General features: G+C 51.9%; 2 protein-coding genes across 3 annotated transcripts; one reads left to right on the forward strand and one right to left on the reverse strand.

Moving 5' to 3' along the window:
- Positions 1–2,193: 2,193 nt before the first annotated feature.
- Mrgprf (MAS related GPR family member F) lies at positions 2,194–11,621 on the reverse strand. Its single transcript, XM_028771218.1, has 3 exons — positions 11,468–11,621; positions 8,156–8,277; positions 2,194–4,011 (listed from the first exon to the last, which is right to left on the reverse strand). Exons 2-3 carry the CDS (start codon positions 8,201–8,203, stop codon positions 3,028–3,030), a joined length of 1,032 nt encoding a protein of 343 aa, XP_028627051.1. The 5' UTR covers positions 8,204–8,277; positions 11,468–11,621; the 3' UTR covers positions 2,194–3,027.
- Positions 11,622–27,942: 16,321 nt separating this feature from the next.
- Positions 27,943–58,632, forward strand: Tpcn2 (two pore segment channel 2). 2 transcript variants are annotated; one of them, XM_028771161.1, is made up of 25 exons: positions 27,943–28,024; positions 32,142–32,206; positions 33,079–33,155; positions 33,527–33,704; positions 35,149–35,265; positions 38,313–38,419; positions 39,675–39,750; positions 42,886–42,985; positions 43,807–43,872; positions 44,807–44,871; positions 45,524–45,624; positions 46,084–46,165; positions 46,299–46,385; positions 50,664–50,783; positions 50,940–50,999; positions 51,746–51,874; positions 52,626–52,675; positions 54,062–54,161; positions 54,821–54,892; positions 55,453–55,526; positions 55,872–55,953; positions 56,087–56,169; positions 56,712–56,793; positions 57,134–57,228; positions 58,008–58,632. In XM_028771161.1, the coding sequence occupies exons 1-25, from the start codon at positions 27,964–27,966 to the stop codon at positions 58,084–58,086; spliced, it is 2,208 nt and encodes a 735-aa protein (XP_028626994.1). In that variant the 5' UTR covers positions 27,943–27,963; the 3' UTR covers positions 58,087–58,632. The 2 variants fall into 2 exon arrangements, 1 of the variants encoding a protein (XP_028626994.1); XR_003711904.1 differs by lacking the exon at positions 56,087–56,169.
- Positions 58,633–69,685: the final 11,053 nt, after the last annotated feature.

Below are 69,685 nucleotides of genomic sequence, written 5' to 3' on the forward strand. Positions count from 1 at the left end.
CCTGGCATCCCCTCTAATACTTTGCTGATGAGAAGCATCAAGGTCAGAGGTCACTGTGAGGAGACCCATTGTGATTGTCTGGTGAGCTCTGACATCCTACAACTGGTGTGGACAACCTTGGAAAGACACCCAGGGTCCTACAGGAAACATCATCCAGGAGCCTGTTAAACACATTAGGTCCCAACAGTCGGTCAGTGCCCTCACTGACAGTGCTTGGGATTAGCCAGATATATGTGTCTGTGTCTATATGTGTAAACATGTTTGTGCATGTATGTGAAGGACAGAGGTCAACATCTGAAGCCTGTCTGTTTTACCCTACACCTTCTTTTTCTAAGATCTCTCACTGAACCCAAAGCTTGTCAATTTATCTAGACTGATCTACTAGCAAGCCCCACATATCCTCCTGTCTCTGCCACCCCAGGCTTGGGGGTCACAGGCACACACTCCTTATGCCTGGCTTTGGACGCTAGTACTGGAGACCTGAATTTATAGCAAGAACTTTGCCACCTGAGCTGCTGTGTTGAGCATATCCCCGCTTCTCCTTCCCCATTTTGTGCTCAGATGCAGGCCACTGCCTCTGTAAGGTCTGCACATGGGCGGGGCGGGGCGGGGCGGGGGCGGGGACTGAAGTCCTGTGGTTAGCACGTGGCAGGTCTCAGCTTCCCTGAGGCTTGCTGGCTCTTCACCTTTCTAATTTGTCCTTGTTTTTCTTTTGCTCTGTCTTCTTGGTTAGTTTTGCAGCTACTGGGCGGCAGGAAGTATAAAAGGCACAGCGCTGTCCGCCCTGTATTCCTTTCTCCACTCTACCCGACCCCGAGTCACGTGCTGCTGGTCCCTGCTGAGTAACAACCCTCACAGCCACGCAGCACCTTAATAGGAGTTATGATCCTGAGCCTTGGCTCTCTGCTGTCCTATGGTGGAGAATGGCCTCGTTCTTGGGTTTCAGGGAGAAAAATCTGCAGAATTTAGGGGGAAGTTCTGCCTTTGTGAAACCCCAGAAAGAAGGTGGCTTAGGAGAGCTGCAGGAAACCTGTCTCCATCATTGTCCAGCCCCTCTGTAGCCCACTTTAATAATTAAACCCTCCAGGAAAGTGGAGGAAAGTGGTGGGCCTCTGCGGTTTCTAACCACTCATTCCTCTTAGCATCTTCCTCTCCATTAGCACAGAGTAAGGGGTCTGAGAAAGGAACACTTGGTTTAAGAGTAATGAGGGAGTACAGAAAAGCCTCCTCTTTACAAGACTTCAGTGCACTGCACAGAATCACCCCACCTGCCCTTCACAGCAAGCACCGGCTGTACACAGGCCCTAGGTTATGAACCCTGAGTTGGGCCAAGGTGGGGAGACCCCTTGTAGGCCACAGATCAATCCCAGGGGATTCAGGTGTGTGGACTGGGGCAGAGGCTCTTAAGAAGAGACTTCCCAGGAATTCCCAGGATTGGTTGAGTTCTGGGAAGCCAGGAGACTGTAGGCAGCCCTACAGTCAGGCACCCCCAGGACCCACATGGCACTGAGACCGTCCCTGTAGCTGTGGTACATGCACATTCTCCGTGCTCTGCTGCAAGGGTGGAGGCCGCAGGCTCCCACTCTGTGTCTCTAGGATTCTCTGAGCAAAAATGGGGAGGAGTAGGATGTGGTAGACAGCCTCCTCCAGGCACGGGTGAGGGGCAGGTGGCTTTGCACATCTGAAGTTCCTGGAGTCAACTGTTCTGTCCCATCATGAAAGCTCTCCTCATTTATAGGAACAAAGATGGCATGTGTCCTGGAGGGAACAGATCAGCATGGCTTTGGTGGTGGGCCATCAGGGACATGACCTTGGTGGAGTTAGCTACTACTGGTATATGCCAGTGCCACAGCTCCTGCCTTGGAATTACGAGGCCTAGAATAACGTTCAATGAGTGTATGGCTAGCATGCCTGACACTGGGTGAGCATGCTGCTCACTCTTTCTCTGCCCCCCCCACCTTCCCTGGATTTCCATGGAGGAATGCAGACCCGTCAGTGACACCTCCTTATAGACCACAGAAGCTTAGGTATAGATAGTCAGGCAGAGCAGAAGGGCAGCCCAGAGGTGTGGCAGACAGAGTAAGAGGAAAGGAAGGCCATCCACCCTGGACTCCAGATGCCCTTGGCTATCCTCACTGTGGGACACAGAGACACAGAGAAGACACTAGACATTGAGCTTGCCTCACTGCAAGGTTAAAAAAAAATGTGTATTGATATATACTTTATTATCTTTTATAAAACTTCCTTTGGTTATACAGCCCACTGTGCTGGATAACGGGTAACATCGTGGTGGTAGCATCCAGGGAGCCAGGATGGAACCAGAATCCACTTTGAAATGAGTACTGGAGATTGGGGACTTAGTAGGGAGCTGCTTCAGGGGACCACAGTGGCCTGGAAGATGCTGAGTGCATGGTCAGCTGCACAGAGCGGGTTGGGGGGGGTGTCAGAAAAGCAGTCAGCTATCCTGGGTGACAGAAGATCCTTTCTGTCTCACATGGCTTGCCAAGGCCAGATCCTACCCCATTAAAGTCTCCAGGTGACTCATCAAAGGGGCAGGGACTTGTTTGCAGGCTACAATGCCTGTGGACAAGACCCTCTTCCAGATAGCACCGTTCTCTCGGCTTTGTTCTGATGCTGCCTTGGGAGGCTGAATGACTCCCTGCAGGTGGAGCTGAGAATGCTGGCCCAGTGAGGGTGATACTGACTGAGTCATGTTTGAGGAGGTGACCTCTTTCTTGCCTTCACTCTTGAGCTTCTGTTGAGGAGGGACCCTACCATGCTGGTGAGGGCAACTTTGGTACACAGAGTCACAGAAGCAGAATGGTTGGGGAGCAGAGGCCACAGGGTCTGTCTAGAGGTGGCTGCTTGGCCTCTTGGCCACATCTGACAAGAGGCAGATGCCTTGTGTTAAGGCAAGTCTTCTCTCTGGCGGCACTGGGGCAGCTGTCCTGCTCCTGCCCTTGGGCAGAGTGTCTCTGGAAGCTACTGGCCTGTCTCTGCTGCAGCCTTGCCCCAGACATTGGCCTCTCATGATGCGTTCCCAGAGGGGCACTGCATCTCCATGGTGACCGTGTTGGGTGTGCTGCTAGCAGCGTCCGCTGGCTCGGCACCATCCCGGAGAGCCCGCTGGAAGACCACCCTGAGAGGTTCCCATAGGCGCTGTGACTTGTCTCTCCCAGCCAGGAAGTAGACAATGGGTTTGGCACTGCTGTTGATACAGATACACAAGTCAGTGACATACTCGGGGAAGGGGGCTGGGATCTGAAAGACCCAGAAGAGGAACCAGTCAATCCCCAAGTAGATGGATGATACAAGAAAGACAGAGACAATGGCCAGGACCACATGATTGAGCTTGGCAGAGCGCTGGCGGCGCCGGGCTCGGCACTCTACGTGCAGGATGAGTGCCAGGCAAGGGAGTACCATGAGTGGGCAGAAGAGAAAGAACAGCAAGATGCCCAAGGAGATGTCCATGCTGCGGCAGGCTGTACCAGAGGCCTCGTGGCCCAGGAACATACAGAAGTAGTTGTGGATACTGGTAACCAGGAAGGACAGCATCCAGAGCAGGGCGCAGACCCCAGCAGACAGGCGCTTGGGCCTCCGACGCCAGTACCAAGTGGGAAAGATGACGGACACACATCGTTCGATGCTAATAGCCGGCAGGAGGCTCACACCTGTGAAGAATGTGCAGAGCCCCACGATCCGGGACACTTTTCGAACGTAGTCAGGGAAGGAGCCCAGGAAGGTTCCCATGTTCAGGAGAGCAATCACGGCCTTGCTGAAGAGGTACATCCCATCGGCGCTGGCCAGGTGCAGGAAATAGATGGAGAAGGGGGTCCTCTTGATGGAGAAGCCGAAAAACCAAAGGACCAGCCCGTTTCCCACCAGGCCACACAGGCAAAGCAGCAGGAAGATGTAGTTTGTGACGGCTGGCGGAGGGAGCGTGGCGATCTGCTCAATGGTCAGGAAACCTCTGCTGTAGAGCTCCAGAGCCTCGCTCACACCTGGGCACATCTGTGCAAAGGGGACACAGATGTGAGCCTACCTGCCCTGCCCTGGCCCTCAGCAGACCTGTTTCTAGGCCTGTTTCCATTAGGTACCCAGGAGATGGATGGAGTCTGCTGGGTCCCATCTATGGAATGTTGAACCCGGTAGAAGCCAGAGCAGAAAAAGCCCCAACCCCAGCTGATGCTAACACTGGTTCTCAGAGTCTGGAGCCAGCAGGACGGCATAACCACAGGGTGACCAGACAGACAGTAGCTCTGGGACACTCACAGGTCAGCCAGCTCCAGATATCCAAGTGAAGGCAGTGCAGGGCAGAGGAGTCGGGGAGTGCTTGTTGAGCAAGTGTGAGGAGCAGAGTTTGGATCCCAGTCTCTGTGTATAAATGCCAGGTAGGCACAGTGGGCCTCCTGTGATTTGAAAGCAAAAGGAGGAAATTTCCCAGAGCAAGCCAGGGAGATCAACCTAAATCAGCCTGCTCTGGTTTTAACTGAGAGACCCAGTCTCAGTGAATAAAGTGGAGAAGTGATTTGGAAACCATGTTAACCTTAGTTCTTCACATGCACCAACCACAAGTACACATGCACCAACACATTGGACCGGCACACATTTGAACACACACACTCATTCACACAGATTCACGCACACCACACACTCACTCACACATAAACTCTCATACACAACACACACACACCCCAAATATACTCACACATCACACACACATACTCATATACCCACATGCCACACACATTCACACACACACATCCACACACACTCACACCACATGAACCCACAACATACACAGAATTTAAAAATCATTAAAAAAAAATAACCCAGTTATCAGATGAAAGGCTGGGCTTGGTAATGTGACACTGTTATCCTAGAGGAAGATTTTAATTCAAGCCTAAGCTGGGAAACATAATGAGACCCATTCTCGAGATAAAAGAGATCAAACAGCCATGGTAGAACAGCTGCTCTTGCAGAGAACTCAAGTTCAGGCCCAAGAACCCACTTTGAGTGACTGACAACTGCCTGTAACTCCAGCTCCAGGGGATCTAGTGCCCTCTTCTGGCCTCCAAGAGCACTGCACACACACCACACACACTTTTTAAAAGAGGGCTGGAGATAAAGCTTGGGGGCAGTGCTTGTCTGGCATGTGGAAGCCTAGGGTTCAATCCCCAGGTACCAAATGATAACAGAGATTGTGGAAGGATAGCAGATGTGTGCACAAACTGTTCTTATAATGTTTCAAATCTAAATCATGAGAATACTTATTCCTAAAGAAATAAAATTATTAGAAAGAGGTGCGAGTGTGCACAAACAAAAGACCTTGCTCATAGCTGGAGTCGGGTTCTACCCCACAGATGGACTAGTTGCACTGGGAAGGAGGGGCAGCTGCCCTCTGCTAGGCCAGGGCTGCCTTTTGGGGTTCTGGATAATGAGAAGGTCCGGGGGTACCTTAGGGGAGAAGCTTTTGGTGTGGTCATCTTTTAAGCTTCAAGAAAAGGCTCAGTATTTTACAATTGGGCTGGGTAGAGGAGCTCAGCCCCGCTGAGTACCAGTCCTAGCATTGAGGGCTGAACTGACACATAAATCAGGACCCTGGGCCAGGTGTCAGAAACTGGGAGCAGAGACACAGCAGCAAAACTAAGGATATTCCTTCCTAGCCAAGTGAGCAGCCCCTCTACTCTAGCCAGAGGGTTTGGAGGACTGGGTCAGAGTGATGGCTCTTCCTTTCAATTCCAGAGAAGCTGCATCCATGGATGGTAACATGAAATAGTTTGATGTTTCTAGGTTAACATTTAAAAACAATTGTGTGAGCCAATACCATGAGTCACCTGTGTGTTACTCCATTCTCAGGGTTGTTTAGAGCCCTCCTTCTCAGCGGCAGAGGCTGCCCTATGCGTATTGCTTCCTTCCTCCCTGCAGACATCACTAGTCTATCCCAGGATTTTCTTCCTAAGTCTGGTGTTTGTTTTCATGGCTCAGGGAAGTAGGAAGGTTCTAGGGGGCAAGATCTTTGCTGCCGTCTTCCTTCCAAATGGCCTTGACAGAAAGCTGGGCCCCGAGAAAATGCTTTATGTTAACATTCTCTATTGAAGAGAAGTGTAGTGAGGATTCTGGAATTTTGGTTTCTTTAAAAACACCACACACACACACCACAGACACCACACACACATCACAGACACCACACACACACACACACACACACCCCACAGACACCACACACACACACACACCCCACAGACACCACACACACACACCACAGACACCACACACACACACACAGAGAGAGAGAGAGAGAGAGAGAGAGAAATATTATAAGAATGCACTACTTCTGGGCTGGAGAGATGGCTCAGCGGTTAAGAGCACTGAGTTCAATTCTCAGCAACCACATGGTGGCTCATATCCATCTGTAATGGGATCTGATGCCCTCTTCTGGTGTGTCTGAAGACAGCGACAGTATATTCTGATAAAAAATGAATAAATAAATCTTTAAAAAAAAGAGAGAGAGAATTCACTTTCATTTTAACCCCAGGTATGGGGATGTAAGTCTGCTTCACAGAAGCTGACTATGATCTGTCTCATGCTCTAGCAGAGGCATGGCTTTGTCAGCTGCAGATAGTTTTTGTGATTTTGTAATGTTTGGAATTCTGGGAAATTTTCAGAGGTTATATAAATGGTAGGGCCCTGCTAGGTGGGGTTGGTGGTTGGTGGTTGTTCAAGGTGGTTAGTTGAAGTTTGTTAGTAGTCGTGCTCAAAGAAGAAACAAAAGGAAATAAATTAGATTTTGGGATCTCTTTCTCTCCCTTATCCTTCTTTCTCTCCTATCTGATATAGGGGGTGAACTGGGTGGGGGAAAATAAAGGGTAAGAAGAGAAGAACCCACAAAGTAGCAAAGACCAGAATCAGAGAAGTATCCTCTGGCCTGGCTGTGTCAGTAGGAATTTACAAACAGGAACTATGGGTAAATTTAGGGAGTCACTGGGTTGCCAGAACAAGTTCTTTATGTGGTTCTGCTCCTTACCTGACTACCTCAAGAATTCATTGGCTAACATCTCCTGTCCATCCCTAAACCCAGCTGCTTAGCTTTCTCTCTGCTCCTCTTTCCTGGAGTTGCTCTGTTGCTGCTCCAGGCCTCTGACTCAGTGGACTAGACCCAGATGCAGAACTCTGTCCTTTGAGGACCAGCTCAGCAGTAGGTGCTGGCCTGCTGGGATTGGGCATAGCCCTTTGTGTATCACCCGGCTGGAAAAGTCTGTAGTCCCTCATTGGGTGTTAGTGTGCTGGCTGGGGATGGGGTGAGAGCTCTGGGGAGACAAGGGTGGGGGGTGGGAGGGACTTGGGAGGCTCTGGGGAGGAGCTACTATTTATAGCCCCACAGTGCATTGTGAATCACTACTCTGGAGTCTGCTTCCACCCCAGGGCCTTGTCTTTTCTCTAGGACTCTGGGATGCCTTCTAGCATGTCCAGGCCCTTCCTCTAGGTATCATACTGGCATAAGCCTTAATTTTCTCAAGTCTAGGGGAGGCTGGAATAAGGAAATAAGCCAGAGTGATTCCCAACTTAAGAAAGGAAGTCCACACTTTTCCAGGGCAAAGCAAGGGCTGGGCAGTGCAAAAAGTAATGGGTCAGCCCAGGGCACTGTGCAAGCTTTAGGTGGGGTTAGAGCCAGCTTCAGATTTACATCCATGGCTCATGCTTCCAGACTTGGAGCAACACACGCCTTGGGTGGTCCAGAGTGGCACAATTCCATGGCACACACAACAGACATAGTGCCACCATGGAACCATCAGAGTCTCTGACCTAGTCTGACCATGAATAGTGACTAGTGACTAGTGATCATCCCATCTCTGGAAGGAAAGGGGGAGGAAGTGAGAGCTTTCAAAACTGATAAACAACAACCCAAAGACAGCATGGTAAGGGCCTCCCAGGATGCTCAGTGTCAGTGGTTACTTCTTATGATGGCACTGGCCTCAGAGGAACCAGTTAACCTAGCCCAGGCCACCAAGTCCAGATGTGCCTGCTACCCACTGGAACCTAGGGCTGGAGGGCAGACCTGGACAATGAGTGCAGGAGGCGATGCTGGGGCTCTGTTGCCCTCCCCCACAACCACATGCTCCCACAGACTAAGGACCCCTGCCATGGTACTTGCCTTGTTCTGGTTGGTGGAGTGAGCCTCCCATGAGCAGTTTCCAGCCATCTCCAGGAGTGAGGAGTCCAGGCTCCTGTTGGGAGCTCACCAGTGTGTGCCCCTGCCTCCTGCTTCGCAAAAACCTAGAGATAGGGTAGAGTGGAGTCAGTCCTGGTCCCCCCTCAGAACCTTTCTATCTCCCAGCTCACCAGCCCCAGGCTCTTAGGCCTTTGAGGCCTGTGGTTCTCACTTCAGAGGAAGGGCTACCCTGGCTCCCTCTGAGTCAGGGACTTTGTACCCTTCCTGCTCCTCCAGCCTGTGAGCTCACGTTCAGACCCTTCCTGGCTCCTGGAGCCCCACTGCCACTCCCTAGGAAAACCCTCTCTCCTTTCTTTTCTCATTGGACTGCTAGGTGTCTGGGACAGAATGTTTCTTGCAACATGCATGATGGCTTTCCTTGCATCCACACCTGGAGCACCTCCTTTGTGTTTGGATAGAGATCTCAGCCATCAGTCCTAGAAATGGGTGACAGAGGACAGGCTCTTTCCAGCAGAGGGGCTTCCTAGAGGAGGAGGCCTTGGCTGGGCCTTGGATAGTTCCTCATCCTAGCTTTGGGGAGGATGTCCATCCTCCTCCTTTTTGTAAAACACGGGGTCTCATTCAACCCAGGCTGACCTTGAAGATGACCCTGAACTTCTTTTTTTTGTTGTTATTTTTTGTTTTTCGAGACAGTGTTTCTCTGTGTAGTTCTGGCTATCCTGGAACTCACTCTGTAGAATAGGCTGGCCTCGAACTCAGAAATCCGCCTGTTTCTGCCTCCCAAGTGCTGGGATTAAAGGCGTGCGCCACCACCACCCAGCTGACCCTGAACTTCTGATCCTCCTACCTCCTTCTCCTGAATGCTGGGTTAACCACCATGTCTGGTTTATATGGTGCTGGGGACCCAGCCCTGAGTTTTGTACCTGCTAGGCAAACATCTACCAACTAAGCCACACCCCAGCCTTTCAGTTGTTTTAGATGGTGTACCTAGTCCTAGAGGCACACTTCTAACCAGGGTACATATGAAACTTTGAAGATCTGCGTACTATCAGGACCCAGTTGCTGTCTCCTGTAAGGTTCACCAAGAAGTTGCAGTGGTGAACCAGGTTCCAGGCTGGGTGTAGGGCCCAGCCTCATGTCAATCTGGAGGCCTAGGGACATGTTGCGTGACAAGCTAGGGAGAGGTGGACCCTGCTTGAGACTGGTCCCTAGCAGGCAATACCTCATTAATATATCCATCCTGGGTCTCCTGGAATTGAGCCCCATCCGCAGCCTGAGCCTGCTCTCTGCCTGCCCATAGAGCAGGTGGGGGGTCTGAAGCTGTGACTCAGGACACAGCTTGGCTACAGGCTGCCAGACCCTCCTCTCCCAGAACAGGGATGTGGGCAGTGCACTGCTCCACTCCTCAGAAATTCCTTCCTCAAGCAAGGCGGATCCCCAGGCGCCACGCGCATGGCCATTGCCTCCACCCTCCTGGATATCTGACCCTGGCAGCTGCACCCACGCATTGGCTGCTGAGAGTGTCCGGTCAGCGCGAGTGACAGGCCCCCTCCTTAACTCCAGGCCTCATTCGGCTGTAAAGGGGCTAAGGAACCCGGTGGGGACTAAAGCCACACCCCCAGCCCCTCATCCCTATTGGATGGTGCTCTTAAGCCCACAGACACACTCCTAACCAGGGTGTACAGAGCCCATTTCTTCCCTGGCTATCTCTTTCCTCCACCTCTGCCCTCTACCTGTGAGCTCCTTCTGGTGTATCCTGACTAAGAGTGGCTCAGCGTGGGACCTGTCTGGGTGTCCTGAGTGGGAGTACCTTATAAGTAGGCACAAGTGATGTTTGTGCAGAGAGGCTGAAGACTGCTGGGCTGCAAAGTGTGCTCCCTCCCACCCAGGCATCATTCCGTAGCTATGCAAGAAAGCTAGCTCAGGTTTTCTTGGCACTTACACCCCCAGCATCCTCTACTGTTGCCACTCTTTCTGATCGATTAGCAGGCCTCCTCCTCCTCCTCCTCCTAGCTTTCCCCCTCAGTTATGTCCTGACTTAGGGGACCTTTCATCCCACCAGGCTTAACCCCAACTAGACACATGCCCTGTAGGACAGGTGAGTATGCTCCTGGGTCACCTCTATGACTGCTTCGATCTCTACCCATGGCCCCTGTCCTATCCCAGATTATTTGCAAAATGATTCATTCATGCAGAGAGATCCAGAAGCCAAGTGGACCCCAGATGAGCCATATTAAAGACATGTGTGTGTGTGTGACGTGTACTGGGATGCGTGTATGGGGATGCGTCTGAATGTATGTGCTCTGAGCAGGATCTGAACCATGACAGAACCCACTTCATTAAAGCCCATGGAAAAGATACCATGTCTGCACCCTAGGCTCCTCCCCTCTAAACCGAATGGCGGGCCATCTGTCTACTTTCTTGGATTGACAGTTGGACAGACTAGCCTTCTACTATACCATATCCCAGTTTCTCTCCTGATGCCTTAGCTACGGCCTGGCCTGTGCACTGGCCATGAGAGGGGCCCATCTGTTGCTGTCCATGATACACAGAAAGCCTGTGTTTCTGCCTATGACTCAAGTCTCTGCTCACAACTTGACAGAAGACCATCTCTGAGGGGAATGGAGACTTGGCAGAACTCTCTGGCAAACAGCTTCATGTGAAGCCAACACCAGCACTAGGTCTGGCTGGAAAGAGAGAAGTTGAGACTATCAGCTGTCCAACCTTGTGTTGCTAATCTCCCAGTGTCCTCAATAGAGTTGCCCACTGCTGTCCTCATGGCCAGTGGCATCCCTGAAAGCAATGAAAACCAGAACTCTGCACTTGGACCATTGCCCACTGGGTGTTCCCTTCAAACTCTTCCAGAAACCAGGCATGGATGTAAGATTGAAAGAATGATGGGGAGCCCCCACCCTCAGGAGGACAAGATGGGGGCTGGTATTAGAGGATGTCTTGGGTCTAGGGGTAAAGATAGGGTGTCACCTGAGTAGGATATCAGGGGATGCAATACAAGAGGGGGACTCTTAAAGCCTTCCAATATCCCTGGGATACTCGGGCCTGTGGGAGGAGTGAAACAGGTCTTCTGGATAGGGATAGCTTCACTCCAGGGTTTTGTGGATCCCTGCTCAAAGAGGTGGGACTTCTGCAAGCTGCCTGTCATGACAATGACCATTTCCCTGCCTTGAGGATGCCAGACTCATTTTCTTGCCCTGTCCAGCCTTCACCCTGCAGCCCCTGATCCGTAGCCCCTGTACCTGGTCTCCCTCCCCTAGTCCCTGGGTCCCAGGATGCTACCTGTGGCTGTCCTGATCCTCCGAGTCCCCTTCGTAGAGATCTCCTCCTGGCACTCCGAGTTTGCTGACCCACAGGCAGCAGGCTAGCCAAGTACTGCCTGGAGCCTCGGAAAATTCGGGCTCAGGGTGGAGGACGAGCCCTCACCCGCCTTGCCTGTTGGAGATGACTTTGGAAACAGAACCCGCCCCAAACCCAATTCCAGGCCCAGCAGAAGGGGGAGGGGAGAGCTGGAGGAGGAGAAAGAAGAGAAGGAGGAAGAAGGGGGGGAAGGGGGAGAAGGAGGAGGAGGAGGAGGAGGAGGAGGAGGAGGAGGAGGAGGAGGAGGAGGAGTGGCTGAACAGTGATGAGGCTTGGGGAAGGAATACCCAATTCAGGAGCCTTCCCCCCATCCCCACTGGGAACACATCTCTCTGCCTGATGACGTCACGCTGGCCTGAGCACTGGGGCCGGAGTCCAGATGTTAGTATCTCTCATATCCTGCAGCTCCAGAGGGCTGCCCCAGTAGAGGGAGCTCCGGGTTGTTCAGTCGCTTGGTGCCTTCAGCCTGTTTCCAATGGGCATTTCAGGGCTTGTGGTGATCGTGGAAAGGTGGTAGGGGAATATCCACTCCGTTGTTTGAACTGACAGAGGGACTGGCAGAGACGAGCCAAGAAGAAGCAGGTGAGGGACCCCTATGGAGAGTGATGGAGAATTGGCAGAGAGAAGGCCACACAACCCAGATGGCACCAACCTGTCCCCCTTGCCACCCCAGAACCTTCCTGGGGGCCTCTTGGGGCCTGTGGAACCAGGAATTCCCTTCTCTCTAGCCCTAATAACAATCAGATGTCGCAAATGGAAAATCACAGCCCTTGCTAGCTTGGGCTGAGCAGGGAAGTTGGCGAGCAACCATGCCTGGTGCGTGTGCTTCTCAGTGAAGATGAGTCACCCTCCCCCAGAGAAGGGGTCCTGGAAAAAGTTAGTAGCCAGGGCATGGAGCCCAAGCCTGGGTGGGTATGGAGGGAGCAGAGGGTTGGCCATGAGGGTGGGGTGCTGAGGCCTCCTTCTGCCCTGGGCCAACTTTCTCATGACCCAAGAAGCCTTAGGGAATGGCACGCTTTCCTATGGGAGTGAGTAGTGCCCAGATTGGGGGAGGTGTGCCTTGTGGGCATCTTACAGGGAGCCCAGAAATAGACCTCTCCCTGCACCTGCACTACAGCCTCCTCCTCCTGCCCATGGAGAAACCTCTCTGTCCCTTTGCACCAAACGAACCTGAAAGCAGGGAGCCTTGGATGGTTGCCTGTTTGAGGCCAGCTGGCTTCCTGGGACTTTGGGGGGAGGGGAGGTGCGGGCAGGGATTTTTCTGAGATTCTAGAGGCTGAGAGAGGCTAGGCAGGCATCAGGGAGGATGGTGACCCAGCCTCCTCCTCCAGGGCAGGCAGCTGTGTCCCAGCTGGGACACTTGTTTACACTGGGAGGCCGGGGGAGGCCTAATCCCAGCACTGGCCAAGTATAATTGCACTTGGACACTTAAAAGGAATTGTGTGAAGTGGGCAGAGGCTGTGGAGTCCGCAGCCTTATTTGGTATGGAAATATGTTTCTTTGACAAACAAGAGAAGAGGTGCTTATTAGAGAGACCTTGTCTTATCCTGAGTTTGCAGAGTCCCTAAAGTCGCTGACCTGTCCACTGGGGCTGCTGTGGGCCCACAGAAGGCCATGACCCATGTTCATGAGGCCCTGGAGCTTCTTTCTTTGAGCTCTGCAGACTGGACAGTCTGGCAGAAGCCCCTGCAGACTGGCGACGTTCGTCATCATCCTCCGAATCACAGACACACCTGATGGCCAAGTCCTCATGACAAGGGACCACGAGCTCTCCGAGGTCCTTTTCATGAGGACATTCATCCTCTTCAGGAAGGTTCCATGTTTATAACCTAGTCGCTATCCCCTTGGGGTGACCATTTTAGCATGAGTTCTGAGGGGGACACAGACAAGCAGTCTCCAGCAATTCTGCAGAAACCAGAAACGGGTCTGAGGCTGTGTGGGGAGAAGGTCCAGAGGCTAGGTTCCCATAGGGACAGTAGAGAGGACCTTGCCCCAGGTGGGAGGTCTGGAAAGCTACCCCCTGTCATAGGAGTCTCCTGGCCCTTCCCAGTAAAAAGGGAAACTTTTTCATCAGTTAATTATTTAGATAGAGTTTTATGTAGTCCATACCATCCTCAGCTGTGTGTGTAGTCAAGACTAGCCTTGAATTCTTGATATTTTTATTTATACCACTAGGTACTTGGATTATAGGTGCGCACTACCACACCCAGTGGGAAATTTATTTTTAATTGTCCTGCTTGGTCAAAATTCATGCAGATGGATTTGGCTGTCTGTGTTTTTCCCTCTCAAGGGTTCAGGACTGGTCCCTCCTTCACTGAGGGGTCCTGGGAGCCAAAGTTCAGTTCAGGCACAGGTGTTTCTCAGTGCGCTTCTGTGGTTATGACTGGCCCTGCTCTGTGGCTGCTAGGATGGCTATTTATGGAGTACCTCCTGGATACCAGGAACTAAGGACTGGGTGCATGAACAAGATAGCTGAGGCCCCTGACCTTGGAGCGAGTTGAATGGGCAAGGCGGCCAGCCATAGTCAGGCAGATACCCAGGAACATGACCCTGTTATAAAGAAGCGTGTTCTTCTCTCGAAGGTCACTCTGGCTTTCCTGGTTTTGAGAGGGCATGCCACATCCTTCTGCAGCAAGACTGGCTGCAGGAAGTAGAGAAAAGTGCTGCTTGGGAAATCCAGAAGCTGCTGTTCCCCTCTGTCTTCTACGTGGGAGACTATTCTTTCACTTGTTCATTTGTCTGTCTGTCCATCCACTTGTACATTCATTTATACATCCATCCATCCATCCACCCACCCACTAACATTTCATTTACCCTTCCTTTCACTCATCCATCTACCTATCCTGTGTCACGGACTCACCCATCCATCTACCCACACATTTATCTCTCATCCTTCTGTCTAGCTGTACCTACTACATTTGTTAATTTTCTGTTGTTGTGATAGGACACCATGACCAAGGACACTTACAGAAGAGGAGTTTATTTGGCCTTACAGTTCCTGAAGCTAACGTTAGGGTCATGGTGGTGGAAAGGGGAGGCGTGGCAACAAGTGGAAGGCATGATGGCAGGAGCGGGAAGCTTAGTGCTGCTCACGTCTTTAAACACAAGCATGAAGCAGAAAATGCAACTGGACATGAAAGGAAGCCTTAAACTCTCAAAGCCTGCCCAGTGACATACTTCCTTCAGCAAGGATGAATCTCCTAACCCTTTCTAAACTGGGGACCAAGTGTTCAAATAACTGAGCCTACGGAGTGATTTTTATCCAATCCACCAAACCTATCACCTGTCCACACACACACATCTCCTGTCTGTCCACACACCCACCCACTCATTCATTTATCCTTCTGTCTATCTACCTGCCTATCACCCATCTGTCTATTGACCCATGCATCTATCCATCTGAGGACAGAACTGTGGAGAACCCAGAAACGGAGGAATGTAAGCAGAAGCTTGGATAGAAAGCGAATGAACATCATTCTAACCTGGCCCTCTGCCTAATGACTAAAACTAATACCTGGATTGTGTGTCTTTTATACAGGCCAGCTAGAAATTTTAATTCATTTTTATACTTTGCATGAGAATTGGAGTCAGGTCTACTGGTGGAAACACTCCATTTTACCTGTGGGTCTTCACTATGTCTCCAAACAGCCCTACAGACTGGGGATCATGTGTTCAAATACCCAAGAGTATAAGGGGACATTTCTCATTTAAGCCACCACACCAGCTAAGCACCAACATACACAACCCCTTCCTGATCCACCCAGATGTGAGCCACAGCATCAGGCTCTGCTGCCGTGCTTTGGCAGCAAGCATTCCATTCACGGAGCCCTCTCTCTAGCACCTTGTTTCTCCTTCTAGGACAATGGTTTGAATGATAGACAAGCCCCTCTCAGCTGTAAGATAAACCAGTTGTCCCCTAAGCTTTGCCTCAGTGGTGAGAAAATGCAGGGATTGGTGTAAATATATTCATGTCAGATCAAGGAAGGAACCACACAAGGAAGGAAGCACAACAGCCTTGGTCACATGGTCCCAAGAATATACATGGCTGTCTCCTTCCCAGGTTCCCTGGCTCCCTACAACCTCCTCATGCCAGAGAAGAGCCTGACCTTCCTGTCTGCAGAGCCATGCCACTGCTGGCCTGACACCTGCCTCATTATTATTATTTTTATTGTGACCCTAGACTTGGATGGAACTCAGGGCCTTGCACACACCAGACAAGTACCTCACCACTGAGCTATATCCCCAGTCAAAAGGCATTAGGGTCTTGTGGCAGCTTTGTGTTTCATGGTCACAGTGAGTGACATATGGAGCCCTACAGAAAAGCAAAAGCTGGTCTTAGAATTATCATCCCAGAGAGATGGCTCAGTGTGTAAAATGCTTGCTGCCAAGGCTGACCACCTGGGTTCAATCCCTGGAACTACATGGTGGAAGGAGAGAATGTCTCCCGAAAGCTGTCCTCTGACTTCACCAAACACAATGACATGCATATATATACCTGTAAAGAGCAGGCCCTTAAACAGGACCAACTCCATTTTGTAATAGGAAACTTGTAAAGACATGTCTGGTGCTTGTAGAGACTAGTCTGATACTTGTAAAGGCAAGTTTGGAAATGAAGCTGTGCTGAGATAACCAGACACGAGTGGTTATCTGCCACACAGGTCAGGAGTAACACCAAATCCAACATAAAAGAGGAGCCTGATCAGAGCACTTCATCACATACTTGTAGCCATGACTGGCCAATGTGATCCTCCGGACAAAGCTTCCTCAGCACCTGGTCATTGAAGAGTTAACTGAGAGACCTATGCCTCCAACTTCATGGTCAAGCCCCAACTTCAAACCGAGAGACCAATGCCTCCAGCTTCTTCGTGGTCAAGCACCCTACAAGGTCAAATTATCTGGAAGCCTCAGCCTGACCCCACCTTACCGGATTCTGGACCTGTAACCCAAAACCAACTTAAGGACTCAGGTAGTATAATCCATGAATGAATGATGTATTTATTGCTATGCTTATTTCTTTGGTAATTATCAATTTATTATTTGTGTTCATTGTGCATATTGTTATAGGTAATGCATAGGAAATGTGGCAATACCTTGTTGGATAATATATTGTCTGCTATGCATCATTAAAGACGTAACTGAATCCCAAAACCTCTGTCTCTTGGCATACTCTCTCTTCCGTCTCAAGGAGCTGACGATCTCACAGTCAAATCCAGTATACGATCCCTGAGTGGAGCAGGACCTGTCGCTCTTCTCCCCTCGGAGGATTCTAACCCCTTATCCATAGCCTGCTCATAACAGATGAGAGTAGCCTGCTCTCGACAATACCCTACCCCTAAGCACAGAATTAATAAATGTAAAAACATCCAGAGTCAGCTAACAAAGACCAACTCAGGATCCCCAGGTGCCCAGGCCCTCCAAGGCCTATGGGATCTGTGTGATCAGAGAACTCATACATACATACAAATGTACGTACATACATACATACATACATACATACATACATACATACATACATGGCATACAGAGGCTGTGGCCTGGGGCCAAAGAGGGTCTATTGTTCTAATGTCTGCTCAGCACTGACAGCCTTACAGGTTACAACATTCAGGTCTGAGGAGGCTTGGTGCAGCTTCTGCAGCTTCCTCTCAGCCTGTTCCTGACCATGGTATCCCTGCATCCCTGCACATGTCACTAAGGACCAGGTATCACGCTCATCCTCTGACATGCCCACGTCTTAGCAAGGCTTCTAAAGGATTGTTTTAGTTATTTCCTTTCAAAATTTAGAGTGTGTGTGTGTGTGTTTCTGGAGACTAGACCTGGGATCTCTGTATTGATTGCTTTCTCCTTGCTGTGAGGGAGGACCTGAGAGAATGCTTTCTCCTTGCCATGAGGGAGGACCTGAGAGAATGCTTTCTCCTTGCCATGAGGGAGGACCTGAGAGAATGCTTTCTCCTTGCCATGAGGGAGGACCTGAGAGAATGCTTTCTCCTTGCTGTGAGGGAGGACCTGAGAGAAGGACTTGAGATTATTTAGGCTCATGAGCAGAGTGTCCAGACTTCCATGTTGCTATCTGATGTTGTCTACAAGGTTCACGGTGGAGAACCACACAACTGAGTTATCTACACGTTTCAGTGTTGTAGATAAGTTTACCATTTTGTCCTGGGCGGCATCCACAGCTCTCTGTGGGTTGCGCACATCTGACAGACGGTACTGTTCATCATAGAAGGGCAGGCATGGTGGTTGGAGCAGTGGCTTCATTTGTAGTGCCGGGGAGCCTACAGCAACAACTTCCATCATGACTGTGGACAGGAAGCAGAGAGCTAGCTAGGGCTTGAAGGTGGTGACCAAAGGCTTGCCTCTCAGAGCCAGCGTCTCAGATGTTCTAAATACCTCCCCAGACAGCACCACCAGCTGGAGGCAAAAGGTTGAAACGTGATCATTTTACATTCAAGCTCAATACCCACCCTGGCCAACTTTGGAGAGGGACTCTCCTGGGCATTTAGTTGGGCAGAAGTGAGTTGGTATAGTAATTCACTTCTTTCCCTCTCTTGAGGTCTGTGGGTGCCCTTTCCTATGACTTCCCCTCTCACAGACAACTTTGGTTGTTACAGGTGTAAGAGGTGAGTTCTGTGCTGGGCCGTTTCCTGTCAATTTGACATAAACAAGAGTCACTGGGGAAGCGGGACCCTTAATTGAGGAATTGCCTCCATTGGATTGGCCTGTGGCAAGTCTGTTGGGCATTTTCTTGATTAATGATTGACATGGAGACTCAGCACACAATGAGTGGGATCATCCCTGGGTAAGTGGGCCTGGGGTGTATAACAAAGCAAGCTGAGCAAACAGGCGGGTCTCTCCAAGGTCTCTGCTTCAGTTTTTTGTGCCCTCCCCCCAGGTTTGAGCAGGCTGAAAAGACCTTCCTTACCACAACAGACCTAGTAATAGGACCTAGGTGGAGTCATCCACCTTGGCTTGAGGTACAACTTCCTGCTGGAGCTTAGAATAGACTGCCCGCTGAGCTTGCCTTGCGACTTAATCAGACATAATCCTGCTGAAACAAAGGGTGGGTTCGGTGGGGCTTTCCCTTTAAATAGAAGAGCTGAATATTAAACTCTGAGCCTTGATCAGAGAACTTTGTCTTGGCTCCATGTTTCTCTCGCCCCTGTGTCTCCTTTTCATTTCCAGCCCTCCTTTCAGGTGAACCCAGTTTGTCCATGGCTGCAGGCAGCTACAGTTCCTGCCTTGAGTGCCTGCCTTGAGTGCCTGCCTTGAGGGCCTGCCTTGAGGGCCTGCCTTGAATGCCTGCCTTGAGTGCCTGCCTTGAGGGCCTGCCTTGAGGGCCTGCCTTGACTTCTCTGTATAACAGACTGATTGAGATATGGAAGCCGAATGAAATGAAACCTTCTCCTCCCCATGTTGCTTTTGGTCAGCGTTCAGCCAGGTGGTGGTGGGTGGTGGCACTTGCCTTGAATTCCAACACTTGGGACGTAGAGGCAGGTGGATTTCTGTGAGTTTGAGATCAGCCTGGTCTACAGAACTAGTTCCAGAACAGCCAGTGATGCACAGAGAGACCTCTCTCTCTCTCTCTCTATATATATATATATATGTATATGTATATGTATATGTATATGTATATGTATATGTATATGTATATGTATATGTATACACACACACACAAGTTCATCCACTTGGTTGGTCAGCCGGGTCTGACCTTTACTTCATTCCTGTGTTTGACCCAGTGAGGCGTGCTGTAGGGGCACGGCAGTGTTGATGGGGCCTCAGTCCCTTTGCAACACCATCCACATGTGCTTTGGATTTCTTTAGGCCTCAGATAAGATGGAACCTTCTGAGGGAGGGATGTGAGCTCCCGAATTTCTGACTGCTCCTGGGAAGTGTTGGTATACATTGGTCACATCAGGTGCTCAGAGAACAAGGAAACTGAGGGGAATTGGAGTTTTCCCTGGACTCCTGGAAGTAGAGGCCACTGATTGGTGCCTGTGCAAGCATAGTGCTGTCCATAGCTGGGGGACAAGCTGATGTAACCATTGATGTGTTTATAAAAGATAAAGAGATAAAGAGAGTATGTTCTGTGGGTGTGTGGCGAGGTATGGGTGAAGGGGTGTCTCAGTGGGGCCCATGCTGAGACATTCCTTCCCCCTGAGGGACCAGCGACACTCCGGAATAGTATAGAATAGAGTTTATTCAGGGCATGAGGAGGGGAGTTAAGAAGGTAGTAGAGGTAGAGAGAGGCAGAGAGAGAGAGGGAGAGAGAGAGAGAGAGAGAGAGAGAGAGAGAGAGAGAAGAGAAGAGAAGTAGAGGAGTAGAAGCTGGCCATGAACACGGGGAGAGAGGGGGAGGGGGGGAAGGGGCGAGGGTTCAGAGGGATCAAGAGAGCAAGAGCAAGAGATCAAGAGAGAGAAGAAGGGGTAAGCAGCCCCTTTTATAGTGGGCAGGCCTACCTAGCTGTAGCCAGGTAACTGTGGGGGTGGAATTTAGACAGAATGCTAACAACCATCCTAGCAGGAATAAAGATATCCAATAATCTCTTTTTGTTTTGTTTTGTTTTGTTTTGTTTAAACAGGGTCTCGATATGTAGCCATGGCTGTCCTGGAACTCACTATGTAGACCAGGCTGCACTCTGCCTTCTGAGTGCTAGGACTTAAGGTGTGTGCTGAATGAAGATGTGTTATAGAGACATCTGTGCCCCATCTTTTGACCATCAGACTATGAGATTTCTCAGGGAGTCGTGCTGGGAAATGGAATGGCTGAAGCCTGGTGCAGCCACAAGGAAGACAGAAAGAGTTTGCAGTCTGACAACCTGTCAGCCTCACACCAGAGACTGGAGCCAGGACGACGATGATGGTCAGGACCACACCTCGGCCAGGACAGTCCAGCTATGCATACCTCCTGCCCTCTGCTTAAGCCCGAGCCTCACACCAGGACCACCAGAGATGGACTTCAAGAGGCCACTGAACTCTGCTTCTCTTCCCAATGTGGCAACATCCAGTGATTCTCCTTTCTCTGCTTTTCACTATGACTTGCCTGTTTATTTTACCTACTGAGGGAGGGACTGGTCCTGGCTTGTCCAGGACTATCGGGACCAGGCTTTGGCTCTAACAAACCCACTAACATTGATGATGCCTTCCCACCTACCCAGGGATAGCCTGCATAGCATGGCAGTGGTAACAACGCCCATAGGTGGACCACCTCTAAAGTTATTTCCAAGACAGTATTCTTCAAACCTGTCCCTCAGCTGGATGACATGCACTCAGACAGGTACCAGTGACCTCTCCCTCTAGGACAGTGGTTCTCAACCCTCCTTATCTTGCGACCTTTTGATACAGTTCATCAGGTTATGGTGACCCCCAACATTAAATTATTTTGTTGATACTTCATCACTGTGATTTCGCTATTGTTAACAAATTATAATATAATTATCTGATATTCAGGGTATCTAATATGCAACCCTGTACAGCTCAAAACTTGTAGGTTAAGAACTACTGTTCTAGGAGTTGATGTTAAGTTCAGACCTTTCTTGGAATCTCTGTCCCTACAGCTCCTGGCATGTTCAGCCTGTACCAGTATCCCTCAGGCACAGTCAGGAATGCACAGCTCCAAGGGTTACCTAGCTGCTCATCCCGGCTACCTTCTGCCCCTAACTACCAGCATTCCTGCTACGTGAGGCCCTCTGAGCTGGGCATGTGCTTGTGTGGAGGAAGAGGGTCTGACTTGATGATGCTGATCCTCTTCTGTCAGCTTCCATGCTACTCTTCCCATATCCCTTGTCAGTGTCCCCTCCGTGCCCCCTCTGTGTGCCCTCAGTGCTGTCCTGTGATCCTTCGTACTCCTGCCTGACCCTGGACAGCCTGTCCCTTCCTTTCTCCCTTGGCTGCTACCATATCAGCTAGTTCCCAATGAAATAAGCCATTTGGGTGTCTCCCCAGATTCCCATTGCTGTGTCATGGGTAAAAGAACCCAAAATAGCAAGCACAGCCCAGGCCTGGCCTGGGAAGGGTTTGGCTTTCCCAGGGGTCAGTCCTCAGGGGTCAGTCCCCAGGGGCAAGGGTCAGTCCAAGGGTTTGTTCACCAACACCACCACTCTGGGTTCTGTGCCCAACCTAAGTGTTCTTCCCACAGGTGTAGGCTAAACGGAATGCCTGCTGACCCAACACTCTCTATGTAAAACACAGGAACATTTGAGCCTCAGTTTTCCCCAATGTGGCAGAGGGATCATCTCTGGCTGATTCTGGGGGTAATTTAAAGGCTGAAGTGAGACGGGGCCTTAGAGAAGGGTATGTGATTTATTTTTTGCATTATCATTATTTATTTGAGGCAGGATCTCATGTAGTCCAGCCTAGTTTTAACTCTCTGTGTAGCTGAAAATGACCTGGAACTCCTGATCCTCCTGCCTCCCATCCTAGCACAGGCATTAGAGGCGTCTGCTCCTACACCTGGTTGTGTGGTCTTGAGAACCTCATAGCCACATAACCACATCTTGAGATGCCAGGGCATTGTGCATGTTAGGTAAGACTCTGCCAGCTGTATCCCCAGATCCTGTTTTATTTCTTTGATACAGTCTCTTTTTTGTAGAACAAGCCTGGAACTCCTCATGGTAATCCTCCTGTCTCAGCCTCCAGAATGCTGGAATTACAGGCACATTCTACAATGTGGTTTGAGATTATGATTTTAGAACTCTTTATTACTGTTTGCCTTGAAACGGATGAGAAGGGAAAGACACAGGGAGAATGGGCTTAGAGACTGAGGCCCCACTGGATGTATCTCCTTTCTGTAGAACGGCAGTCCTCCATCAATGTGACCCCCAGTTTAGGAATGTGGAATTGAGGCCTACAAGGCATCAAGCTCATAAAGGCCCATACCTCGTCCACTTGACAACAAGGCTGGTGAGGCGTGCTTTCTCCCAGATGATTGTAGAAGTCACTTGATACTGTTCTGCTTGAAGCATTATTCAACAGTGTGTATAGTTCCTGGTATGTAGTAGGTGCTCAATAAATACACGTGTAAGTGAGTGAATGAACATAGGTAGGTTTCTCCGCTGATGAAATAAGCCAATTCAAGCCTAAGTAAAAGTATAAAAGCAGGTTTATTTGGGAACAGTTCCCAGGTAAGTTCACCAGTCTTAGGGGATAAGCAGATCTATCTATCTATCTATCTATCTATCTATCTATCTATCTATCTATCTATAGAGAGAGCAAGCACAGAGAAAGGGTCAGGGAGGATAGGTAACCAAAAATGAAACGTCTGGTTTGAGCCTTTGGAGGAAAAGCTGCCAAGCCTCTGGGCTGGAAAGTTCAGAGTTGAGGGCAGGGTATGCTAGTCATATCCTGTAACAGGTAGAGACTGGGGAATGTTGGGAGAACCTGGATGCCAGGTACACTTTGATATGTTAATTAGACACTTCAGCCGCTTGTTTCGAAACAATATAATCAACAAAATCCATAAAACTACCTGCTCAAATCCATGTAGGCACATGCTCGTTATCCAGGCCAACCATGAAACCCAGCTCCACAGTGTACAAGAGGCCCTGGTGTTTCTGGGTAGGGATTATCTGGAACAGTGGTTTGGACCTCTGCCTGTCAGGTCAGGTCATGAGGATACTTAGGTCTCCTTGGAAGGTCCCTGCAGAGTCCAACCTCCTTGGGTCCTAAAGCTGGATAGGGACTATCTCCAGGAACACTTGCCAAGCTGTGTGGGAGTGGATGAGAGTTCAGGATTTGGTTCTATACTGGAGGGTTCTTTAAAACCAGGGGCACTGTGGTGTGAACTTTCCAAGTATATCCCAGGCAGTTTTGGGAAGCTCAGGAGGTGTTTCTGTCTTCCAGCCATGGTTGGCACAGACTCTAGTGCTCTTGGGAGAGAAGGCTGGCACTTGTCCGGCAAGATTCCTGCAGTGACTCTGAGCGGGACTGAGTTCAAGCCAGTGTCTCCACCAAGAGGTCGTTTCTCTTCACTGCAGGACCCAAGGCCCCAGACCACAAACAGCAAGGCTGGGACATGCTGCTGTGTGCAGTGAGTGAGACAGGTTTAGTGTGGTGCCACTGGCTCTTGTTGCTTTATGGGAGGGAGGAGAGAGTCCTAGTATGAATCTCCTGTTTGTGTTCCTGGGGCCCCGGGTAGGAGCGTAGGGAAGGGAGTTTCCAGCAAGGCCCCCTTTCTCATCTGCACCCCGAACTCCTGGCTCCGGCTGTTTGAATACCTTATCTGGCCTAGCACACTGGCACCCTGCTGTGTCTTGGACAGCCCTTTCAGCTGAGCTGTGGCCGCTCACCTGCTGGGCCTGTGGCTATTGACTCAGTGGGTGGTAGGTTGGGGCTGTTATGGGACTCTGTTCCAGTACATCAGATGATCCAGCCTCGGGAGGGAACCATACAGAGCCCCTTCAGTCTCAGTTTTCTTATTGGCAACTCAGGGGTGGCAGATTCCTTGGCCCCCAGTGTGAGTGGGCGAACTCAATTCTCCTACCTCTACCTCTTGAATGCTGCTGGCATTGTGACACCTTTGTGCCCAGTGAAATCTTTTTTATTTATTCATCCTCAATCAGAGTAATACAGACTAAGAGAATCCCCAAGGACCCCATGTTAGAAATATGTTCACAGGCTGGGCATAGCGACACACACCCTTGATCCCAGCAGTTGGGAAGCAGAGATAGTTGGATCTCTGAGTTGGAGACCCATTTCAGACAGGCCTTTTGGGGGACCCACTTGAAGTTTAATAATAATGACATTTGTATAGTATAAGGCTGTTGACCTGCTTGCTGGGGCAGTCCCTCCACTAGCCCAGCTAAACTTAACTTTATCGACACTGAGTCCTGGCTATGTGGGTTTCTCTCTGCTCTCCTGCCCTGCTCTGTTCTGGCATCCCCTGTCCTCTAGGTGCTTCTGCCCTAACTCAACCCACCAGCTCTTAATTATGCAAAAGACCACACTCCTTACTCAGTTGGCAGTTGGCGCCTTGGGCTGCTAAAGTCCAACCTCACGGGCTTATTCAATTGGCTAGTCTGAAAAGAACTGGTGTTCAGGAAAAGAAGGAAAGAGAAAAGGTTCACTGCCCCAGGCTATCAGATTCCAGGAACAGAGCCCTTGGTCTTCTTGAAAAACAAAACTTTAACAAGGTGAGACAAGGTGAGAGGATTAAATATTTGCATAAAAGTCTTACAAGGTGAAATAGATAAAAAGATTTTAATTCCTTTTGTCTATTTTTTTTTTTTGAGACAGAGTTTGTCTGCATAACAGCCCTGGCTGTCCTGGAACTCACCATGTAAAACAGGCTGGCCTTGAACTCACAGAGCCTGGTCACTACAGGCTTCAGTTTACAAGACTGACATCTAGTTATCAGGCTTACTTAATGAGACCTTTTAAAAGTCCTGAATAATAGGTACAGACTCCTAGCTTGATCAAGAAACATTGGAAGCTTGAGGAAAGTGATCAGACAGTGTCCTGTGGAAGAGGCTGGTGCTATGGCTCTGTAGTGTAGCATTTGCCCTGCATGAATATGCCTCTGGGTTTGAACCCAGCAATCTAGAAGGGACTCAGTATAGCCAGTCACCGTAGAATGAGAACACAAGAGGACTTCCCCAGAGCAGCCGTGCAGAATTATGACATAATCAGAAAATATATTTGTTTCCTGCTAATCTAGTTCCTGGCTTGTAACTCTCCTACAAGGGGAGGGTGCAGACTTTGTTTTGCATACCAAGCCCTTCCATCATCCCCGACTTTATGCTCCTGAGGGGACTCCTGGAGGACAGGTTGTGATTGCTAGAGGAGCCATCAGCCTGGTCACTACAGACTTCAGTCAATGTGACTGATCTAATTATCAGGCTTACTTAATGAAATCTTTTAAAAATCCTGAACAATAGGCACAGACTTCTAGCTTGATCAAGAAACCTTGGAGTCACCAGGAAGGGGCATATTCATGAGAGGCAAACGCTACACTACCGAGCTACAGACCAGACTCTTGTTGACTTTTTTTTTTTAAATTTGTGCACTGGTCCATTCTATCTATGGAAAATTTCATCTTTAAACTTTATTTTCTGTGTGTGAGTGTTTTGTCGGCAGGTGTGTGCATCATGTGCCTTCTGCCTCCAGAGGTCAGAGGAGGCATTGCATCTCTTGGAAGTGGGGTTACAAATGGTTGCCATAGGTGAGTGATCGGATACCAGGTCCTCTGAAAGAACAAGTGCTCAAGTGCTCGTAGCCATGGAGACAACTCTCCAGCCCCCAGAAAAAATGGTCTCTAAAACTGAATTAGATTTACTTACTTTGTATGCATGCGTGTGCCTCTGTGTGTGCGTGTGGAGTAGAGATCCAAAGATCACTTTCAGGAGCTGGTTCTCTCCTTCCTCCATACATATGGGTTCTGGGGCTCACCTTTAGGCTTTCTGATTGATGGCAAGTGCCTTCACCTGCAAACTACCTCACTAGCCTCACTACATTAGACTTTTATCCCTTGTGACCTTGGTTATATTAAATCAGATTTTTTTAAAATTACACACATCCATATCAAAATGAATAAATAAATAAATTTTAAAGAGACACAGATTTTCCTAGATCCAGGCAAGAGGACTGTAAATTTGGGCTACTCAGCAAGATGTGTTTGAAATAAATAAATAAATAAGTAAATAAATACCATTAAACTATAAACTATTGTCAGTTTGAAAACAGGATAGTTTCAGTATCTCTAGATAAAAGGGGTGTGAGACAATGGGGTGACCCCAGTACAGTATTGTGAATGGCTCCACACTGCTGCTCTGGCATTGAACATGGTAAGCCTTATAACCTTAGGTGGCTTTTTGTTTTTCAAGACAGGGTTTCTCTGTGTGTTGCCGTTGCTGTCCTAGAACTCTAGACAAGGCTCAACTTTTAGAGATCTGTCTGCCTCTGCCTCCTGAGTGCTGGGATTAAAGGCACTGAGACACCTCTGTCCAGCTGATGTATGAGCCTTAACTGCCCTCCCCAGGGAACAAACCTGTGGAGATGGGCAAAGGGGAGTCAGAGAGGAGTAAGTCTTGTATTAAATGTAGAGCTGGTGCAGTTGGAACCTGAGCATTCAACCTGGCTTTCCAGCTTGGGGTGTGTGTGTGGGGGGGGGGTGCCCGTGGGAGGGATATAGTGACCCCAGGAGCTGGGAGCCATCCCAGGTACCCAGACACATATAACAGGTAAGTATGCATGGATCTCAGTCCAAGCTTCTAGGACATTAACTCAGCCTGTTTCTTGGATGGGACCAAGGTGGGTGTTTTCTCAGTCTGAAGAATATCCCACAGTGCAGCTCAAGACAGGGTTCAATGTATTTGCCATGTAAGCCTGAAAACCTGGGTTCAGTCCCTGGAACTGACTCCTGAAAGTTGTCCTCTGACCTTCATATGTGCTATATGCTATGTCTGAACATGCCTGCACTTGTATATATATATATATACACACACACACACACACACATAGACATGGAGATACACATGAACACACACGCAACAACAACAACAACAATAAAAGCAAAAAATTAAAAATGATCCCAGTAGAGTGGCCATACTTTGATTTCAGTCTTCTGAGGCCTCAAGAGATAGCCCTATCTTTGGACTTCTGACCTCCAAGACTGACAGGCAACAGATAACAGCTGTCTCTGCCTCTCTCTCTCTCTCTCTCTCTCTCTCTCTCTCTCTCTCTCTTTCTCTCTGCTGGAATTAAATAGTGTCAGGCTGTTCTCAGATTGGCATCGATCCTCATGTCTCTGCTACCTGTAGTCCTGGGATTTCATGTCTGTGCAGCAACATGCCCAGTTTCAAGTTTTAGTCTGTTTAATTTCAGAGGAGAAATTCAAGATTCATTTTTGTGGGGGATGACCTTTGTGGTCACTTCCTTGTACACAGTACTCACATGCCTTGTGTCAGAGTCACGAAAAATGCTTGCTTAAACACTTCTGGGCTTTGAGTCACACAAAATGCTTGCTTAAACACTTCTGGGCTTTGGGAGTAGCTGGGGGTTGAGAGTTTTCTTGGCGTCTTATAACACCCTGGAAATAAAAAGTAAGCAAGCAAACTCAAGTCAGTCAGTCAGTCAGTCAGTCAGTCAGTCACAGTCACTCACTCACTCACTCACTCACTCACTCACTCACTCACTCACTCACTCACTCACAATAAGAGACTCCTTCAGACATTCCTAGGGCTGGGAGGGAATAGTAGTCATTTACATTAATTAAAAAACTTCCTTGAGAGCCTAGCTTCTCAACCCTCTGCCACTCCCCGCTGCAAAGAAGCGGAGCTCCACCCATTGGAGGTGGGGCTTGTTGCTTCCGCCTTCCAGCAGGATCTCTCCGTTCTCATTGGCTGTTGCTGGGAGTCATCACAGAGCTCCTCCTCCGGAACGCCGGGCTCTAGCTGCTGGGACCCGGTCTGGTCTGTGATAGTGGCGGGATGGCGGCAGAAGCACAGCCCCTTTTGGGACGGGATCGAGGCGGTGGCCAGGCCCACTCTGGTGAGTGAGGTGGCACTTTCATTTGTACTTTTCTTTTTTTCTCCTTACTTTTTGAGACAAGGTCTCAAGTAGCCAGGCTGGCCTTGAATTCCAGATCCTCTTGATTTCACCTCCCAAGTGTTGGGATTACAGCACCACCGCTCTAGCTTCTTTCTCATGGGGAAACTGAGGCTTAGGGAGAGAAGCGTTCTCCAGCCCATGGTCCCCAGGCAGTAAGTGGCTGAACATCCTCTGCGAGAGACTTTGGAGTACTGCTTTGGCTGCTAGGGCTGAATCTGGTGGCCCGAGGCCAGGGTGACTTCCTTCCCTGTTTCCTTAAGTGCTCCTGGGACTTCTTTCCTTTTCTCTTCCTTGGAAAGGGACATTGCTGAGCCCAGAGAGAGAGAGTGGAGTCAGCTTCACAGTCATCTCCAGGGGCTGCTGGTGGCTGAGAGGCAGGAGGATGTTCATCTAATTTTCCAGATGAGGAAACCGGGTGGGGGGGGGAGGGGCGGGGAGCCGGGGGGGGGGGGGAAGAGAGAGTGAGAGAGAGAGAGAGAGAGAGCGCCCTCCTCACCTCTGACCTACCTAAGGTCACAGCCCTGCCTTCTGGTGTGGTCACTGCCCTGTGTGTGCTGGCCTGGTCATTCAAACTTCCCTTTCTAGACTTCCTTTCCTTTGGGAGCCAACTGGGTTAGCACATTGGTCTCTGCCTAGCCAGCATGCTGAGTGACTTTACACAAGCCCCTCACCTTTCTGCACAGGTTCTTCCCTGACCTTTCCCAGCAGGACTCACAGATGAAGGTCCTCTGCTTTGCAGATATAGCCCACAAAGCCTAGAAGCAGCCTCATCCTGTTTTACCGCACTCAGGAACAAGATAAAAATCATTATTCATTGAATAATGAAGCCATAGGGTCCGTAATAGGAGACGAGGAGCTAGATACTGAGGTGACCACACATCCATCCCTCCTCCCTCTCTGTTGAGACCCCTCGGCAGGGACAGGGCATATGGTTCAGGGGACACATGCTTGGTGTTTTAGCATCGGGGGACCTTTGTAGGGCTGCCAGTTGCTGGGTGTGTGGGTCTTTGGCAGGTTACTTAGCTCGAGTCTCAATACTAGGGGGTAGTAACAGACTGGTGGGGTAGGGGACACGTTTGAGGATCCAAAGAGAGATTCTGTAGAGTCTGGTGTGTGGGTCTTGACAGATGAACATGATAGCAGTGCCATGATGCTTCTAAGTCCTCCCCCTGCAGAATGGACAAGGTTTAGTCCTCTCTGTGGAGGCAGGATTCAATGCTGGGCATTGTCACACAAGAGACTCTCTGGGAAGGCTGAGCAGTGTCCTATGAGAAACTCTGGAGGCTCTTTGTCCAAACACTGTGGTTTTGGGTAGGGCTGTTGAGAACCCAGACAACACTCTCTGTATTTGCATCTCCTAGACTGGGCAGTCTATGAGAATGGACCTTTCAGTCTTCAGACCAGCACCCTGTGGGTGAGAGAGAGCATCTCCAGGCTCTGATTGGCTGCCCTGTGATCAAACTCTCAGAGGGGGTAGCTGTTGCTGCAGCCTTCCCCAAGGATCCCAGGGTTCCGGCACTTGTGTCCTGCTAAACCAGGCCCACCTGACTGGCCCCTGTCAAAGGTTTCACAGAGTGGTTTTTATCTTGTTCCTGAGTGCTGTAAAACAGGATGAGGCTGTTTCTAGGCTTAGTGAGCTATCTGCAAAGCGGAGGACCTTCATCTGTGAGTCCTGCTGGGAAAGGTCGGGGAGGAACCTGTGCAGAAAGGTGAGGGGCTTGTGCAAGGTCACTCAGCATGCTGGCTAGGGATCTACGGTGGCTGTGTAGAGAGAGGGGCAGAGCAGGCCTAGACCTGGCTGTCAGGGAGTAGAGGGTATCGGTGGCAACAAGTGTCTGAGCCCCTGTTAGCATTCTGTCTAAACTCCACCCACACAGTTACCTGGCAACAGCCAGGTAGGCCTGGCCCACTATAAAAGGGGCTGCTGGCCCCCTCCTCTCTCTCTTGCTCTCTCATACTCTTGATCCCTCTGAACCCTCGCCCCTTCCTCCTCTTCCCCCTCTTTCCACGTGGTCATGGCCAGCCTCTACTTCTCTACTCTCTCCCTATCTCTCTCTGCCTTTCTCTGCCTCTACTACCCTCTTAACTCCCCTCCCCATGCCCTGAATAAACTCTGTTCTATACTATACCTTCTCGTGTGGCTGGTTTCTCGGGGGCGGGGGTAGGAGATGCCTCAGGATGGGCCCACTGAGACATCCTCTTCCCCCATACCTCACCACACACCCACAGAACATATTCTGTTTATCTTTTTATAAACACATCACCTGTTACTTTTCCTTACCTTACCTCATTCAGACCCTGTGTGTGCAGCAGAAGTCTCCTGGCCCCAGTGGTTGTGGTTATAGGTATGAACAGGTGATTGCCATCTAGAGTGTTCAGGGCAGTAGCCCTTGGGGAGTCTCTGGACTCTCAAGTTGGAGGAAGGTTTTCTGGTAGACAACTTGAGTGAGGGCTTACAGGCTTGGGAGAGCTAGGCCTCGGCAGGGTGAGTTTGGAATGTGTGCCATGGATGGGGTAGTGTGGCGAAGCAGGAGGAGAGGGAGTGGGTGGGCAGAATGAGTTACCAAGTGCCAGGATGGGGTGTAATGTGGACTCTGAGCACTGGGGACCCCCAGAAACCCATGGCATGCTTCCTGGAGGTTGTGACAAACCCCTTCTGGCTTCCGCAGGGTGGAAAGGATGCTGAGGAATGAGCAGGAGGCCCTTCCTCAGGCACCTGTCGCCTGGGTGAGCTCAGACAGTAGGGCCCAGGATCTTATACACTGGCAGCCAGAGGCTAGATGGAAGGAGCTTTTGTGGCTCATGGCTCCAGGCCCAGTCTGCCTTCTCTAGGGCATGGCTTCCAGGCTCCCTCAGGCTGCCCTCAGCTGCCTTTCCCATTGGGCCTGTTGGTTTTAGTTCTGCCATGCTGGGTGCACAGCAGTATGGCTTCTTGTTCATAGAAAACCTTCAGGAGTGCCCACACCCACAACCCTCAGAGACTATCTTAGAAACATTTAGGGTGTCTTTAGGATAACCCCTACAGACATACAAGTGGAGAAACTGAGGTCCTGGTTGATAAGGTGTAGCCTGGTTAGGTTCATGCAGCAGAGTGAGGTGCAACTCTGGTCATCCTCTGGGGTGTACTGCCTCTGGTCTATGAACCCCAAGCCCTGGAGTAGGTGGCTCTTCAGAGACAGAAGGCACAGTGTAAGCAGCCATGGGGCTCTGTCCTTGGTTGTACGCTGGTCTCAGGGTCTCTTGCTATGACAGCTCTGTTCTTAGCAGGGCATGGTTCCTGTGAGCTCCATGAGACCAGATTCTATAAAAACCAGAACTACAAACTGAGATAAGCGGGAGTTTTCACCTTGTTTCCAAGTGTGATGTGAATGGTTGGGGGTGAGAAGTCCCCTATTTCTTCTGCTTGAGGTTATTTGGGGACTACTGGGTCCTGAGGATAGGGGTTGAGGTGGGTGTGGGAGGAGTTAGAGCTCCGTGGTTGTTAGTATTGGCTGGAGAGTGAGAGCAAGGCCTTTGGGTCTGGCTGTAGTTTCCCAGGTTGGCCTGAAATCGTGTGCTCACTGGAGAGCGGTTACCCCATCTCACAGTGGAAGATGCTGGCTGAACAGGAGGCTGAGGTGGCATGGGCTGGAGAGTGGACAGCAGCCCCTTCTGGGAGCCCACTTGAGCACCAGGGGCTCCCCTACCACATTTGCCTCATGGCATCCACTTGGGAGCCAAGTAGGTAGCCACTGGCATCTGTGTGACAAGGGTGAGCATACTTGTACTTGCCCTGTTAGTAGATGGGGGAGGGGTCTGAGTCCTGAGTATGAGGCCAGGGTTCTGCAGGTCACACTGCCTCTGCGTCCTTGTGTATGCTGTGCCCTGAGCAGTGGTGGCCATGGACTAGAGTTGCCTCTACCCCGGGCCTGGTGTCTTCTACCCATGCCATCACCTGGAGTGGAGGGCCTCTGGCTGCGGACAGCGTCAGCTGGCTTCCTCCCCCCGTGTGCTCATCCTGTAGAGGTGAGACTGTACTGTCCCATTCCTTCACCTGCTGTGTCCTCTCTCCCTGCAGACACTGCAGCCGATCAGGAGCTCTGCATAGACCAGGCTGTGGTCTTCATTGAAGATGCCATAAAGGTGTGTGGTGGCTACCCTGCTGACTTGGAGTCTGCCCTGTCCCCTTTTTCCTTACTGTCCTGGGGTGGGTGCCTTGATTTTAGGATAGACACAATGGCGGGCGTGTGGAGCCAACTCTCCTCTTGTCCACTGATGGAGGCCATCTTCTTGGTGTTGGAATCATGATCATTGACTTAGCACATACGAAAGCCTGTCTTGGGCTACCCTGTGCTAGGTCCACTTCTAGGAGACATTTGCAGGGTGGATACAGATGTCCTGGAGAGTGCAGCTGGCCTTGCATGGAAGAGAAGAGAGTCTGGCACGCAGGCAGAGGGCACAGTCTTAGCCCATGCCAAGGAAGCTCTCGCCACTGGGCTAGGTTTGCAGCTTGTGCTGGTGTAATCCTGAGACCCAGTGAGAGGTTGCTTTGTCTCTCTGACACAGACTGGTTCCTATAGCTCACCTGGATATGTCCTGCCTCTGGGGAGACTGGAACACTGCATTGAGCCACGTGTAGTGTGCTGTACTACACGTTATGGCATGCATACACATATGTAGTGTTAAGAGGATCCCTCCTATACCCATCTGTGTGTGTCACAGAGGGGACCCCACACAAGTTCTTTTGTGTGTGTCATGGGGAGACACTGCTCATGCCCAGTGTGTACCCCACTGGAAGAACCACATGCATCCCTGTGTGTGAGATGCTGGAGAGACCCAACCCAAATGTCTCTGTGTATAGCACTTGGGGACCATGCTTTATAAGGCCCATTTGTGTGCAGCACTGGCCCAGGGACCCCACTCACTTCGCTCTATTGTGTGGCCCTGGAGGGACCCTGCTTGTCTCGTTCTGTGAGGGAGGACCTATCTCATGCTTATATGCCCTTTGTTTCCAGTACCGCTCCATCTACCACCGCATGGATGCCGGCTCACTGTGGCTTTACCGCTGGTATTATTCGAACATCTGCCAACGGTGAGACTGCACCCCAGTGGAACCGGGCTGTGCAGACCTGCTTGGTGGGGTTGGGCCAATCCTACACTGTCTTGAGCTTACCACGCTCCCAATCCTCTTGGGCACAGAGATGACTCTTGGTCTCTCCTCCAGGGAGGAGCCAGCTGTGGCCAGAAAGCTACTGCTGGTAAGAGATTCCTCTTTAGGATGCTGGGTCAGCCTAGCCACTAAGTCTTGGGCAAAGCCGGGAAATTTGGCCAAGCAGGGTAGCCATAGCCAGGAAGTACTAGCTTCTGCCTTCTACCCACTAGACCCTAGTGCACCTAACAGTATGCTTCCTCGCTCAACAGGCATCGGCCCCTCACCCACTGACTTTTTTGCCTCCTTCCCAGAGTGCTGGGCTTCACCATTTTTCTGATCCTGGTCTTGGCTTTTGTGGAAGTCCCATCTTCCTTGACAAGGACTGCGGATGTGCGCTACCGCTCCCAGCCCTGGCAGCCGCCCTGTGGCCTGACTGAGACAATCGAGGTGCTCTGCTTACTGGTCTTCCTGGTTGACCTCTCTGTGAAGGTGAGGTGTGTGATACACAGGTCCTACCCACAGAGCTCTTGATGTTGTCCAGACGCCAGAGCTTTCCTTGTGTGGTTGCTAGGGAGCTTTGGCACTTTGAACAAAAGCTGGGGGCGAGGTGGTGGTGGTGGTGCTGTCTTAGTGTGTTTACATCTGTTTGTGTGTGTATGTGTGCACACTTGCACACACTCACGTGCGCTCATATAAGGAGGCCCGAGGACAACTTGGGGGAGTCATTTTTCTCCATTTGCCCTGTGGTTTCTGGGGATCAAACTTAGACGTTCAGGCTTATGAACAAGCTCCTTTCCTCACTGAAGCGTTTCGCTGAGCCAGGCCTGGGTTCTTTCCACACATCCAGACCCTGTGTGGAAGCTGGATCTGGACTGTGCCATTGGTGTTGAGAAGCCTAGGGGCTGTTGGAGCTCTGGTCTTCGCGAGAGGAGGCTCTAGCTGCATGAGACTGTGGGTGGTCTCTCCTCCTCACTCACCTTGGCATCCCTAAAGAACAGAGGAGTTAGATGTATTGTAGGTGGTGTGTCTCGTCCACACAGGACTGCTGTGTGTCTGACTGGATTCTATGAGTGGATAGATTCTTCTGGTGATGAAGGTGACCCTCCCAGTGCAGCTTGTTGCCTGTAGTACTGTAGTGTCTGTTAGCCTTGCTAGCCTTTGGCCTGGGCCCTGGATTCCCTTAGCTTCCTATGGCTTGTCTGTTGGGTGGTACTTTTGTCTGACATCTGCCCTGTAGTCCCAAGTGAGTGTGTGGGCTGAGGAGTATAACTGAATGCTTGTCCCCCTTACCCCCTACAGAATATCCCCTCCCCGTGTGCGGTGTGTGTATGTGTGCATGTGTGTGACATCAGCAGGCTCAAGGCAGTTTCTCATCTCTATCTTTGCCCATGGTGTGATGGGCAGCTCTGGGTTTTAACTGGTGAGAGCTTGGTATTCACTAGTCTGAATGGCTGGTCCACGTGTGTATTCTCAAGATGAAAGAGGTCCAATGATTTTGTCCATAGGCCTTGACCTCTAGAGGCAGGAGTAATGGTGGGACATCAGGAGGGCAGGATGGGCGGGACCCCACTTCCTGGATTGGCTGCCAAGCCCACCCAGCGCATGTCCTGTTTGTCCTGTTTTCTAGAATGCTCTCCTGCTCACATGGCCTGCCCTGGTGGCTTAGATAGACAAAGCTAATAGGAACCCTGTCACCAATAAGGAACCAGACCAGAAAGGCCAAGTGCCACCCCTGAGGTTGCATAGTGAGTCCCAAGCTGCCTTGGCATGAATGCATGCTTCCTGACCCCTGCTCAACACTTCGCTCCCCACCAGCAGTCTGTGGAAACCGGACTGTTGGATCTCTTTACCGTGTGTCCACACCCTGATGCCCTCTGCCCAGCTGAGGCCCATGTCTGCCTGGCTTACTGTTTACCCCTCTTGTCTCTTGCAGGGCTACCTGGTGGGGCAGGCCCAGTTGCAGCAGAACCTGTGGCTGCTGGCCTACTTTGTGGTGCTGACTGTGTCTGTGGTGGACTGGATCGTTTCACTGAGCCTCGCTTGTCAGGAGGTAGGTGGTACGTGGGCTCTGAGACCGAGACAGCGTTGAGGGTGTGACATGCAGGTGCAGCTGAACCCTCTGCGGCCATAAGTCCATATCCTGGAGGGCTTTGGTTCCCCCTACTAGGGATACTGTTCTCACAGCTGGAAGGGGGCTGTGGCTTGAAGGCCAAGCTTTCCTCTGTGGTGTCCCATTGGTGAGAGGAGCTAGAAGCAGGGTCCAAGTCGTAGGGACTCCTGGTCCTTGAGGTTTTGTGAACTCTCCTGGGGCCCCTTATAAGAGGGCTGCTGTCCCAGGCATTCTGTGCCCATAGTTTCACATCACTGCTGTTTGAGCTCAGCGGGAAGCAAGCCTTAGACACTGTGTCAGCTTTGACACAGAAGCACCCAGAACCCTGGGAGGTAGTGATGGGCAGAGAGGCAGGAGCAGGTTGGTTTGGCCTTCATGGATCTGTTAGGGTATTGCTGGGAAGGTGGGTGCATTGGTGGGAATTGAATAGAGGGTCTAAGAGAAGTGCTGGGGACTTAGTGGAGCCCAGAGCGGTGAGGGGAAGTAAGTAACACTTACAACCCCAGGGAGGGGCTGCAGAGCTGGCTTGTCCCCTGCCCTTTGGGTTGGTCCTGCCTGGTAAGGACAATGATGGGAAGGAGGGTAGCTGTCTCTTATCACCAGCCTGCAGCCTCCTCTAGACCGGACAGAGAGCTGCTGGGGGATGCATGGGTGGTGGGTCTCTGCTCCTGTACCCAGCTGAGGCTGACGGGGGATGGAGGCACAGTTCCACACTATTTGAGGCCTTCTAACTCCTGTGTCCACTCAGGACTGGATTTTACCCTCCCTCCTAAGGTGCAGCTCCTCTTCTGATTGAGGAAGAAGTGCCATGCCTTCTGGGACAGGAAGGGGATGGTAGTATAGCCATCATTTCTTACTGATGCTTCACCAACTATGCCAAGGATACCTGGGTAGTACCAGGGAGAAAGACAAGGGAAAGATGCTCTTGAGATGCACAGAACAGTCTATCCAATGAATGAGCCGCAGTCACAGAGCAGCCCTGGACATCTAACTAGTCTTTTATAACATCCCTAATCGCCTGCCACTGTCCCTGTGCCTCAAAGCTTGTTAGGTTTGTCATGGAGGCTGAGATCTTCACCCCTAGAGGTTGGTCTTCTAGTTCTGCCTGGTTTTGATTTGTTTTTGTTGTTTATTCTTTGTTTTTGTTATTTTTTTAAATACGAGAGTGTTGTGTCATCCCTTGCCAGGGCCTATAGTTCTTGTGCATGCTGGTCACGTGTTCTACAGCTGAGTCACTCCCCACAGCCAGAGTCTTCCCCACAGGTCTTGGACCCTCCTCAGTGCCCTATCCTGTCTTCTGGACTTGGTTATTTCCCCTTTAGACAAGTTAGGTTCCCACTTGGTGGGGCCAGTGTGTGTCCTTGGTGTCTTCTGGCTTCAGAAATGGGTACTTCCAGACTAACAGGGCCCAGCATGTGGGGACAGTAGAAATGTGGTCACTGGCCCCCAACATCATGTAGCTGAGCTGGAGTCCTCTGAGACCCTTCCTGCAGGCCTCAGACCTTGCGGCCCTGCCATAGGAGAGTTCCTCTGACTTGCAGTGTCACTTGTCACACTGAGGTAGTGGGAACTGCTTACTGAGTCATTTCCAAGCTCCAGGGCGGTGGTGCTTGACAAGATACTGTGGACAAGAGGGTGGAACATGGCTACCTGGAGAAGGCTTGATACTGCCTGTCACCAGAGGCCAGGTAGGGCCTTGTGCTGGGCTCTGCTTCTGCATGGTGGCTGTGTTGTTGACCCCAGGTATAGCCTTTGCTTCTGTCCTGGTGGCCATGTCATGTGTAGCTGAGGTCAGAGGCTCAGCATTTGAAGGACCCACTGAGTTGATATGCTGGTTAACACTTCTGGGTCCTGAGCCCTGAGCATTCTGTGCCTGTTTTTCGGGGTGGGGGGGGGCTGTTCATGTATGTCCTCCAAACCCCTTGTTCCCAATCCTCCACATCTGTGCATGACGCTCTCTGCTCCTGGGAATCAGGTCCAGGTAGCAGGACCCCTGCCTGCCACCTCTCTCTGAGGGACTTTTTCACCTAAGGATGCCATGCCACACAAGGTCCATCTCTGGTTTGGTTGTCACATCACTCAGAACCTCTGTAGCTAGCAGGATCCTCTTGAAGCAGTCCACACGTGCTGGGTGGCTTGATGGGGAGAACCAGACACCTGGTGTGCAGCTTTGGTTCCTACCCGTTGAAGTCCTCCTGATGGATAGGTTGGATGACACGGGGTCTGCCAGGCCCTGGTGCTTGTGACACCCTCCCCCCCCATGCCTGAGTGCTTGTCTCCACTCTAGATCTGGGCTGTGATTCTCAGTGTGGTATGTGGCCAGCCTTAGAGATAGTCACGTGGACGTACCTTCTCTCATCCTTAGTCTGTGTATCGGTAGACCCAAGCAGCCAGCAGGACCATAAGTAGCTGTTATGTCCCTGTACGTCTTGAGGTGGTCCAGATTCCTGGAGGGGTAATGGCTGTCAGGAGGGCTGGAGAACCCCAGGATTCTGGGCTACTACTGTGAGTGGTATATGGTGTTTTGGGGAGCCAAGGGCACTGATCTCTCAGTCATGAGAGCCAGGCATGGCATCCAGGGTTGGGCTGGAGCCCTGAGCGCTTTCCTGATTGTTGCGGTTCCTGTTGCCTGCTCAGTATGTTTCTGGCTGTTTTGGGGTCCTTCTGTATGAGTATAGCCTAGGAGGACCAACAAGCCCTCAGAAGGGTCCCTTGGGAGCCTGTCGTGGGTTGGTGTTGGTGTGTCCTCATACCAGGTACTAGAAAGAGGCTCCCAATAGATAATATCAATGGGACAGGTGCTATGGTGGAGAGTGAGTAGGGGTTGGGGAGGCATCAGGCCAGGTTACAAGGAAGGCCATGACCCAAGGGCTCAGGATGGCTGGAGTGGTTGGTAGGGACTACTCCCTTCTCCAGGCTCTGGAATCCCTGGAAGGAAGGTGTGGATGGTCCTGGCCCAGTGCATAGTTTCCCATTGTTGTCTTTAGCCTCTGCGGGTGCGCCGGCTGCTCCGCCCCTTCTTCCTGCTGCAGAATTCTTCCATGATGAAGAAGACCCTGAAGTGTATACGGTGGTCGCTACCAGAAATGGCTAGGTGAGCATGGGGGCTGGAAGCTACAAGCTTGGCCAGTCCAGAGGATGGACCTGCTTCTACGTGGGTATGGTTGGGGCAGCTGAAGAAGTAGCTTTTATTCGCCTGATGTAATCGTCATCTCAGAGGCTTACTGCTGAAGAAGCTCATCCTTTCAAGTTCTTTCTGAACTCTGGCTGGTTCCACTCAGCTGTTTTGGCTCAAACTCCTCTCCAAGCTGACTGATTCGATCTGACTTCTCTGGCTTCTCACTGAGTTGTTTTCCTTGGCCTCTAACTAACTCTGGTAATTTGTTCTAATCTTCTGGTTTCTCCTTATCTTCTGGCTCCTGCCGACCTGCACTGCACTTCGTGAATTCACTAACGAACTTAGCTTCACTGCACTGACCCCCACCTCACTGACTGAACTCAGCTCCACTGCACTCACTGCACTGACCCCCAACTCACTGAACTCAGCTCCACTGCACTGCAGTCACCGCTCTGACTGAGTCCACTGTCTCCCCGAGCTTTTAACCCACCTCTCCTGTTTCTTTGGGATTAAAGGTGTATATTAAGGGTGTGTCTACATTCCAGCCAGAGTAGCCATGTTGCTGAATTAAAATTCCTCTAGAGGCAGCCCTGTGGATACTCCCAACCCAGCATCCTTCAGGGGTCAGTGTTTGGGATTCTGGTCAGACCGGTTCAGACATTACAGACTCATACCTACCACGCTTAACCGTTGAGTGACCACTGAGTGCTGAGTGACCGCTGAGTGACCGCTGAGTGACCGCTGAGTTCAGCAGACGACTTGTTTCTCCATGGTTGTCTGTGTAGCTCCAGTCCCGCTTCCTCTTACACAGTGTGAGGCTATGCTGGCCTAGAAGCCCTGGAGCTCTTGGGTCCTTCAGCTCCCTAGATCCTTCCCAGTCCTCTTGGCTCTTGCCAGTAAAAATGTTACCCATGCTCTCCGTCTGTCTCCAGTCCCTTTCCTGGTAGGCTACCTGGGTGACTTCCTGCTGTCCAGCCCAAAAGGATAGACGTGACCTCTGTCCTTTGTGTCCTGGTCTGTGGCATGTCCCTGGGGTTGTGCCATATCACTAAGAGAGGAGTCAGCAGGGTAGGCTTGGCTTCAGGTCCTGGTCCCAGGGCTGAAAATACTCGGGAGAGGAGGGGACCCTGTGCCCATGCTTGAGGCCATGGTTGGGATGATGTCCTACCTCTCTGGAGTGTGGCCTGTGCTGTGCTTTGCTGTGCTGTGCTGAGGACTGTCTGTCCCCTAGCGTCGGGCTGCTGCTGACCATCCACCTGTGTCTCTTCACGGTACTCGGGATGCTGCTGTTCACCATTGGTGAGAAGGTAAGCATGGCCTTGGCTGCAGGTGGGGCTCACAGGCCCGCCTGCTCTGAAGTAGCCCGAGTGGCCAAGGGTAACAGACCAGGAAGTGTGTCACGACCCCTCTTAAGTCCAGGGCCTGTCTTCCCATTGCCAGTGCCTTTGTCCATCTTCCCTGTCCTCAGTTCTGGCTTCATCCTCCATGCAGGAGGGTTCCCTCACTGAGGGTGGCTTGAAGGTTCCTCAGCCGGGGCTGCCCTTCCCTAGGTTTGTTCCAAGCCCCAGCAATCCTTGGCTGAGTTCCTGGCCTCTGACTCTGGGCCCTTGCCCAGCCCAGACCCAGTTGAGGCTGTGACCCTAGAACTTGTTGCCATGGGGAAGGTGTCCACCTGTCCATCTGTGGGGACATCTGCCTTGATTGTCCCACTTCAAGTTCTGTCTCTCCTCATGTTTAAGACGGGCTATGTCCAGGCCAGGTCACTGTCCTCCAGCCCGGGCCATCCTATATCTCTGCATCTGTTGCGGGGTATGGCCAGTGTAGTCACAGTTAGTTTTCCTGAGAGTGAGGTGACATACTGGACTTGTGCTGCCTGGGTGGGGGAAGACAAGCTAGTCTCTGTGTCTGTATGTGAGTATGCACGTCTGTGCATTTGTCTGTGTTTGGTTGTGTCTCTATGTGTATGTAACGGCCCGTTCTGCTGCTCCGGTCCGCGGGTCAGGGTCTAGCAAGAGAGAGAGTGGGGATGGAGACGGGAAGAATGGAGACAAGACAGAGTCTGCTGAGTCTGCTCTGGAGATGGCGTCTGCCCTGTTCTCTCCTCAAGTCTCTCCTTTTATATTTCTCCTCAAGTCTCACCTTGAGTCTCTCAAATGCTGCGATTAAAAGCGTGTGCCACCACCACCTGGCCTTGATTGAAAGGATCAAGATAATTATCAGAGTGTGCTCAGCTGTTGTAGGCTGTTGAAAACAAGTCTCTTGTCAGAGTATATGGCTCAAGATGGCTGTAAAGATGATAGCTGCTTTCTGCTCAGAGTCGGCTCCCAACATATGTATGAGCATGTTTTTGTGTGTCTCTGTGTGTCTGTGTGCATGTCTGGATGTGTCTCCATGTCTTTGTGTCTGTGTCTTTATTTCCATGTCTTTGTGTGGTGTTTCCATGTCTGTGTTTGTAGTAGTGTCCATGAAGTGTCTCGTGTCCAGTGAGTGCTTGGGTCTATGTATGCATGTCCTTAGGGAGTAGGGGCAGTGGCTGGCCTGCGTGACTTCCCATGACCATGGCCACTGCTCTTTCTCAGAGCCTGGGTTAGGCAGGCAGTGTGGGGGCCAACAGTGGCCATAGCCTCAGCCTCAAAATGAGTGCGTGGGTCTCTCACAGGAGTGCTATATCCAGAGCTACTGGAAGATTCCTCCTACAGATTGGGTTTCTACCCCTTGAAGGGGAATCAGGCTGAGCAGGATGAGGGTTGTGTAATTGGGGGTGACTTTCTGTCATCATGACAAGGTCTCCTTCCCTGTCCTCTGTCATAGTTGGGAGGGTGTGAGAACTGACCCATGCTCAGTTCCTTGTCCATCTCCACCTGGGGAATGGGTTGAAAGCCTGTTGCCTGGACCAGGACCAGCTCAGGGTCTCCAGACTCGTGCCATCTGAGGATACAGCACCTCACCTTGTCTGAGCCCCTTGTGTAGGCATTGCCTAAAGCTAGCCCACTTGCTACCCACGTCCTGCTCACCGCATGGAGCTGGAGTTTGGCATGTGGTTACACAGTGCTGCATTTCCAGCTCACAGATTGTCATCAGGGCTGTGATGATGTGTCAACAGTGGGCTGGGTGGGAACCCAAGGCTCCCTCTGCTGCCACAGGCTCATGGCTTGGGAGAGTCTACACAACTTGTGGAAGTAGTAGATTTTTTAGAGTGCTGCAAGAGACCTGCTGGGAGCTGGGCCAGGCCATCCTGCCTTGGAGGCCTCTCATCACCCTTGAGCCTCAGTGTTCTAGTCTGTAAACTGAGGCAGATTCTAGAACCTTCCTCAGCCAACACAAAACCTTCCCTGAGCTTACTTCAGTGGGTTAGTGGATGGCTTCAGGCCCTGGAAGGCTGGCTTCAGTCCTTTAATACTGCAATCCCTGGACATGTCCTTGGGAGACAGCTTGTCCTCTGAGACCCTTAGCTGAGTGGTGTCTTAGAAGGCATTTGCTCTCCTGTCCTGGGCCCAGGTTGGGCTGCCTGGTCCCATGCTCAGCACGTTTGTCAACCAAGTTTGTTTTTGTGACATTTTCGTCCCATGGCTTTAGTCATTTGTGGCATCTGTGACCACCAGTCACTCATCTGTCCCCACGTGAGGCAGATAGGTGACAGTGCTGTTTTGTAGATGTGGTAAGTGGGTCCTGGGGTTAATGCTTGTCCTGAGTCCTTCTTGGGTGCGGGCCAGGTGGGGTGTCAGTGGCAGGTGCCTACTGAAGTTGTTTTAGGAGAAAGCTGGTTCTGTGCATGCAGTCTGCTTCCTGTGTGTCACCTGTCCTGCTGTTTACACTGCTGTCCATATTCTGACTGGGTAGGCACAGGGTGACTCCAGGGACAGCGCTGAGTTCAGGAGTCTGGAGCTGAGGTTTCTTTGAGGCAGATACACTATCCATATTTGCTAACTTCCATGTCAGGACTTTACAGGGAGAGCAGAGGGTGGGAGCCCAGGCATGGCTACCCCTGCTGTCTGCTATGGTAAGGCACAGCTGCATGGATAAGGCATCTGAGCTTCAAGGGCCTCTGCATCAGGAGCAGTGAGGTCTTTGCCTGTCCCACCCCCTGGCTCTTCCTCACTGTGTACACAGTGCCTGGCAGGCTCCAAGAAGGCTAGGTGGTCCCTCATATGGTTGCTTGGCTGCCAGGCTGCTGTGCTCAGCTAGGCTGGCTCAGGGTTTTCACTGGGTTCTGGATAGGCCATTATGGTGGGAAGCCCGCTTAAGTGCCTGCAGGCCCTGAGTCCTGACCTGTCTGGTGGTGAGCGCAGAGCCTGCCTGCTGAGAAGTAATAGACAGATGCAGGATGTTGACCCCACCCCTTGCCCCTGTATGGTCCTGGCTGTGGGACTAAATGGAGCTGCATTAGGTTAAGACCTCAGCTGGGAGACAGAGGTTCAGATGGCTACCTCATCTGCTCTCAGGATGAAGCACAGGACCAGGAGAGGCTGGCCTACTTCCGGAACCTTCCAGAAGCACTGACCTCACTCCTAGTGCTGCTGACTACTGCCAACAACCCTGATGGTGTGTGTGGGAGCTGGGAGGGCGGAGCCTGGCCTAGGAGGGCCGGTTGGGAGGCTGAACTGTGGTTTGGCCTGAGTGTGTGAGCCCTTTTCCTTAGCATGGGGATAAGATAATAAGATACTAGGCCCCACTCTCTACCTTTCTTTCCCCTCACCCCTTTGCGTTTTTGGTCCCTTCCAGTACCTTCTTTCTTTCTTTGTTCCCTTTATCTTGTCACTTTATTCCCTGGAGAAACTGAAAGTGTCTGTGGTATGTGGTGACGTGGTGTTAGTCAGTGGTTCCTGTGGTGGCCTCTTTGGGGCTTAGCCACGCTGTTCACTGCCTGGGCCTGCTGGGAGGTGCATGCCATTCAGGAGCGTCAAGTGTGAGAGCTTCCTGGTCTTAGCAGGCCGTGGTTGGGTGCCGCCAGGTCCTCCCAACTACTCCCATGTGGACTGTGACAGGATGCGAATCCTGCAGTCCTTCTGAGCTCTGCTGTGGCCTGGCCACTGTGGCTGGTGCCATTTACCCTGATCTTAGGTCTCCTCACAACCTTGGCAACCTTCCCTGAGGGCAGCCTGGGATTCCCATCCCAGAAGTGCTGTGCTACCTGACCCTGAGCCAGTCACTATAGGGAGAGCTTTGTGGCTAGGGGTGTGGTCACAGGGAGGCCCATCGATGAAGGGCTGAGCTTCTATCCCAGGCAGTACTGTAAATGTTTGAGATCGGACTTTGAACAGGAAGTTCTCAGCTGCTCTGTGAGGTTTGGTGAGGAGGGGTCAGGATGGAAACAGGGCAGCCACTGCAGTGTGTGTTTAGACTCAGATTCTTCTTTGTCTTAGTGATGATCCCAGCGTATACCCAGAACCGGGCCTGTGCTCTTTTCTTCATAATTTTCACCCTGATAGGTAAGTGCCTGTGGGTTTGTGTGGCACTGGGTTGTGCTCACCCACATGTGTGACAGGATCCCTGTGCTCAGGAGTGGCTGGCTGTAGCTGGCCTCTACAGCCCCTTAAGCTTGCTTCTGTAACTTTGCCTCAGTCTACCCTCATCCTGGAATTTCCCCTCCCCCACTCCCTTTAACTTGACCTGGGGCTGTTTTCACTTTCTGGCTTTCCCTCAGCTCATCCCCCAGACCTTCACCTTTCCCTGACCTCTCGGGTGTCCCCATCCTGTAATTTCACCTCAGCCTGTCTCCCTGTAGCTTTACCTTAGCTCACTCCACAGACCTTCACCTCAGCTTGTTCCCAACTTAGGACTTGATCTCGGGCTGTCTACCTATGACTTCACCTCACCCTGTAACTTTACCTCAAGGTGCTTCCTGTGTAGCTTCACCTTAGCTTATTGCCCTGCACCAGTCTCCTCAACATGGCCCCTCAGAATACCTCAGACCCATTCTTCATTTCAGCCTATCCCACCCCAATAGCTGCACCTCAGTTCCCTGTCCTGTACCTGTGTGTGTCCGGACACCACCCGTAACTTTACCTCAGTCTGCCCCCAACCCCAGCTTTATCTTAGCATGCCCTCCCCACTCTCCCCCTGGTGGTATGTGGCCATTGATGGCCTTGTGTGATCTATCCGTGGCTAGGTATGCTTGGCCTCGCCCCATTGATAGACAAGGATGCAGGAGTCTTGTGTGTGTCCCCTGCTGTGAGGCAGAAGGGAACTCTGTGAACTTGACTGTGGTCAGTCATTGAGCTGCGGTCAGTGGCCGGGCTCCTAGCCATCGTGCCCAGGCTTGCTGAGACCTTTGAGTCCGGGACAGTTGTAGTCCCTGGCCACTGCAGGTTCCTTTCCACTGCCATCTGGTCAGGTTTATTGTTTTGTTTTTTCCTTTCACAGGAAGCTTGTTTCTGATGAACCTTCTGACGGCCATCATTTATAATCAGTTCCGTGGCTACCTAATGGTGAGCCACCCTGTGTCACTGTGGGGCTATGCCAGAGCTGGCCTCACAGGCCAGGCAAAGTAGTCCCTGAGTCAACTGACCCTGGTGGGAGGGAAGCCGGTTGCCACCTTCTGTGGACCGGCTCAGAAACACTGTCTCTGCTATGGGCTGTTTCAGTAGCACAGGTATTGCCATGGTTACCCAGGGTTTCCTTCCTTCTTCCACACCCAAGAGGAAAACACCTAAAGACTGCAACTCCTGGGGGGGAGTGTTTTGCCTCCTAAAATGCACAGAGAAGAAATGTAGACCTTAGAGCAGTGGTTCTTAACCTGTGGGTCACGACCCCTTGGGGGGTGATGAACGACCCTTTCACAGGGAACGCATATCAGATATCCTGCATATCACATATTTGCATTACAATTCTTACTGAAAATGGGGGGGGTCATCACTACACAGGAAACTGTATTAAAGGGTTGCTGGGCTCCCTCCTTTGAGAGCTGTCCCCTAATGGTGTGATTGTCCTCTGATACCTAAGGAGTGACGGGCTGCTTCACAGCCTCTCTTGGACCCTCCCCAGGGTCCCCTTAGTCCACTCCTCAGAGCAGTGTGGGCAGGGATCAAGATGTGCTTGAGTAATGCCAGGGCTGCGTGTTGAGAGCTATCCTCTTTATAGAAATCTCTGCAGACCTCACTGTTCCGGCGGCGACTGGGGGCCCGTGCAGCCTATGAAGTCCTTGCCTTTAGGTCAGGGCCATCTGGAGCCACCCCTGAGTTGTGAGTGTCAGGTGGGGTCCTCTCCCAGGACAATATGTTCTTTTGCTTCTAAGAAGGGGGACAGGGTGGTCATTAGGGGTTTCCTAAGTAGCCCCTGCTGGCTGGCGCCAGACTGGATATTCCATTGGGAGCTGTATGAACTGCCAAGCCCTCAGTGCTTCCGTTATCCTGTTAGCCTAGCCCACTTGTGTCTAAGGCAGGCATCCGCACCGCCAGGTGGGCAGAGAAAGGAGGGCACTGATGTGCCTCCGAGAAGCTTCTGGCCTTGACTGTTCAGTGGCAGCTGTCCCTCTTTAAGGGGGCATCTCCAGGGGATCTTAGATGTAGGCTGTAAGGCACTTCAGCTCATGGTGGAAGCTCACTGGGGCTCCTTTCCCATGCAGCATGGTGGATACATAGTTCAGGCTGGAGGAATGGCCATTGGATATTGCTCACTAGGGTGGGGTTTCTTTGCCACAGAGTTGGGGTAAATCCCGAGAACTTCCTCCAAGTGCTTCAGAAAACCCAGCTGAACAAAATTCACAAACAGGCCATCGTGCAGGTTGCTGCTCTCCCTGGGTCTTCCCTAGCTCCTGTCGGGTGGGTTGTCAGTCCAGTGCTTACCACTGATCATCGGGAGGGGCCCAGGCATCCCTCCCCCATTGCCAGCGGCTGGCCTGGCCTTCCTTCCACAGAAGGTGCTCTCCTATGAAGGCCGACCGATGCTGGCTGAAGAGTTCCAGAAACTCTTCGATGAGGTTGACAAAGGTGTGGTCAAAGAGGTAAGTAGGTCTGGCCTGTGCCGTCTGCCCAGCCCAGGGCCACCAAGGCTCGTGGTGTTTCTAAAGACCACTGCTGGGACTTGCCTGCCCTGAATTCCCAGTCCTTGGGATTGGCAATGGGAATCCTTTGGCTGGTGAATTTGTTGGATGAAGACATTTCCTATTCGGAGAAATGACCTGGGCGAGCCTGACCCAGAGGAACATTCCACGGCATTTCTCTGTCTCAAACAAACTCCTCTGACCATTCCCCTGGGAGGTCTAAAGCTGGCTCTCTCCAAGGCCTTTGCCTCTCATTCTTGATGCTTGTGAAGGTCCCCTGGGGTCTTGGCTTCCATTTCAGGCCCAGCCAGAAAACAAGAATGCCTGCATGTTCCAATGTGGGTTTCTGGAGTGAGCAGCCTTGCCAGGCGTACCTTAGATATCTCAGGCAGGCAGAGGGACTGCTGTTCCTGCCAGCCAGCCCTGAGAGGACCAAATCGGGTCCTGAGTGGGGACAGACTGAGATGGGCTCGGATGTGTCCTATTGCTTGAAGCTTGACAGTTCCACTGCCGTGTGACCTGGCTACTCAGCCTGCCTTAGACTCAGCCACATAGCCACAGCAATTGACATTTATGTCTCATGTCCTGGGCTGGAAACCTGAGAAGGAGATATCCACCACAGTCCAGCCCCTCCCAACGCCTCTCTTTGTGGCTGGCCCACAGTGGCTTCTCCCTGTGTCTACATGTAGTCATTCTCTGTGTGTATGTCCCCAAACTTTCTTCTTACAAGGACATAGGAATGTTGAAGAAGACCCCCCACACACACCTGCACTTTCACGGAGCCACCTCTGGAAAAGGCACTGTCTGTCTACAAATGCATCACATTCTGAAGGGGTGGGGTTGAGTGTTCGAATTCTGTGGAGAATGATCAGCTCAGCCTGTCAGCTGCTCTGGGAGAGTTGTCAGTTTATGTGGCCTCAGTTCCCTATCCCAGGTGGCTGTCTTAAAACCATGTTTTTCTCAGACCTCCCGAGGCCTTCTGGAGGCATGCATTTGTTGCTGTTGTCCTTAGGGGTGTCACTTCTGCCCACTTTCCCTTGGGTACAGGAGTCTGCTGACAATGATGCATTAGCAGGGGACTGTGTCTGTTCTGCTGTCAGCCCTCTGCTTGGACCAGGTGGACTTTGAGGGGTCAGAGGGTCCCTCCCCGACCTTGGGGTAGGGAGGAGGTCTGCTGCCTCAGGAGGCTGCTCTTGGAGGCCATGTGGGCTAGGGATACCTTTCCCAGGAACAATCGGACCTGGGCAAGAGAACAGTTACCCAGCAGTGCCTGCTGGGCTGTCCAGGTTCTCCTTGGGCTGCTGCTTGTCAGTCTCTGGGGAACAGAAGAGAGATAGGTGCATGTGTCCTGCCATGCTGCTGCAGAAGAACGTATGGACTCTGTCTGTCCATCGAGGCCCATTAGAGTAAGCTTAGGCTGGGGACAGCCTAGCACTTGAGCTATATCCCTCCTCTGTCCCCCTTTCCCAGTTACTTTTTGGATTCTTTGAGACAGGGTCTCTCTATGTAGCTGTAGCTGTCCCTGAACGCAGTCTGCAGCCCTAGTTGGCTTCAAACTCACAGTGTTTGCTTTTGAATGCTGGGATTAGAGGCATGCCTAACCATGTTTGGCTTTCTCAGCTACGTATCTGCTCTGTGGGGTGTGCTCTTTCTGGTGCTCCAAGACCTGAAGCCTAGGATTGGTGTTCAAATATGGAAGTTTGGAGCCGCAGATTCTTTTCTTGGTGTTGTCATGCTTCTCCCCCAAAACCAAGTGCAGTGGGTACTGAACTCAGTCCTGAGGTTCAGCTACTTGGAGGTTGCTAACATCAGGGGCAGGTGCCCTGGGATAGGGTGGCACCTGTGAGTAGGGAGCTACGTGCATGCTGATGGGTGCTGAGGAGGCACCGTAGAGCTTCCAACGAGTCCTTCAACAAGGGTAGTAACCACTGTAGCTATGGGAGAAGAATGGAAAATTCCCTTGCTGCCCTCCCCAGAGGGTATCCTCTGTCACTTGGAGCCTGGTGGACTCAGCTCTCAGTTCCACAGGCGTGTGTGGCTAGGTTTGGCCAAGTTTGAACACGATGGAGATGCTGACCCTCTCTCAGCCAAGGTGTTAGTGAGCTTCCAGTCAGGCAGAAACCACAGAGGAAATGTAGACAAGGCCCCCCTCCCTACAAGGAAGTCTCTGGAGTGACCAAAGACTTGCTGTAGAGAAGGAAGAGCTCGGGGGCTGAGGGACAGTGTCCTAGCAAGGATGACCTTAGGAGACGACCTTCCCCAGCCAGACTCAGGCCTCTGTGGAGAAGTGTTGCTCATACTTCTGTAGAGAAGGTGGCCCAGTCTCTATGGAGAATGTGGCTCACACTCCTGTGAAGAAGGTGACCCAGACCTTTGGGAACAGACTGACTCTGGTCTGCCTGAGCCCATGCTGGTCTGTGGGCCATTGGCAAGTGAAAGCAACCACACTAGGTGCTCCAGGGGCCATGCTCTCTGCAGCAGAGGCCAGGGTGTGCAGAGCCCCTAGGGGCCTCTGGGCAGGCAGGCCCTGCACACTAGCTCACATGTCAGTAGGTCAGGCTGCAGCTCTAGGGTGCCAGGAGGACTGCATGGCTGGATGCTGACAGGAGCTGTATTCACAGTGGACTGGTGTTGCTGGTGAATCAGCTGAGAAGTAGTGACTGCTTGTTGAAGACTTCCCAGAGTAGTCACTGTTCAACATGGCGTTCTGACATTTTCTATGGGACATTGCCTCACGTAGCTGTAGGCGTCTGTTTGTACCTGACACGGAGTTCACGAAGTTTGAGATCTTCCCATTTAAACCACTTTTGATGATAAACTCTCCTCCCTGCACCCCCCTGGTGGCCATTCTTCGATGGGAGCTGTCACCAGAACTGTGGCTTTGCCAGTCACTGAGGAAGTCAGCAGTTCAGTTTTATCATTGGAACTTACTGTTACGTGTGAGGGCAGTCTTTCCACTGGGGGCAGCAGGAGCATTCTCTCTGTCACCTCAGGGAGGACTCACAGGGATTCCAGGCTTCCCCCATGGTTCACTGCATGAATCTGCTGCAGCCATGTTCCATGCTGGTGTCAAATGTGCCTCAGAAAATACTGGGTCTCGTGAGGCTGTCCCCCACCACTGTCCACTCTGGCTGGCCACAAGATACCTGTGTTTGCTACTGTCTTGGTCCTAGGACTTGGTAAGCCAGCTCTAGGAACGTTTTAAAGATCTTTTTTTCATTTTAAGATTTATTTTTAATTAGTGTATATGTGTGCATCTGACATTAGATCTCTCTGAGCTCTGGTTACCAATGGTTGTGACCCACTCTGTCAGATGTAAATGCTGGGAACTGAACTTGGGTCCTCTGCAAGTGCAGTATGTGCTCTTAATTGCTGAGCCACTTCTCCAGCCTCTTAAGTGTTTTAATTGTTTTCCCTGCATGTATGTCTATGTACCATGTGTGTACGGTACCTGCAGAGGCCAGAAGAGGGCATCAGATGCCCTAGAATTGTGTTACAGAATTTGTGAGTTGTCATGTGTGTGCTGGGAATTGAACATGGGTTCTCTGGAAGGACAGCAAATATTCTTGACTGATGAGCCGTCTCTCCAGCCCAAGATTTATTTTTTTATTTTATGGATAGGAGTGATTTGTCTACATATATGTATGTATAGCACTTGTATGCCTGGTCCCTGTGGAGGCCAGAAGAGGGCATTAGATCACCTGGACCTGGAGTTATAGATGGCTGTGAAACGCCATGTGGGTGCTGGGGACTGACCCAGATCCTCTGCAAAAGCAGCAAGTGTTCTTAACTACTGAACCATCTCTCTGGCTCCCTGGCTCCCAAGCATGTATGGGTATTTCTTCTGTGTACCACATGTGTGCCTGGTGCCTGCAGAGGCCATAAGAGAGTGTTATATTGCCTGGGACTGGAGTTTTAGAGAGTTGTGGGCTACTGTGTGTGAATATTGGGAATGGAACCTGGGTCCTCTGGGAAAACAGCCTGTCCTCATAACCACGAATCTTTCCAACCCCCAAGCATACATTCCAAATGACTGATGTGTGACACGGTTTATGCACAGGACAGGAGGCATTCAGATCATTCTAGCTATATGCTATAGCTCACGGTGACTAGCTTCTCGTGTATAAAACTGCTTCTGTGTTTGAGATTAGATAGGGCAGGGCAGGAACATGTCATCCCAGAACAAGAAGCAGGTCATGTGCCTTGCCATGGCTCTAAGAGTGTGGGTTTCCTTTGCAGCGCCCACCGAAGCCCCAGTACCAGTCTCCATGCCTGCAGACTGCCCAGTTCATCTTCAGCCACCAGTACTTCGACTACCTGGGGAACCTCATCGCTCTGGGAAACCTCTTGTCTATTTGTGTGAGTTGGGGCTCACCCTGTGGTGCTGAGAGAGGCCCTCTCCTCTGCACCCTTCCTTCCAGTTTAGTGAAGGTGTGTCCTGCAGCCAGTCTTCCCTCTTAACCCTTCACTGTGACTGGCCACCATGGTTCAGTTGTCCTTCACTCTGGCTTGCAGGTGTTCCTGGTGCTGGACTCAGACCTGATGCCTGGGGAACGTGATGACTTTGTCCTGGGGGTGAGCTCAGGGGCTGCTGGCCTGTGAAGCTGTCAGTTCTGCCAGGGGCTGAGCAGTGAGGAGTAGCAGGGTGGAGGCAGGGTGGCTGGCTAGAGCAGTTGTAGGCTCTGGTTATACAGGCAGAAAGTGGCTGATGGGGACACAGTGACTTCTTGGACCCCTGTGTGGGTATGAGGCTGGGGTCCTGTAGAAAGAAGAGACTGACTGGGTCTTGTGGGCTGTCTGGCTTCAGGCTCTTAGTTTTGCCTCTAAGAAGAAAATGGTCTCTTTGACATCTCAGAATGGAATAATGTTATACTCTGGGAGTGGAGTGAGCCTCCCCATGCTCTGGTGTGTGTGTGTGTCCTCCTTTAAAGGAAGAGTTACTTGTGTTTCCTTCCTGGGAGAGGCCATCTTCCTTGAGGAGTTCCTACCCCAAACCCTCTATCTTCTTGGGGAGAAGCTTCTGCAAGCTCAGGTTCCCCTGGGAAGAGCCTGCCCGGAGTGTGCCTTTTCCTTGTCTGTTGGCCAGAGAGGCCTAGGTCAGGTGGAGATGTTCATCCTTGGGGTCTGTGTGGACAGAACAAGAAGCAGAAATACTAGCTATCAATGCCCTAGATGGGGAATGGGGTGGGGGTGAGAGGAGTGGAAGGGATCAGGGGAGGCTGGGAGGGGGGAACAGGATACTCTGATCATAGGCCTTGGTGTCTTGGGACCAGCATGAGATGCAGCAAGTGAAGCTGGCTATGGCTTTTCTGCCTCCTCAGATTCTTGACTGTATCTTCATCTTGTACTACCTGCTGGAGCTGCTGTTGAAGGTGTTCGCGCTGGGCCTGTGGGGCTACTTGTCTTACCATAGCAACGTATTTGATGGCCTCCTCACCATCATCCTGCTGGTAAAGTCCATGCAAGCCGGGGTACCTCTCCTGGTGGCTCTGTGAGCTTGGCTGGCAGCTCTGCCTGGGTCCTTTGGGTGTACAGTGTAGCACAGATAGATCATATAGTATAGTGGACTACCCAGGAGTAAGTGGGGCCCCTGGCTTGAGGGACCTGTGGTGAAGTGCATGATGGGATGCAGGAATTTGGTCCCCATTGTGTATGAGTGTTATAGGGGCTGGACTGCCACTTTTCATTCTGAGGGAGGTGCAGCAGGACTCAGAGCTATCAGTACTTACCAGCCCTTGGCACAGTCCTCCAGTGCCACTGGTTCACAGTGCAACCTTGGTATGGACAATTCAATGTTAGGGGGTCTCGGCCACCCAAGGTACCCTTGGGAATCCCCACTTTCTTGGAGTGAGAGGTTCATACTTGGTGTAAGTGTGACAGCAGTGACCTCAAGTGACATTTTGAGAGCCAGTAGGCCCCTGGGGACATGTACGGAGAGAGTTATTTGAGCTAGGCCTTTTGGTCCATCTGTGAGGAAGTGGCTTCCCCAGTCCTGATTCCTGAAACCAGAGTATTTTGGCTGGCGGAAGTCTAACATCTGGATGTGTGAGGTCAGGCCTGAGCTCCGTCTGAGGTTCCACTGCATGCCCAAATGATGGACCCAGGTCTTAAGATTCTGTTGCAAACTGCCTGGGCTGGCACTGCTGGAGGTGCCACTTGGGCTGGCACTGCTGGATGATGCCCCTTCTCTCTGTGGTCCAGGTTTTGGAGATTTCTACCCTGGCTGTATACGGATTGCCGCACTCAGGATGGTATGTGATTGCAGAGAACCTGGCGACACAACCTGGGCAGTGACCTGTCTCACTGCACCCAGGTGATAGATTTCCAGGACCACATGGGGTTCCTGGCCACTGGCATGGCCCACTCTAAGTAAGGCTGTTGGACTGTGGGCTGAGTCTGCCCTGCATGAGGGGGACATACAGAAATGGATACTGTTCCTCCTTCAGGCAGTCCCCTTTGCATTGGCTTGGTGGGCAGTGGTTGTGTTCCCTGTAAGGGAGTCTAACAGATGGCCATGTTCCCTCTTCCCCATCATCTCCACTGTGGGATATGAGGCCCAACTCAGGTCTGCAGTATGGGGTGATCTCCTTGCTAGCACCTGCCTAGTGTAGGGCGGGTTGAGCCCACTAGCCTCCATTCTTACTGTACAGAGAGACTCCTGGGTAGGGCCCCAGGACTTTTGGCATAGCCAGTGGTGCTTGGCTTGTGCCCTGCCTTTGTTGGTGAGGCTGCCTATAGCAGGATGACACATAAGGTTGTTGTGAGCTATTCCTGTGAGCCAAGACTTGCCTAGCACAGGCCCAGGGCCACTTATATCCACTTTGGATTCCTGCGCTGCTTTAGTGACACAGTTAGGAGAGGCTTCAGAGGGCTGAGGGTCCAGTATTGACCTATAGAGTTGTCCCTGGGTGCCTGCTGGGATGGTTTAGAGATAGTCTGCCCTGTGCCAGGCAGGAGCCAGGTGACAGTGGCAAGCTTGTTTCTAATGTGAGTCAAGCCCCTCTCAAGCTTTGTCCCATCACCTCAGGAATTGAGGGAGTGACATTTGGGGTGAGGAAGGCTTATGTTTAGATAGAAATGAGGGTATAGAGAGGCCATGGGGATGCTGGAGTGGAGTGTCAGCCACAGGGTCGGGGGACAGAGCTGGACTATGGGATAGGGGATGGGGTCAGGAGATAGGGTCAAAAGTCATAGGCTCCAGATGAGACAGGGTCAGTGAAGGGACAGGGCCAAAGGTCAGGGAATAGGTTGGGGTTAGTTAGGACAGGCTTCCCATCAGTTCTTGAGGAACTGAGCTTGGCAGGTCAGGGTCCTGGGCAGTGAATACCATCTCTGTCTTCATGCTATGAGGCTGTCCTGGGAAGTGTGGCCCTGGCTGTGGGAGATGTGTGGCTGTGGCTGTAGCCATTTTGGGGAGGTGTGGCTGTGGCTGTCCTGGGAGATATGTCGGTAGCTGTGGTTATGGCTGCCTGGGCACTGGGTGTGAGGAGGGTATGGCTGGGCTCAGCCTCCAACCTCCTGGGAGCTTCTGCCTGGTGTCCATGCAGTGACTATTGCTGTCTGTTCACCCCTGCTGCCTCATCCCCTATCCCCTCTGCTCCCCCGAACCTCCTAACATGGCTCCTGTGTCTTCCTAGGCAGCCCGAGCAGTCCGGCCCACTGTCACTGTGGGACATGACACGGCTGGTGAACACACTGATTGTGTTCCGCTTCCTGCGCATCATTCCCAACATAAAGGTGTGTCTTCCCGCCATGGTCTGGGGCCGGGACACTCATCACCAGGGCCCCGTGGGAGCATACCCTAAGCCCCCTTGCCATTCTTAAGCTGCTGGGGTGGGGCCACTGGATCAAGAACCCAGACATCCATTTCTTTTAGCCTCCAGGTCACAGAGGTGCAAATCAGGTCTTAGTGGTCCAGCAGGCAGAGGGTGACCACAGGGTATGGATGCCAGGCTCTGTCAAAGGGGCCTGTGCCACAGCACCCACAGGAGGCTGAGGATATTCAGGGAATATGTGAGCATGTATGTGGGTGTGGTGTAGGTGAACTTATGTGTGCGTGTACGTGTGTGTGCATGTGTGTGTATACATGTGTGTGCGAGCACATGTGTGTGCATGTACGTGTGTGTGTGTGCATGTGTATATGCATGTGCGTGTGCATGTGTGTGCATGCGTGCGTGTGTGCTGTGGAGTATACTGTGTATAGATGGCTTTGAAGTGGGTATCCAAGCGTGTCTAGGTGTGTGTGGATGGCTATAGAGTAGTTTGCTGGTCCATTCTGTCCTACTGGTCAGGGCGAGAGTGTGTGTGTGTGTGTGTGTGTGTGTGTGTGTGTACAGGGTGGGGCACTGTTGTCCCTGGGCAGGAAGAGTCAGTCTGAATCCTCTTCTTGCCTACAGCCAATGGCTGTGGTAGCCAGCACCATCCTGGGCCTAATCCAGAACTTGAGGGCATTTGGCGGGATCCTGGTGGTAAGTCCCGGGGCTCTGGTGGTGTCCTGGGTGTCCTGGCTCTATGGAGTCCAAGTGGGGTATGGGTGGCCTGCTTCTGCTCTGGCAAGGAGGCTCACAGCAGTCTTAGGATGCCAGACTTTGTTGGCTCCTTTCTTCTACAGAGGACTGAGGTTACTGTCTCCACTCTGTGCTAGGGTCCTTGTGGTAATTGTCCAGTCCTTCATGACCCCTGGGTTATGTACTACAATGAGAAACAGTGAGGAAATTGGGCCCCCATGGGCCCAACCTTGAGAGTTTGGGGGATACTCCTTTGTAGACATACTTTAGGGCTTGAAGCCTAGATGTACCTGGGCCTCCACTGAGGCCAGAGGGCCTGGTCTGTCTCCTGTGGTAGCAGGCCTACAACTGGAGAACCTGGGTAGCACCCAGATCCCCTGGAGAGCTGCCTGCTGCTTCTGGCCTCTTCAGCTTCCATCTTTAGGACAAAGGCGTCCCTGAGCCCCATTGCCTCACCCCCTTTGGCCTTAACCTGGCCCTGTGGCAGCACTGACATCAGCTTCCCCTCTCCTCCTCCATAGGTGGCATACTATGTGTTTGCCATGATTGGGATCAACCTGTTCCAAGGTGTCATTGTGCCTCCTGGAAACAGCAGGTGAGGGGCTGTCTGTGCCTGAGGACATTAACCTGTGTGCATGTCAGTGGGCCCTCCTGCTAAACGTTTCTTGTAGGTGTCTTGCCTTGGGTGTCCTGAGCACAGCCTTCCTCCCAGGGTCTAGGCTGTCGCATTGTTGTGGTGGGATTCGGGGTAGAATGCCTTCTTCAAAACCTGGAGCCCAGGGTTCTGGGGATGGGAGCCTCTCTCTGTTTGGGTGGGTAGTGGCGTCTTCCTTTACCCTTTCTCCTGGGGTCTGCGTCAGTGCTGAGCTGGGAAATGGGGCAGTGCTCAGCTGTGCAGACCCTGGGTACAGCCGTTAACCAAGGGCCATTGTCTCTGCAGCCTGGTTCCAGATAACAGCTCAGCTCTGTGTGGAAGCTTTGAGCAGCTAGGTTACTGGTCCAACAACTTTGATGACTTTGCTGTAAGTCCTCTGCCTTGTCCCCAGGTTCAGCTCACCTGGGACTCCCCCTCTGCCTTGCCACAGTCCCTGTTCTCTGGTTCCCCCTCTCCCTTGTCCCGGGGCCCTCCTGGACCCTACCTCTGCTGCCCCATAGGCTGCTCTGATCACACTGTGGAACGTGATGGTGGTGAACAATTGGCAGGTGATCCTGGAGGCCTATAAGCGCTACTCGGGCCCGTAAGTCTCTGCCCCAGTACTGGCCATGAGCTGGACGTTACACCGGAGACCCAGGGCCTGGATGGAGAAGGGAACCAAGCTGCTGACCTTGGAAGGCTGGCCAAGCTGTCTCCTGGCAGTGTCAACCTTCATCCATGCCACACTGAGAGATAGCCAGGGCCCCAGGCTTCTGCACCCTGCTGTGCACCCTGGTGGTTTGAAGTAAATGAAGTGGATGTGACGGATTGCCTGAGTGCAGGGGATTGCTGTGGGGTAGAGGCCTAGGGGAACAGTCAGGTGGCTCATTTAGCTCATACCTCAGAGAACTTTGACCAGCTCAGCAGAGGGGCCTGGGTTCGAGTCCAACTTGAACCTCATGCTAGGCCTTCTCTGGTAGCTCTAGCTATTGCCAAATCTTGGTGTCATGGGCATTACTGCTCTATACATTGTCGCATTAGCAGCAGGGTCCGCTGAGGCCCCACAGATGTGTGTTGTAGTTGTTTGTTTTTCTGGAATGATCTCACTCCACTCATAGTGGGTCCTGATCTCCTTGTCCTTCACAGGTGGTCAATGGTGTATTTTGTGCTATGGTGGTTGGTGTCCTCTGTCATCTGGATCAACCTGTTTCTGGCTCTGCTTCTGGAGGTACCAGCCACCCCTGTCCAAGCCCAAGATTGCCTGAGTTGTTTGTAGAGTTTTGGTGGGTGAGCCATTCTAGCCAAGACTACAGGCCAAAGGGATCCTGGTTGGGGACCTCTGAGCTGTTTACTCTGCTGGTCTGTGGGGTTCTCAGGACCCCAAGCTGCCTTAAGGGTGAAGCTGGGCATCTTGCTGTTTCAGAGATGAGGATCTCATGGGCTCTGCATCCAGATGTCCAGAGTGGGCTGCTCCCCACAGTGACTGTACTGTGACTGCAGACTAGGCAACGGGGGCTCCAAAGCTGGTATCAGATGGGTACTTACACCCTTCCTCCCTCCTGCTCCAGAACTTTCTCCACAGATGGGACCCTCAAGGTCATAAGCAGCTCCTTGTTGGAACCAAGCAGATCACCTACCAGATGTCTGTGGAGCTCATGTTCAGGTGCGGGCTTGGGAGTGTGTCTCCAGTCCATGGAGCTCATGGAGAGGGGTGTGTGGGGAGGAAGGGTTTCCGGCAGGGTTCCTCTTCCACCCAGTCATCTGGACTGCTGCTGAGCTGGCAAGAGATGCTCACAGCATGGCGGTCGGCACTTCTGCTTCTACCAGGGACTTGGACTGTGCTCTGCTTAGGACCGAGTACATGGAAGGGACTATCTATCTTCCATTGTCTTGTAGCTTCTGGCTGGTATCATGGGGCACAACCAGGTGGCTTGAAGGAGCCACACCTTCTCCTCTTGTGACATCATGGAATGTGTCCTCTGCTTGTATAGGAGAGTGGCTGTCATCTCAGGGCCATGTGTCATGAGCCCCATTTTCTTCCACTAGTGTTGGCTGTGGACAGTTGGCTGTAGCCACACCAGTGGGTATGAGAGGGGTTGTCTAGGCTTCCAGGCTTTTCACTTAATTCTTTTTGATGTGAGGGTAGAATCCAGGTTGGGTGCGTGCTACACACATGCTCTACGTAGAATCCCCCCCTTAGCCCTCTGTAGTGTAGTGTGCTTATCAATGCACACAAAGCTTTTTAGCATCTGTATCTTCCTGAGGCAGGACCTATGTGTCTGTGTCCCTACACCCTGCCACTGCTTGTTTTGATAGTACCTCCTGGCTGGGAACTGTGAGACTGGGCACTTGATGACCTTCCCTGCCGACTTTGCTTGCAGTCTCTGAGAGGCGAAGGCTCACCCCTCTGAAGCTTTTGTGTGATTTGTCCCCACTCTGCAGGGACATCCTAGAGGAGCCCAAGGAGGAGGAGCTGGTGGAGAAGCTGCACAAGCACCCACACTTGCATCTGTGCAGGTGACATCAGAGTGGCCTCCTAGCTGGGCCGACAGGACAGAGATGCTGTTCTGGGCCCATGCTGTGGAGGCAGCAGCTGGTCAAGACTGAGCAAGAAAAGATGGTGCCTGGGACAGACCACTCAGGGACAGATGGAGGCGGGGACAAGGACTCCTCCCCAGCGGCTGGTCAACAGTAGCTGCTGTGCAGTCTCTGTAGCCTTGGCAGACCGGTGGTCGGTACTGCAGGGCCACCTTCCTCCATTTGCTGCTCTTTCAAGCTGCTTTGGTGAGACTTGCTAAGGAGAGAGAGTGATCTCTGAGGACCCTCAAAGCCAGGAAGCGAGAAGGCCTCAGCTCCCCTTGTTACCCACAAGCTTATCTGTGCCTTCCATTTCAGTGGCGTTTGTGAACCCACGCCTGCACAGGACAGTAGCTGGCAGGTTTCCAGGGCATTGGGTTGGTGTCAGGTGTAGAGAATGTCACCTCTTTGTTTCAGTGCCTATGGAAGTGATGGGGGTGTCCTGGGGGGGTGTCACAAAGTTTTATAAAGAATGAGATTGTTCTTACTCTGACCTCTCTTTCTACCTCAGGGTTGTTGGGTAGCATTATTTAGGTTGTGGGCTGCACAAGAGCACCAGGTTGTGAGGTGTGAGCTCCCACTTGTGATGAGAAGCATCCTTTCGTGACGTGCACAAAAGCCTGGAAGCCCAGGGTGGCCCTGTGTTGTTGGTCCTCAAGGTTTGTGGCAGAGGGAGCTGGGGCAGGAAGAGGGGAGAAGGGATCAACTCAGGGCCCTGAGACTGACCTCTGGATTCCTCATTTCAGAACAACTCTGGGGGTTGGTGCTGGAGTTTCTTGGGAGCCTTTCAAGCTGTGGGCCGGCTCCAAGTGATGACTCCCATGGGCACTGACACAGAATGGCGGCCTGGGGCTTATACATTTGTAGGCTATGAGTGCCTGGGCTTCTCCGTGGTCTGGAAGAGGAACCTGAGGGAGCATGATTGAGGGATTTTAGGAAAGCACAGTGCTCAGTCTGGAGTGCTGGAGAGGTGCGGCTCCCTCCTAGGAAGTATTGGGCTCCCAGCACCCAAGGAGTGGCTTGGAGACCTCGTCATTTCCCTGACACTCTCAGTGTGGGGCCTTTAGGACTCTTGAAGATAGTCTGAGAACTGCCTCTCAGCAAGCTGCCTTCCTGGAGGGTGGATTGGAGCCCACACCAATTGTCATGAGCTGGGCCAGTTTCTTCTGTGATGGCTGGACTCACTGGCAAGTAGGAGCACTGTCTCTGTTCCCCAACCCCAACTGCTAAGCCTTGAGCGCCACCTACTGGTGAGACAAGCTCTGCTGTGCTATCCATGCCTGGAGGTCTCTGAGCCTTCCCAGAAGCTGCCCCTGGGTTTTCCAAGCCTGCTCCCAAGTCTCAAGTTCCCTGTTCTCACCTCAGAGTGAGCCTGACCTGGTGCCTGTTAGGTGGATGTCAGTGACCTGGTTCTGCCTCTGCTGTCCCATGCCAACCAGTCCACCCAGAATCATCCACCCTAGCTTTTGTGCAGAAATGCACCCTGCAGGTCATTTTGATAAGAGTGAGGTGCAGGGAGTTGATTTCCACTCAGATGGCCCTGCCCTCAGAAGGCTACATGAGGTGCCAATCACTGGAGTGTGTGGGGAGCAGAGGGACCACAGCAGTGTTGTAGGGGCTGCCTCAGCTCACCACCCTGTCCATTTCAAATGTTGCAAGTCACTAGTGGCCCTGGCTGGGGCAATCTATTTGAGGAGCATGGGCTTGTGCTTCTCAGGGGCCTTCAAGGTTGCTCTGTGGGTTTCCCCGTTTTCTTACTCCTGGGTACAAAACCCGTGCAGCCTGCAGCGCCAGTGTAGAATGGCGCTGGTGTCGCACACAGTCCTGCTGGCTGTCAGAAGACAAAGTGGGTATGGGAGACCTCTGAGGCTGAAGAGCCTGGGTCAGGGTCCCACAAAGGGCCTGGTGTTCCTCTGACCAAAGAGTCCTGGGGTCAGTCAGCAGGAGGCGTGTGTGATGAAGACGCTGGTGCTGGTGGCATGCGAGGCTGAGCCTCCTGGAGCGACAGCAAGCTCTTGGTGAAGTGAGGCACCCTTGGCCTGAACCCTGAGCTTGGGCTGCCCACACTTCAGTTGAGCACTGGGTTTGAGTTGTTGGGTGTGTCGAGTGCACGCTGGGAGTGCATGAGGGGGAGCTGAGGAGACGTGGAGACTGCATCTACCTGGAGATCTCACCCTGCCTCATGAGTGCTTACAACCTGAACACTGAAAGTCGTCATTTTCTATACCTGACACCTTGGGCAGAAGCTGCCACCAGACGCTCCTGCAAGTTCCTGACACCCAATCCCAGGCAATATTGGAAGCATTGCCGAGACTTGTGTGGCAGTGTGGCTTTGCCTCCCTGTCTTTCGGGATCCTTCCTGGCCAGATCTGGGGCCTGCTAGGTCCCTTGAAGAGCAGTCAGTGCTCTTAACTGTTGAGCCATCTCTCCAGCCTAGTTCTTCCAAGTTCAACCCTACATAGCAGACTTTCTGGTTTCTTCTTTCTCCCAATGGTTGCCAGGCTTCTTAATGTATGTCCTTGAGCAATTTCAAAGACAGTTAGCCAGTGACCAGGTCTTGCAGCTGCTCTGTGATTCGTGGAATCACTGGTGAGCAGCAGTTATCATCCAGACGAGGTTTAAAGTGTCGCTTCCCATGGCTGTTGGTGTCTTTAGGTGAGGCTATCCTGGAGCCATACCCTAGGGCTGGCTACTGAGATGCCTGTAACTCTGGGGTTCACAAGAGAACCCTGCCCAGGTGTCATAGGAGGTAACCAATAGAGGTAGTCCTCTCGGGGAGACAAGGATGGAGAGAAAGGGTGTGGATGCCTCGTGTTCTGGGCTTGGTGCATGGTCATATGTTTGGCTTCCTTATACATACTGTATCATGTGGAACATTAATCTGACAGAAGGGAAGCCAGAGAGGTGCTGGGTAGTACTGAGTCCACTGCTGAGGTGGAGGCGGAGACCCCGTCGCCCAGGGCAGGGACGGTGGAGTGCAGGTGAACAGGGCCTGGAATGGAAGTGGAGGCAGGGGAGAGAGTTGGGGTAGAGGCTGGGTGGGGTCAGGGTGGCCCGACCCGGGTAGGGGTAGGTATGAGATCCAGTGTGCTGGGGGGTCAGAGCAATGGTGGCTGCAGCAGGGATCCTACCATTCTCTTCAGCACTGTCACCTGCAGGAGCATCGGGAGTCTTCCCATTGCTTCCTGATGCTCTCCTCCTGTAGGTTGCTGGCTGGGATCCAGGACTGATGCCTGATCCGTTGCTGGGGCCCAGGAGCAGGGCGTTTGATGTGGTCTTGGTCTGCTCCTCCTAGGAGTAGGCTCTTGTCCCTAGCGCAGCCCAGATTGAGTTTCCAGTCTTGGAGATAATTGGTGGTTTTTATTCACAGGTTAGAACAGCACCTTGCTTCAGAAAGGAAGCCTGTGGTGCTTGGGCACACCACTGCTCTTAAAAGTTAGAGGGGGCGTGGGGCTCGGGTGACGCGCCTCACATCAAAGTGGCCAACAGAAGCTGGGGGCAGCAGGCGGGCATCACCCTGCCCTCTAATAACACTTTGGGGACCTGAGCTTTTCTTCTGGGTCATTCAGTCAGAGCCTCACCAGCCAGGAGTGCGGCACACACCTGTGGGGCACCTGGCTGCCTCCTGCCCTACAGCAGTTGGCTAATCCATGCAGGGACTGGGGCCCCAGCAGCACCTGTCTCTAGGCGAGCCAGGCCTTTCTCCCTGCCTCCTTGGCCCTGATCCTTTGGCCTTTAATGGGTGGTGAGGGTTCTCACATAACCCAGGACTGGTCTTGTACTCACCCTGTTTGTTTCTGAGGGTGACCTTGTACTTCTGGCCCTTTTTTTCTTTTTTTTCTTTTTTCTTTTTTTTTTTTTTTTTGCCTCCCTTGTGTTGGCATTGCAGTCCTGTGCCACCAGGCCCAGCTTGTGTAGTGCTAGAACCAAACCCAGGGCATCATGTATGCTAGACAAGCACTCTACCAACGGAGCCACACTCCCAGCTGTGGCCTCTTCTTTTGTCCACAGCTGAGGGGTGCATTGCCTTCTACAGTGGACAGGCCAAGAACAGTACCCAGCTGAACCCGGCTTCGAGGCCTGGGACTCACCAGGAGGACAATATGGACATAGTTCTGGGCCCTGCCTCAAAGCTTCTGATTGTGGTCGATGAGGGCCTGGTTCTGGAGCAGAGCTGGCCTCCCTCTTCCCCTCTTTGCCTCTCCTTATTTTTAGCCAACAGGAGGAACGTCTACAGTTGCTGTTGGTTTTATTCTCAAAAGCAGCCTTGGAAGGGCAAAGTTAACTCAGGCCCTTCTCTGCAGCTCCACAAATTGGTCCCCTTGGGTAGTGAATTCAGGGAAAAGCAGTACCCAGTTGTAGCCCTCTCCCCATTGAGTTGGGATGTTTGCCTTGGCCAGTGGCATTCTAGCAGAGAACCCTCCTCTCCATGGAGAGCCTGGTTGGAGCATGTCATGTGCAGGGGCAGAGAGGGACTCTTAAGAATTGCTGGGCAGAACTTGAATCTCACAGCTTAGCCACTACCTGAAGCTGCATGCATGAGGTGGTGGAGTTCTGGCCCACTTGCTTCCTGCCTTGGTATTAGATATGCAGAGCATGTCTCCCATCTGTCCCTCTTCTGGAGGAAGTGGTACGTGGTGAGGAAGCCTCATCTTGACTAGGGACTTCCTTCAGGGCAGCCCCTAGGTTTCTAGGCCTTGGTAATGAGTGGACTGTTAGCTTCCCTGATGATGTTGGGGGAGGGGCTCCCAGAGACTGGATGGGGTAGGTGAGAAGGTTCTGGAGCGGCTAAACCTTCTTCTGGGGTCCACTGTCTCCCCACCACCTACCCAGGGCTGGGAGCCATTAGCACCCAACTGTTGTGCTTAGAGCCCAGGACCAGCCAGGCAGATGGGCTCTGCTGCAGAGGTTACCCCACTCTGTCTGGTGGTCTTGCATGAGTTCTGCTAGCCACTGAAGAGAACAAAGGACAGTCCTGAATGGGGTTGGGGGAGGCACCTCTCGTACTTAGGGATGGCAATTCTGGACCAACAGCTTCCTTAGACCAGACTAGAGCATCCTTTCCTTTGGAGACCCCTGAGAAACCAAAACTACTGCTTTTCAGATTGGGAAACTGAAGCCAGAGAGAGGAGGGGCTGAAGCTGCTGCTGTGGCCTAGATGGGCCCTGGGCTTTTGTTAGGCTGATCCGTGGTGGTCTCACCAAACTCAGGCTGGTGCAGGATGTGAGAGGCTCCCGTTTCTTCCCCATCCCCTGGTAACAAGCATGGTGGCTCTTGGTGGTAGTCAGCCTGCCCCTAAGGGCCTCCGCTCTGTGTGAGGCATCAATTTTTAATCCCATTACACCATTGTTATCATATTCAGTGCTTGAGATTAAATCCAGGGCTTCATGCCCAGGCACGTGGTCAGTGTGAACTCTAGCCATCTTGATTACTAAAAGAATAGGACTCTGGTGTCTTGATAATGAGCAGAGGAACAGTGTGTGTGTGTGTGTGTGTGTGTGTTTCATGTGTGTGGGTGCATGTGTGTACATGTATATGTGTGTACATGCATGTGGAGGCAGGAGGATAACCTCCGATGTTCTACTACTTAAGGAGCCATCTGCCTTGTTTGTGAGACAGGGTCTCCCTGGAACTCAGCGAGTAGGTGTTCCTCCCCTGGTGCTTTCCTTCCCCTGTGCTGGGATTATAAGTATGTACTTGTCATTACTTATTTTAACCCGGATCCTGGGGTTGAACTCAAGTCGTCATACTTGCCAGTGAGTACTGCACTGCCTAAGCTATTGGCTCTGCAAGGCTCTTGGCAGGACCTGAAGCCTCTCTCCTCTGCACCTCCTGGAATCCCCCACCTCTCAGGGCACCTGCAGTGGTGGGAGGTGGTTTGGGGCAGAGGCCTTGCTTCCCAGGGGATGAAGATGGCAGGTGTTGACAAGCTGCCTTGGGACCTTGAGCTTCTCCCCATGCCTGATCAGACACTGATGTGGTTACCTGTCTGTCCCCAGTCCTACTGGACACCCATATTCTCTCCTGATGCCTTTGTTGGGTCCTAGGATAATTTATCACTATATCCTTGCTCTCCTCTTCCCCAAATCTGGGAAGCCACAGGAGTTCTCATTGGATGGCAACACCCCTCCCCTTGGCCTAGCCCACACTCAGCTCTGCTGCTGTGGAATCCCTGCTGATCTTGGGCTTAGTGTTGGAGGACACCCCTCCCCCATCCCTTAACATTCTCAGACGGATTAGGGAGAGGCATGAGAACCAGGATCTGGTGCTGATCCATTTACTCTGTTCAATCCCCCCCCCCAAAAAGAGTGTATAGGTGTTTTGCCTGAATGTATGTAATGTACCACATGCGTACAGTGTCCTTGGAGACCAGAAGATGACACTGGATTCCCTGGAACTGAAATAAAAGACGGTTGTGAGGCTCCACATAGGTGTTAGAGCACTAACCTAGGTCTAAACCAGTGCATCTAAACCAGTGATGGCTCTTAACCGATGAGCCATCTCTCTAGCCCCAGACCTTTAGATGTCAAAAGGGATGCCCGGAGGAGCCGCATCTCATGTTCTGATGGAAACAATCTGATAAAATACATTTATAACGTGTGTGTGTGTGTGTGTGTGTGTGTGTGGTAGAGTAGGGGATAGAAGCGTGTGCTCAACACACTTGTGTGTGGAAATCCGAGACGATATTTTGGTAGTCAGTCCTCAAGTCTCTCTGAGGCCAGGTCTCATGTTTGAGTCATTATGCAGCATACTCTAGGCTGGCCAGCCCACCAACTTTCTGCTGGTGCTCTTGGCCTCCTGTCTCTCAGCAGGAGTGCTGCTATCACAGAGGCATACCACCACTTCACACTTGCTTTTTTCTTTATTATTTTTAGCCTGGATTCCTGGGATGAACCTCAGATCATCAGAGTTACAATGGCAAGTGCTTCTACCCACTAAGCCATCTTGCCTGTTGCAGGGGTCTGCTCATGTGATCTGCAGAGATACGCCTGCTAGGCTTCCCCTTGCTGGTGGATCTGTAGGCCCCCTAGGCCTGGACCTGTGTTTCTCAGTGTTCTAAACCACTCTACAGTGCACTCCAAGTATCCAGAAAAGTGAGATGTTTGAAGAAATAATAACCACCTCCCCCAAATCCTACCCCAGCAGTGATCACATCTGAGCTGTTTTAGAGTCAGAACATTCTGGGTAGGACAGAAGTGAGGGTCAAAGCTTAGACTTGAACACTTCTCTGTGCTCCAGACCTCTGCACACCCACAGGAAACCTGGGCTCTGTCTTGGAACTGTGTTTAGATTGGCCTGAAACACCACAGGAGTGTGTGTAGTAGAGAGTCGTTCAGAGTGATGGAACCATGTGGCAACCTGATACACTGTCATATGTGTGATTTCGAGGGGACAGGTGTGCTCACATCTGTCATCCCAGCACTCAGGAGGTAGAAGCAAGAAGTTGGGGAAGGGTGAGTTCTAAGCCAGTCTAGGTGACATGAGACCTTTACTTAATAATAGTAATATAATGACTAATTATCATTTTATAAAAGTAAGGATAGTTTTAAGAGTAGCCAGTGGTGGTTATGTGGTATCTCAGTGGGCCCAGGGCCACAGCGGAACTGTGGCTACTGTATGCATTTAGGGGTGTTGGTGATACCACTTGGTTTTCTTGTCCGGGATTCCTGGCCCCTAGGGATTCTCCATAAATGTTTCAGCAGAGTTCTAGTCTGTCTGTTGGCCTGGGATGTTGGAAAAGCTTCTGTCTGGCTCTTAGCTTAGTTAGGGCTTAGCCTGCTTGCTTGGTCGTGGGCATGAGGTGACCCAACTGCTTCATGAGCCCCACATGGAAACATTTAGATGCCTCCTGGGCAGCTGCTTCTCCTAGCAGAGTTGGGTGTGGCAGGCACGGTCAAGTATGCCACCTGTTCCAGGTGCTTCAGCCCTAGGAAGAAACCCATGGTATAAGACAAGCCACCCCACTGGCAGGCTCTCCCTGCAGCAGCTGAGAACATGGGGATTGTCTTGGACTCTAAGCTTTAATATCCATCAGAACTTGTGAACAAGTTTGCTGGGCCCCACCCTCAATTTCTGGCTCATAAGCCTGGGTGGAGAGTCTCTGTGCTAAACTGCATCCTGTGATGTACAAGCCTGGGGATGCACTCTGAGAATAGCCATGTCTCTCCTTCTCCACCCCAAGTGACCTCCAAAAGTCCCTGAGTCCTAATCCCTAAGCACTGTGTGACTTTACCTGTGGGATAGAATCTGCAGAAGTGTTTAGAGTTCTTGAGGTGGAGTCACAGTGGGTGTTGGGTCAGCCTCATAGAATGACTGGTGTCCCTGTGAAGGGAGACAGAAGAGCCCTGTGGAGATGAAGGTGGACATCAAGTGATACAGGTATGTCTTGAGAGAGGCCTGAGAATCTGGAAGCCAGAGCCAAGGAAAGCTCCTCCCCAGGCCCTTTGGAGGATTGAGGTCCGGATGCCAGCAAGCATGGATGCCTGGCTTTGCAAGGTGGGAAGGGAGACAGTCTGGTCTGAGTATGCCAGTCCGTGGTGGTCTGTCACAGAGGCTTGAGGCAGCCCCGCCCTCCGTGAGTGCTTCTTACCAGCATCTCATACTGATGAAGGACTTTAGGCCACCGGACTCCTGGGGTGGGACTGGATGCCAGTAGGGACAGAGTGGCTTAAATGACAGCTTCTGACTGTCTCTATGTAGTGATCCAGGGAAGCAGGTTCTGTCCACATTGGCTTGTCAGTTTGTTCTGAAGTGATAGCATTGGAAGCTGTCTGAGCTGGGCCTAGAGATACCAGTGGGACAGAGGGCTGCCCTGTGGTGAAAGCACACTGTCCTGAGCTGGAGGGTCCACAAGCAGCCACATGCCAGCTGGTACTCACTTCTGCCTTTTTAGGTGGGGATTGTCCTAGCCATTGTGGTTTGGTCAGCCTGTGGGATATGTGGACCTCAGATAGATCCATTTAACGGTGACTCTCAGGAGAGAGTATCTGGGGTTTCTCCAGGTCAGGATGCTATTCTGGGCCCTTCTCCTCTGCTTCTGTTTCCTTGTGTATAAGTTAGGATTGACCTGACTAACCTCTGGACCTGTAGGCACTCTGGAGACTGCAGCTCCTAAGAAAGGTTTTGTCTGGTGTCAAATGGCATCACTGGAAAATGGCTGTCAGAAGCCTGGTGTGACAGAGCAGCAAGGAAGGGGCCACATTTCTCATGGGCTCTCGGGCAGTAGGGACCTGGCTCTCTACTTGTCACACAGTTTGGGGGCTCTTTGACAGCACCTCCTTCACCTCTGCATCTATACAAAGGTGCTCAGTCCTGTGTGCACCTGTCTCAGTGAGCATTCTAAGCAGTGTCCCTCCCCCAGGTGAGGTGTGCACTGGGGCAGCTGGCACCTGTGTGCAGACCCAGATGCCAGTGATGTCTGAGGCCCCAGTGGGGCCTGCGGTGGGCTGGTGTCACCAGCACCTTGTAAACCCATAGGACGCCCAGAATTGGTTTGGGTAATGGGATGTGTGTCCTTCATAGGGTCCAGCTGGTAGTATGAACTGGCGCCCAGTGTTTTGCATACAGGTGAGGGCCTGTGGCAGGCACGGAATGTCAAGGAGTCCCAGACCAGGGCACCTGAAATCCCTTGTCTGTCCAGCAGAGGGCAGCAGAGCTCCAGCGGCAGTGGGTGGATCCTGTCCCATCCCCTCACCTCCCTACACTAAGGCTAGGCTGGTGGTTACCCAGATGATCTTCCTTACTATTTTCATAAAGGCTTCCTTCTCGTCTGAGCAGCTTTTCTTGGCTCCAAGGCCCACGTGCATTGTCCTCTCTACTGTGCCCCCTTCCCCACTTGAATGTGCTTCTAGATCTCCTGGCCTCAGGGACCTAGAAGACTGTGTAGGGCAGGAGTTTGTCTGCAGGGCTGTTCTGGGGCCATAGTCAGCATTTTCCGGGTGCTCTGCAGCTGGCCTCAGTACATATGACCCTTCCTGCCTCCTCTCCCGGCTTGGCTTGCCCCTTGGTGTTCCTCTTGTCTGATGTGGTGTGTAATTATGGGTTCTCTATTTATTGTAAGCTTTCTCTGGCTAGCATGTGAGCCCCACCAGGATAGAGATGTGTTCTGCTTCTGGCCAAGTCCCAGGTGCTCAGGGAGGGACTGGCATATAGAGAGATGCCCAGGAGGCATCTGATGGGCAGACTGACAGATGGAGAAAAGGGTGGGTGTCTACTTCTGGGCCAGCCACATGGTTTCCACTGTGCATCTGAGCGGTTGAAAGGGTGCAGTTTGTTGTGCAAATCTGGCCATGTTCTGACATATCCTCTGTCCTCTATGGACACTGAAGAGGGTAGAAGGCACCAGAACCCGAAGGGGGAAATGGTTGACCTTGGGCTGGGCCAGTGTTGGAGCAGACTCTGGGGTGACAGTGACCACCGTGGGGACTATGTCATGTGCAGTTTAATGTGCACACATGATTATCCTTATTTCTGTTAGACAGGAAGGAACCGGGGCTCGGACCTTTATACATATTAACTGTTCCCACATTAACATCACCCCCTTTCTGTGTGCATCAGAGCTGATGCCGCCAGAAAATGACTTGGCACTAGCCATGTGCGTGGACAAAGAGATGGTGATGGTGTTACTGGTGTGGTAGGCAGCTCATACTTGGCAGGGAAGGGAGGGGAGGAGAGAGGGGGGAAGTGTGAAGTCACTGCCTCCCTCGGGCTCAGAGTTCATGGCCCATAGAGCCCAAAGCATTTCTCTAATCAGGTACCTTCAGCATTTTTGTGAGATGCCAGGAATGTGTTTGGGGGCACCAGGGACCAGTTGGCCTTGCTTTCCCCTGGCACATAAACTACCACATAACTAAAGGGCAGGGACTCCTCGTGACCACGGCATGCAGGGCGGTGATCTCTGCTCCAGCCAGTGGTGGTGGCTGGTGGCCAATGGAGGGGAACTCCAGGCCAGGCAGGAGTCTGGTGGTAAAGTTGTCAAGGGATAGGGGACAAAAACCCTTCTCTGAGTACACCGAGGTGGACTACTGGCTTCTATTTTGTTTCCATTCATCCCTAAGTGGTCAGTAAAGCAACAGGGATGGAGTCCACATGTTAAGCAGCAGCTGACCCGTAAGTTCCCTCCAGAAACTCAGGGTGATGGGTGTTGTCCTGACCCAGAGTAGCTGCTTTGAAGCCAAGTTGGCTGTGTGTGACTTCTTATACTGCAAAATCCCACTTTCCCATTCTGAAGCCTGGAGCCCAAGGTCAAGGTGGGCTGGTGCCTGTGGCCTTTGAAGGTGCAGGGAAGATTCTTCCTAGCTTTTGAGGTTGTTGATGTTACTTATGTAGTTCCTGTGACCTGACAGAAGTGACTTAAGGGAGGAAGAAGTCATTGTGGATCACGGTTTTAAGGGATACAGTTGCCGTTACCCCCCCCCCCCCATCCTCACCCCATGAGGAAGCAGAGAAGTGAATGCTGGTGTTCAGTTCATTTTTTCCTTTTCATTCAAGACCCTGGGCGGTGCGATTCACATTCAGGGTGGGTCCCCCTCAGTTAATCCTCT

The sequence above is a fragment of the Grammomys surdaster genome, unplaced genomic scaffold, assembly GCF_004785775.1.
Source record: "Grammomys surdaster isolate TR1022 unplaced genomic scaffold, NIH_TR_1.0 205, whole genome shotgun sequence".
Lineage (NCBI taxonomy): Eukaryota > Metazoa > Chordata > Mammalia > Rodentia > Muridae > Grammomys > Grammomys surdaster.

Coding starts and splice junctions, on each gene's coding strand:
- Tpcn2 (XM_028771161.1), top strand. CDS start 27,964: ATGGCGGCAGAAGCACAGCCCCTTTTGGGACGGGATCGAGGCGGTGGC. Junction 46,166..46,298: donor ACAAACAGGCCATCGTGCAG/GTTGCTGCTCTC, acceptor TTCCTTCCACAG/AAGGTGCTCTCCTATGAAGG. Junction 57,229..58,007: donor TCTGTGGAGCTCATGTTCAG/GTGCGGGCTTGG, acceptor CCCACTCTGCAG/GGACATCCTAGAGGAGCCCA.
- Mrgprf (XM_028771218.1), bottom strand. CDS start 8,203: ATGGCTGGAAACTGCTCATGGGAGGCTCACTCCACCAACCAGAACAAG. Junction 4,012..8,155: donor ACTCCACCAACCAGAACAAG/GCAAGTACCATG, acceptor CCCTTTGCACAG/ATGTGCCCAGGTGTGAGCGA.